Source organism: Dendropsophus ebraccatus, chromosome 11, assembly GCF_027789765.1.
Source record: "Dendropsophus ebraccatus isolate aDenEbr1 chromosome 11, aDenEbr1.pat, whole genome shotgun sequence".
In the NCBI taxonomy this organism is placed as follows: domain Eukaryota; kingdom Metazoa; phylum Chordata; class Amphibia; order Anura; family Hylidae; genus Dendropsophus; species Dendropsophus ebraccatus.
The window spans coordinates 56,126,720-56,198,808 of record NC_091464.1 but is presented as its reverse complement, the minus strand read 5'-3'; the positions used below and the strand labels follow the sequence as shown (position 1 = coordinate 56,198,808).

The window sequence follows — 72,089 nt, the reverse complement described above, 5'->3', positions numbered from 1 at the left end:
CATGTCCGTGGGCTTTATAAAATGCCTAACCTGGAGGAATCTGTAAAATTCTTTCTGTGAGAAGGAGTGGTTGGTATGAAGATCTTGAAATGAAATCAAAGGGGTTGGCCACTATAGTAAAATAGTTCTTTGTACAGGATTAGTAATTGTACTCAGCCCTTACAGTAGCTCCCTGATTACCTCATAGAGCTAAAATCAGACTTCTCTCCACCAGGCTGTGCTGCCCTGATCTGTGGTGAGTCTGTCCATAAGATGGCCGACATAGAGGAGCATGTGACTATGCCCTGCCCCAAGTGTCCTCCATAGGAATATACAGATTCAGTGTGGGAAACGGGGTGGGGCATGGTCACATGCTCCTCCATGTCGGCCATCTAAGGACAGACTCACCACAGAGCCGGGCACTACAGCCTGGAGGAGGGCAGTCTGATTTTAGCTCTATGAGGTACACAAGGAACGTGCTGCCCGGTGCTGGCTCATAATAATAATATTTATTTGTATAGCGCCAACAGATTCCACAGCACTTTTTTTTAATTTTTTATACACAGTAAGGCTATGTTCACACTGCATATGATTCCGTCCGTAGTTCGTACGCCGCCGTACATGTGCGGCTGAAATACGGGCGTGGGAAAAATCGACATGCGGCCGGAATGCGTACGAACCGCGAACATACGCCCGTAGTACAGTTATGCTTCCCTAGCTTGATTCGAAGCAGTCTGAAACAGGTCATTTACTTGGAAATCTTCGCCCAGCCCAATAAAACTCACAGAACCTTTTGGATTGAAAAATCAAGTTCAATTTGGCTGAAATAAGTACTTCGTACGGGGCCGCATGGAAATCCACGGCCGTGAGTTGGAACGTTTCCGTCCTCAAACAATGGTCTTGTTCATTTTTCACAGCGCCGTATACGATCCAGCTGTAAGCTCATACGTAGTGTGCATTGTGCAGCCGTATATCGTATACTTTCAAGCGAACGCATCAACCTCAAAACTACGTGCGTATATTCGTGGTTCGCACTACGGACCGAAAGATACGCAGTGTGAACATAGCCTAAAGAGGTAACAATTACATATGATAAAATTAAATTAGAATAAATAAAAATACATCATAAATATAAGACTTGCTCGCAAGAGCGTACATACTACGAACTGGGGATGACATGAGGCACGAGTGCTTTATTTGCCCCTGGTCCAGCCATTGTACATAGGAGCTGTACGAGCCAGTTTCACGACAATGTTTTGTTACAGGTAAAACTTATAAAGTGCATGGAACTGTCAAAGATATAGTAGAAAGTGAGGAGACAACAGAAGGAGGAACAAGATTAGGCAATGCTATAAGCAAGCCTGAAGAGATGAGTCTTCGGGCATGCTTAGAACTGTGGGTGTTGGAAATAAGTCTGAGGTCTTTTGTAGGCATTCCAGAGAACTGGTGCAGCGTTAGAGAAGTCTTGGAGGCGGGAGTGGGAGATTATGGAAGATGTTAGTGTAAGATCATTAGCAGAGTGTAGAGCACGGGGAGGATGGTAGGTAGAGATGAGGGAGGAGGGGGGCGTGGCTTTGTGCTTGAGCGGAGTGGTCGCATGTAGGCACAGCTCCCGTCCCGTGCCCGTCTTAACTAGCTTCCTGCTTGGTATCCTGACTCCTGCCATAGCCTGTCATACTCCGTACACCATGGGCAAGATCGGGAAACAAGATTTTGGCAAATCACGGGAGTGCCCCGGGATGGAGAAGCCCTGGGACTGTGCCCGCGAAGACCAAGATGGCGCCGCTGACCTGCCTCATACTGCGCAGCAAGGAGCCGACGCTGACAGAGACCCTGCAGCTGGGCCCTCCAACCCTAAGGGAGATTCTGAACCCACGATGAGAGAAATCCTGCATGCCATCACCTCATGTAAGTCAGCTCTGACAGTTAAACTTGAGGAGGTGAAAATAGACGTGGGGCTCTTGCGGCAGGACTTGCAAAAGCTCAGGGGGAGGATAACGCAAGCTGAGGGCCGCATCTCCTCCCTGGAAGACAATGTGCACCCTCTGACAAATACAGTCTCTTCCCTAGAGTCGCAGCTTACTCTATGCAGGCAGAAATCGGATGACCTGGAGAACAGGCTCCGTCGTAATAATCTCCGGATCATCGGGATGCCTGAAAGAGCAGAGGGGCAGAATCCTACTGCTTTTGTGGAAAGATGGCTCAAGGAAACTTTTGCTGATACTAACTTTTCCACCGCCTTTACAGTTGAAAGAGCCCATAGGGTGCCTGCACGCCCCCCCCCCCCCCTGGAGCCGCCGCGCGCCCATTGCTTGCACGCATCCTGAACTGCAACGATAGAGATCTTATTCTTCGTGCAGCTAGATGCAAAGGTGATATTATATATGACAACGTCAAGGTTTCCATATTCCCTGATTTTTCAGCAGAGCTGCAAAAGCAGAGAGCCTCCTTCACCTCGGTCAAAGCCCGCCTTCGATAAGCATACTCCATGGCTTATCCGGCACGACTGCGTGTCGTAGATGAAGATCGTGCAATCTTCTTTACCACCCCCGCTGAAGCGGACGACTGGGCTAGACGACAGCGACGCCGTTCACCCAGACCGGAGTGACATACCAGCGACCTCCTTTGAGTCTGAGGATTATACCCAGATGAGTGATCTCCTGGTAACTCGGTTGTGTGGCCTTGCCCCACTTTAGTTCTGTTCTACACACTGGTCTGGCCGGTGGGAGCCATTTACTGTTTTTGTGATGACGGGCTCTGCCCCATTAACAGAGCCACTTCAATGTCACCAGTCACCACTTATCTTCTGAGCAGTTTTAGTCTTATCCTGATTATTTTGAATATTACGTCTTCTGGACAATCCAAGGACGCTGTTTTGTTTCTGTTACAGTTGGTTGTGTTGATAGACTTTCATCGAGTACTCGCTATGGTCACAGTATGTGCTGTTTATCTAGGGATGTATATAATATTATTACGGTTGCATATCCTGCCGCCAGGGTTACGTAGACATGATAATGACTGATTACACTAAATTGTCATGGAACGTCAGGGGTTTGGGATCTCCTAAAAAGAGGTCACTCATATTCTCACATATAAGTCAATTTCACTCCATGATTAGATGTCTCCAAGAAACACATTTAGTCCCTGAGAGATCTAATTTTCTTCGTAAGCCATGGATACAGTGGCAGGCCCACGCCTTTCACACATCCTATTCGAGAGGAGTCTCTTTCCTTATTCATCGTACTCTTAGATGGGAGCCGATATCTACCAGGGTTGATCCTCAGGGCAGATATGTCTTTATACATGCCTATATAAATAATATTGCATATGTTCTCATGGGTCTCTACAACCCCCCCTTCCCCCTGCAAACCTAGAAATAATACACTTAGCAATTGCTTTCGCGGCTGACTACCTGAATGCCAGATGTGTCTGTTTTGGGGAGTTTAACCTAGTGCCGGATGTGATCCAGGACCGAACCCACACTAACCCCCCTGGTGGTTCTAGGCCCATCCCTACTTCACAATGGTCGTCTCTTGGTCGCTTGGTGAAAGAGATAGGCTGGATAGACGCCTATCGGGCACAAAATCCAACCCGCAGTGTGTACTCTTGTTACTCACCTGGTAAGCAAGCCCATTCACGAATAGACCTGGTATATTGTAATTCACACATGTATAATGCTATCAAGTATGTATCATACATGGTCAGAGCTATATCAGACCACTCTCCGGTAGTTATTCACATAATTGCAGCCTCCTCTATGGGTCCCCGATGCTGGAAAGTCAACCCCTTCTGGTTACAACTGATAGGGGATAATGACCGTATACCCGACCAGCTGAAAGAGTTCCTAGCTCTTCATAGAAACTATGAGAATCCTTTAGTCCTTTGGGATACGCTAAAATCATATTTAAGGGGCTGCCTAAAATCCACTATCTCCTTTATAAAGAGAGACACCTGTAGATTAGAAAAAGACCTTGCGAACCAGTGTGCGGATCTGGAAAACAGGTATATTGCAGATCCCACAGACAGTAATAGGCTCCAGTGGCTGACCAAGGGCCGAGAATATATGCAACTTTTGAATCTCATAATAAATAGGAAGCAGTTCTTCACAAAACAATTCTTTTTCGAACACGGGAACCAATCTAGTAAGCTCCTGGCGCAGTTAGTACACACCAGAGCTCCACATCCCCGGCTATCCTTAAGATTAAATCGGAGGATGGGGATATAATAATAGATTCTGTACAAATTGCAGATAGAGTCTCTAAATTCTACAAATCATTATATTGCTCACAGGTTAACTACTCTGAGGATGACTTATCGCACTACTTAGATACCATTGAGTTCCCTCAATTAACAGATGATAGGAGAGCCCTCCTAGAAAGGGATATTACGTTGGAAGAGATCATGGAGGCCATTAGCGATATGGCTTTTGGGAAAGCCTCTGGCCCGGATGGTCTGCCACTGGAGGTCCTACGTCAATATTCCGCAGATTTACTGACCCCTCTACATCAGATGTTTAAAGATACATTCCAACTGGGAGCTCTTCCCGACTCCCTATATGACGCCACAATAGTGGTTATTCTGAAGCCGGATAAGGACCCAGAGGAATGCAGCTCATACAGGCCGATTTCTCTTAAATATAGACTATAAAGTCCTCACAAAAATATTGGCCAACCATCTTAATACGGTAGTCCTGTCCATTGTGCATGAGGACCAGGCCGGATTCATGCCTACCAGGTCAACTACAGATAATATCCGCAGAGTACAGGCTGCGGTGCAGACTGGTGTGGCATTGGGTGGGGACTGGGCCTTGGCGTCTCTTGACACCGCCAAGGCCTTCGACTCCGTAGAGTGGCCCTTTCTCCTGGTGGTCCTCCGGAAATTCGGGTTCGGGGATAATTTCATTAAATAGATATCCATTCTCTACAAGGCACCTAAAGCCCAGGTGCTGGTTAATGGTATATGCTCCCCATCTTTTGCACTGGGTAGAGGAACCCGCCAGGGGTGCCCTCTGTAGCCGCTGCTTTTTGCAGTGGCGATTGAGGCACTCGCCCTCTCCATCTGTCAGGACAATGCGGTAGTTGGTATGCCCTATGGAGATAGAGAGGACCTCAAAGGTTTGTATGCGGATGACTTAATATTGTTTATGTCACAACCGGATATTACACTCCCATATCTCATTCGTAAGATAGATCACTTTGGTGACTTTTCCGGCCTCAGAATGGACAACTGGACCCCGGCCCCCTGTAGTGTGTGGATTAAGGGTAGCGGACCAATTCAAATACCTCGGAATTCACATCCATAGGGACACCAAGTATAAATTAGCTGGTAATATTTCCCCTCTAATACCTTATGTTAAAGATAAATTCAAAATACGGAGTACTCTTCCATTGACTGTCCCAGGGAGAATAAACCTGATTAAAATCATAATCCTTCCCAAATGCCTCTATATCCTACAACACGCTTCTGTCCCGGTACCCCTCACATTTTTTAAGACCCTTACGGCCCTATTTCCATCCTTTATATGGGGAAATAACAGATCAAAACTTAGATTGGTAACTTTGCAGAGGCCTAAAGATGCAGGAGGCTACGCCCTCCCGGATATACACCTATACTATTTGGCGGGCCAGCTGAAGTTGCTCCGTCCCTGGGTACTGTCCGACACACTGCCTAACTCTGAATACCGTCTGGCACATTACCTAGGGATAGGTCATATCCGTTTATTGCTAGAAGGCTCATCTGGGGCAAAAAAGCCGTATCTACCCATACATAGACTGGCGAAGACAACCACTTACCTAGAAACTCTCAGTTCCGATACTTCCAAATTCGCCATGCTCTCATTGCGCAGTTTTCCCCGCCGATCCCACCCATCTCAGACTACCCTCTGATAGGGGTTTCGCGGTCACAAGGCCCGAAAGGCCTCATCTCCTCTTTATACACCCATCTTATTCAATTGAAAGTTTCTAGCTCCCCTCTGCCAGCAGAAGCTTATTGGAAAACCTGTATACCCACGCTAGGGGTATGTGCACACTGAGGAAAATAAAAATATGTGTACACTGAGGAAAATAATATATGTGAGGCGAGGTCACCCTAACAAATTTAGGAAGGTATGGGGAACATGGTGCGCCTCCCCACAGGCGGCATACACATGCTCCAATTTCAGGACACTGAGAGAGGCCCTAGACGCTCGCTTGGTGGCATAAATGTGTACTCGATTTCACTATATGTTTAGTTGTTCTACCTTTGTTCAGTTAAGTGTTTTTGTGTTGTGAAAGCACACAATTTGTGTACCTCTGCTGTGACAGTAATTTTTATTCTTCTCTTCACACTTTCAATAAAACGAATTAAAAAAAAAAAAAAAAAAAGAGATGAGGGAGGAGATGTATGGAGGGGCAGAATTGTGGAGAGCTTTATGGGTGACGGTAAGGAGTTTAAACTGAATTCTGGACTTAATGGGTAACCAGTGCAGTGACTGATACAGGGGGGAGACTTCAGTGTAACGGCTGGAGAGGAAGATGAGCCTGGCTGCTACGTTAAGGATAGACTGGAGAGGGGAAAGCTTAGAGAAAGGAAGACCGATTAGTAGGGAGTTACGGCCCTATTACACCAACAGATTATCTGACAGATTTTTTTAAGCCAAAGCCAGGAATGGATTTGAAAAGAGGGGAAATCTCAGTCTTTCCTTTGTTACCCGTCCCCTGTCTATAGTCCATTCCTGGCTTTGGCTTAAAAAAAATCTGTCAGATAATCTGTTGGTGTAATAGGGCCCTTACAATAGTCAAGACGGGAATGGATCAGGGCAACAGTCAGAGTCTGAGCTGCGTCAATGGTGAGAAATGGGTGGATTCTAGAGATGTTTTTGAGATGTAGCTGACAGGAGCGTGCAAGGGTTGGATATAGGGAGTGAAGGATAGATCAGAGTCTAGCATAACCCCCAGACATCGAGCTTGATGCACAGGAGTTATGCTAGTACCGCAGACTTGACAGTGAGATGTTGGGTTTTGGTTGGTTAGAGGGAGAAAATACAAGAAGTTCAGTTTTAGAAAGGTTGAGTTTGAGAAATAGAGAGGTCATAGTGTTAGAGAGAGCGAATAGACAGTCACTAGTATTTTGCAGGAAGGCAGGGGAGATGTCACGGGAAGAAGTATTAAGCATGTGCCAGCCTCCCTCCCTCCCACCCCGTGCAGCGGGGTGAGTGCTTCTTACCTTCCGCCTCTCTCCTGCTGATCAAATACTGCAGTGGGAGAGAGTCGGCAGGGACCGATAGAGGAAGGCAGGTAAGGAGCACTCACCCCGCTGCACAGCACCAGGGAGGCACGTGAGCAGGCAACAGGCAGCACGGGGAGGGAGGCTGGCACATGAGCAGGCAGCATAGAGAGGGAGGTGGGCACCAATCAGCACAGGGAGGGAGGGAGTCTGGCACATGAGTGAACAGAAGGGCAGGAGGGAAGCACATGGAGGGAGACTGGCACATAAGGGGGCGGCATGGGGAGGCAGATGAGAGACAGCACAGGGAGGGAGGCACATTGAGCAGGCATTGGGCAGCACAGGGAGGGTTGGAGGCAGATGAGAATGGGATAGATAGTAACTAAAGAGTTCACCCACTGCATGGGAGGAGACTGGAGATGGGGATGATTGCACTACATAGACTTCTACATATACTGCGCTGGACCCTTCAGGTACATACACCCAGGTTGTGACGTCACTTTTTTTTTTTTAGAAGTTAAAGCCTGTCTGAAATTTTGCAGTCCATTCCGCAATTACGGGCCGTATTACAACCTCTCCTATTTTTTTTTTTTTCGTCATGGGTTGTGGAACCACAAATTTACTGTATGTATGAATAGATCCATTAAAATTAATGGGTGGTAATGGATTCCATGTTTCCTGGTCAGTGAAAATGGATGAAAAATACTGACGTGTGAATGTAGCCAGGAGGAAGCCATGCTCCCTACCATGCCACCCTGCAGCATGAATAACTCAAGCGCGGGTGTTCATAATCCCCCCCCCGAAAGACAACATGCAACAGATGGAAACTATTTGCTTTATAACTATTGCATGCAGTTTCCATTATACAGAGATAAACTTACACCACACTTTTCTAAATTAGACAGTTTGTTCATTTATTAGATTTTACATTGCCAGGTTTGGCATTTCTTCAGAATGTATTTTCCTTTGTGGTTTATTTATACTTTTTTGTTGCTTTGTTGTTTCTTTTCAGAATAGATCAGTGCCCACACAACTATGTAGAGCACTCTGGTGGAATTTAAAGTGTCATGTAGTCCTGTATATATTTCACTAATTCAGTGAAAGAGCAGAGGAGGGAAGAATCCTCTATTGTCAGGGTCCCTAACTGGAGGAAGACTGTACAAGGGATGCAAAATGATGTGAGAATACAAGGCTATTGTACTAATGCTAATGACACGCCAAGGTCTTGATCTGAGAATAAGACGTTAAGTGTTTCTGAAGTTTAAGTGCAGGACGTGAATGAATTACAGTCCCTTGAGTCCCATGTGCCACTAGTTACCATCTGCGTTTTACCTCGTGCAACTCCCTACTCGCAAATATACTTCAAGGTCCAATATATTTGAGTTTTAAAACAAAACTTAGTTTTAATTCATCTCATGAAAAAAAAAAAACCAGGAAATACGTCCAAGAGATGAGAAAAGTTGGGAGCTGTGGGAACAAAATGGGGTCCTATGGGAAAACAGCAACATGGCATTTCATTGTATACCACTGTCATTAGATTCGAGCAAACCTTGTACGAACCAGAGTGCGTAGTATTAGATTACTGGTAGCTCAAGAAGTTGGATGCAGCCCTAGGGAGTCCAGGAAAAAAATGCATACAGCCATTGACTAGGTTTACACTATGTAAAAATGATGTCAGTGTTTCATAACAACATAAAAAAATAACAGACCTCATTAGCACAATGTTGGCCATTGTTAGGAAAGACAGACGTCATACAGAGTGTGAACCTAGTCCATGGCTGTATCCAGGGCCGGTTCCAGGTTTTTTCTGGGTCCTTGGGTGACAGAGCCTCAGTGGGCCCCTCATTTAGCACAATACCGTGAGACACCACTAACATGTACAAACATACATTATTAACAAAGACACTGACTGACTGACACACAGCACTTACAGATCAGTCTTCTTCCTCTTCCTCTCTGTCGGGTGCTCTCCACACTGTAGGGTTGAGGACCTTTTAGGTCAGGTGATCAGGTCCTTATCCCTTTTCTCTCTCTGTGCAGGTCCTGCTCAGTCTCCTGTGTCTTCTGATGTTCAGTTCTCACCCTGCACTACAGTGAGCAGGCTGAACATCAGAAAACCGGGCCCCTCTCCCTCTCTGGGCCCTGGCACTTGCTCAGGTAAGCCTTGTGCTGATGCCGGCCCTGGCTGTATCCATGTCTTCCAGGACTCCATAAGGCTGAATCCAACTTCTGCCTTTACCGAATGCTCCATACTAAGGTATTTTTTAGCACTAAACTGGATCTATTGTACAGTACATTAGTAATGTACAGAACCACACCTTTGTTCTGGAAAAATGAAGTAACACATGGTGATATTTCTGTATTTAATTTATTGCAATGTACAACAAGGAGGCAAAAAAAATAAACAATTTTTACAAGGCACCTCAGACAAATATTAAGTAATATATTACAATGCAACCCCCCCCCCCACAAAAAAAAGCCATTTATTTATGAAAACAAAAAGAGCAACAATTAAAAATAATTACAGCACAATTATTCTGTTCTAGATCAATATACAGAACACTGCTCTTACGAGCTTTTTGGAAATGTTAAAATAGCTGCCTGCAAAAAAAAAAAAAAGTTTTGAAGAGTGCATTAGGGGCTGTTCACATCACAGAATTGAAGCAGAATTTTGCTTGAAGTTCTGCCTGTTCCATTCATTTAATAGGATGTCTCATGCACACTCTGACATGTCAATTCTTTGGGCGGATGGCGGAATGCAAGTGAGACATCCTATTGAATGAATGTGACAGGAGGAACCTCAAGTGAAATTCCGCTTAAAATCCATGGTGTGCATAACCTCAAACAGTAGCGACAGTCTCTGTAGTGAAAAAGACTGACAAAAAACTGACAACAGTACAGAGCTACGGGACGGTTCCTGCCTTCATACAGGCTCTGCCATGTGCATTAAGCCTAAGGGGGGAATTTATCAATAGTACACCAAAACCTACACAAAACACATTGATACATTCCCCATCCGTAAACTGGTTTACATGACAACAAAAAATGTGTGGCTCATTTAAAGCCTGAGCAGGCTAGTATAGTAAAAGGACTCTGTTATAATGTTAATGCTGCACTATTTAGGATCAGCATGAACTAATAAGAGTCTGGGATTCTAACCATGTATAATTTACTTTGCTGTATGTGCCAGTTGTCCTAAAATCATTGCCTCTATCCATACACGATAATGTGCATGCACTAGGTAGTACTGGATATTCATCCATAGCCATCCCCCCTACACACTGACAGCTTTCTGTGTATACTATGTATTGGTAGACAGCTGTCAACAACAGGTGAGCAATGGGACAGCGGTGCACATACAGGGTTACGTTAATGACTGCTACTTGTTTATGCTATCCTCCAACAGGGCAGAATACACATGGTAATGGTACCACTGAAAAAGCATAGTGCAATAAAGCAAAGTATAAAAATTTTAACAATGGCAAAGCATAGCCTCATAGGCAACAATAGCGCATCAAAAGAAGAGAATTTAATTCACTCTTTGGGCAAGTTCACACAAATTTCCACATCAAAACACAATTGTCTTTAAAACTATCGCGTATTGATTTTAATGGGAGACGTGGAAAAAAAAAAATCACTGCACTTTAAACTCTTTTAAATTAAACTCTTATTAAAGAAACTTTAATAAGAGCCGCAATGGAAAAAAAATCACATCCAAAACAGCATTAAAATCTGCATGACGGAATCACCATTGATTTTGATATGGAATTTTTCAGTGTGGTTTTAGTCCGTGTGAAAATGCTCTTAACATTTACATGTATGAACTAAGCTAAAGGGTCAACTTAATTCAAGTTTGATCTTTTGTGATTTAAGTGCATAAGTAAAATTTAAGGGGCTAAACTAATAGATACAGCTGTGGCATCATGGTTCTCTTTAAAGCGAATGTACCAGCAGGGAATAGAACGGCGGTGTACTCTGTTCAAAAAAAGGACCGCAGCATCGGCTTCCCTGCGTTGGCACCATTCTATCCATGTAAAAAAAAAAATTGAAGTGAATGTATTGATGGTACATTCGCTATAAAGCATATATATATGCAAATATATTGGATTACTTATCCTGTAGTGCCTGTGTATAGCTTTATTCACAATTCAGCAAACTGTGGAGCTGAAATCTCCCATCATTCCAGGATAGAAACCAGATGAACTACAGTAATGCTGCGTTTACACAGAACGATTATCACGCGAATTTGCACGATAACGATCGAATTTGAACAATAATCGTACGTGTAAACGCAGCGAATGTTCAATGGACGAGCGAGAAATCGTTCATTTTGATCTTTGAACATGTTCTCAAATAGTCGTTGGTCGTTCACAAAAAATTCGCAGATCAGTCCGTGTAAACAGTCGTTCACCGATTTAACCTATGTGCGAGATAGGCTTAAGCAATTGCAAAACAATCGCAAAACTTTTTTTGTACGATATAGCGTTCGTCTAAACGCTGATCGTTATTAAAGAAATAATAGGTACTTTGAAAATCTTTAATCGTACGATCGGGTGAATTAATCGCTCCGTGTAAACCCAGCATTAGTCAATGTGATCTGTTAGGGTGCCACTGTTGTCCATTGTAAGATGGACGCAGCTTTTTCTTTCAATGTCACGAAAGAAAAATCTAAGTCACAGATGTAAACCCGACCTATGTCAGTTTATACATCTTTTAAACAATTCCAATGAAAAGAGCAGAACTGTGAATGCAGCTCGGGATTACAATACAAGCTGTAGCACAAGATAGGCACAATGTATTAAAGTACTCAACGTTCTGTACATATCTGTGTATATATGCTGTGAAATACGCTGTCAACGCCTTGAAAAAAAAAAAAAAAAACATTGGTTGCTGTAGTCAAAACCAACATGCTCTGTTTGTAATGGTATTTATGCAAAAGGTTGAAAATTTCCAACTTTTATGCAGTATGTGGACCAGGGTTTTATAATGGAATGTATTATACTCATCTGGGATTTTTTTTACAGTGCTATAATTTACAGGAAAAGTTGTGTAAATTTAAGTACATAGATTAAAGGGGTTTTCCAAGGGAAGCAACCATATTACCTTTCTTTACTCTACAACTTTACCTTTACTTTACCTTTTTTACTGTACAAGACTACAACAGGGCAGAGGTTTGGCCTTTGTTCACACAACGTCTTTTTGGTCGTTCCATGTCTGTTATTTTGGACAGCCATCTCTTTGGCATCAAAACTCTTCTATTTTATGCAAATTACAACCTCTATTGGCATAAAACTGAGGGTTTTTGGTACCGAAATGACAGCTGACCAATGACAAGAAATAAAAAAAATAAAAAAAAATTTGTTGTGTGACCACAGCCTTTATATGTAATATCAAAGTAATTTTAAATATACCCACAATACTTCTGTTCCTGCAGGAAGGGTCCCCCACAACAACCACAGAACCATACAGACACCAATAACAATAGCAAGTTTTACTAGCCTACATACAGAACTATTTTGAAGGGATTTTTCATTTTGTTCTTTATCAGACAACAACCTATTAAGGCATTTTGGGGTAACAGAGGTGGTCAGCTGATTAAACCCCCCTCTGAAGTAGATGGCTGCCACAAATTGTGGTTCTAGATTTGGAGGATATGACATGTCTACTGATGTCAGGAAAGTGCATTGATATAGGCCACCATGCAAGACCGGTGACACAAAGACAGATTACAAATTGTATTTTTACATTTACATTTTTACTGTATTATGGCTGCAAATCTTGGCCCCACAGTTGTCAGTTCAGGTCATCAGAAGCTTGGTCGGGCTGGCCGGGACTTGTGGCGGTAATACGAACACTAAAATGGCTCCATATTACGTCAGAATGAAAGCTGCCTAATGCCACTTAAGACGTACCCTGCCCCCACCAATTATACCTGATCTGGAGGCTTCCATAATGTAAAAAAGGAACATATTATGACGTTAAGAACGCTAAATTGTGAAAAGGTTGATACTTTTTGTATAAATAATTTACTTGCTCATCAAAGTGCACTATAAAATATTGATGGCAGCTATAAAAACAAAATAGTGCAGACCGCTTTAAGTTACTACTAAGTAGTAAGCAGGAGGAAGCCAAGCTATGACTGGGCCCGGCAAGAATATCTACAGGTGGTGAACTGCAGAGATCGATGCCGGTCTGGAAGGGCAGATTTTACTGCAGTCTGCACCTAAATGCTAAGATGATCAGACTGCTACAGTCACCTCCAGCAACGGCCAAAATATCACATTTTATAATACCAGCTTCAAGTTTTTTCTAAGTGTAAAGGGAGCATTTCTTAGGAGTCTTCTAATTTATTTTTCTTAATGACAATCCATGTACTATAAGGTCAGTTAGAGTAATAGGACATTATAGCTAAACTGGAGCAAAGAGTCACCAATAGAGAGGAGTGCACCTCAATTATACCTTTTCCGTCTGAATGTGCAGCATTTGATTAGCGGTGGCTGCAGAAGTTGGATAGAGCCTTAAAGTGTACCTGTCGTTATAACGTTCAAAATCTAAATGAACAGTAGATGTGATATAAAGCGAGTTTGCCCCAACATTCATTTTTTTTTTTTTATTTACCATGGAAAAACACAGCACTTCCTGTTTTCTAAATCTTTTTTTCTCAAAGAGTCAGAAAACAGGAAGTCCTGTGTTTCCCAGGCCATCTGAGCACTCACGGAGATGGCAGTCATGTGACGGACATGCTGAGCCGTGACTGGTTGGAATTACAATGTTTAGCCTGTTTTTTCAACCAGCAGAAAATCTGCCTTCAGGAGACTGGACCTGGATTTCTGGTAAGTACAGCATGATTACAATGACAAAAATAATAAATGTATATTGCAAACTTGCTTTATATCACAGCTACTGTTGATTTAGATTTTGAAAGTTATAACGACAGTGAAACTTTAACTATTTGAATCTGTCTTGGCAATGCAATCTAAAGAGCTCTCTATCTAGCAGTATATGCAAACATGCAAATAACACAATAGCCTATCCGCAGGATACGGGATATGGGTCCTACAGTGTACTCGCTATATACAGTGGTCTCACAGAATGTAACTGAGTGGTAATCACATGTGTGTTGCTGCTCCTTTTACTTAGGGGACAAGGGACCCCTTTTCTTATAATTAGTGGGGATCCCAGCAAAAAGACACTTATAATCTTTGGGTAACCCCTTGTTGTAACCTAATTGTTAGCTTAGGGAAGGTTAAATGTTTAGCTTCTTATACTCCCTTGCCAATGTGAAAGCATCTACTATGTGAAGCCAGCAATCGTCGGCTGCCTTATTTTTATTTCACTGGAAAATCATTCAGAGCAAGCTAAGAGCACTGAAGATGCCAAGGCAAGAACCTGTGAGGTAGCCATGTGACAGGAAGAACATAACTTTGGCATGTACACCGGCAAATACTGTTATCTTATAATTCTATTGCAACAGACAGTAAATAAGACTTGGATTCCTCTTTCTGGTAGAGAGAGGCTGAAGTCCACAGCACCATTCAGAGGTAGATTCTGTGTAACATGTAGTAAAAACGGTATAGCTGAGAAGAGGATGAGAACCTGCCATGATATAAAGGCTGCAATAGATTCATTGATGGTTGTAGGCTGTGGCTGCACAGACCTGCTGATGATATACAGTACATAAGTGTATAAACATATACCAGTAATATAGGCTAGATGTTGGCTTTCAGCAGTAAGGGACACACATTCGTTGTAATTAAGCAAGATGTAAGCATTCTTGTATACTTTTGGATCTTACCGTTAAGCATTCAAAGTTATGTTAAGCGCACTGTCCAGAAACAGCTCCACATTCGTCCAGGAACTGTATCTGGCATGGCAGCTAAGAGGATGGGGTCAAGGTGAAGTTACAAACAAAACTCATGGATAAGAATGGTGTCATTTTTGGAAATATAAAATAGACCCATTTTTCCAATGTCTACAACCACTTTAATATGTTAAAATGTCTCAGTCATTAGACCCCCACCAATCTGTAAAACAAACCAGGAGAAGCACGCTGCTAAGCGCTTCACTTCCTGTCTCGATGCAGGAGACTAACTCTTAAGTAAGTCTATGGAGCCCTTCTTGTACAGTGGGATAGAGGCGGCAGCTAGCCAGGGCTTCTCTCATCCCATTCTAAAGATCGGTGAGGGTCTGAACACCCAGACCTAATTGTTCAAAACTTTTAAAAGGTGTCTGTGACATGTTACAGAGATTTTACAAATGACAAGGACATTTTAACTACTGAGACACGTTGGCCTCTGGTGTATATACTATACAGAGATATCACTCATTCTTACAGGGGGGTTCCCATCTCTAAAATAATAGCATATTTCTAAAAATAAACCATTATTTTAATGACTGGTGGAGGTCTTGACCTCTGTGGATCCTACCATACTGTAAGAATGAAGGGGGTGTAGTGCTGTATGGCCTTCTGCAACAGGCTCCATTCACTTGCCTAGGGTAACACTGAAAAACATTAAAGAGTTGTACACTATGCCAGGTGAGACTCCACCAGTCATCATAAGATAATGGCATATTCCAGGCACATGCCGTCACTTTACAAGAAGGGAAAACTCTTTTTTTTTCAGCATTTTAAAATTCTAATTAGTGGCCAGGCTTGGCTTCAAAAGTGTGTGTGTGTGTGTGTGTATGGGGGGGGGGGGGGGGGGGGGGAGAGAAGCAGTACTTACCTGCTCTGATCCCTCACTGCTACTGTTCTGATACCTCCTCGTGTCAAGATATCACCTGGAAATGGTGAGCAGTGTTAACCAGGTTCCGTCTAAACGTCAACTGGGGTAGGGGGCAACCAGGACAGGTGAGTACTGCTTTTTTTCTACTTTTCCAGCCCTACCAAGTCACTATTAAAAATAAAAAGGTTGCCAGACAACCCCTTTAAGCTACCTGGTCAGTTTTGTTTTTCCTCTGAATAGCAGCTACCTGCTGTTAGCTTATATCTAGGATTCCTAATGCTGCTGTGTTCAGCATATAGCTAGCTGTCTATGGTACACATAATGTTTCCATTAAGGAAATATCATCACCGTCTGAAATCTGAATTCCCTACTACTTAAATATGTATACAAAATGTTTTTTGATAAGTCACGTTTCCCAGCCATTGCATTAATTTTTTATGAGGATCCTGCAAAAATAAGGCTTTCTGGTCTCTGTAGCTAGATAGCGGATACCTAAGTGCATGAGTTATAAGCGGCATGGAACCAGGACAGATGAACTCCATAGGTGACTTCGGCCTAAGGGATTCAAGAATTAACTTCTGTTTAGACCAGTAAATGTACAAAGCACCTATAAATCTTTTGGTCTCCTCAGTAGAGCAGCAGTGCAGTCATGTCATCTGTCAGATTCAGAAAAGGTTATTCTCCAGTACTGAGTATTAGTGGATGATGTCACGAGCAGCTTCGGTCTCACAGAGCAAAGGCCTCCCTGAATCTTGAGAATGGAGTTGTCATTTTTCCTTTTCACTTGGCTTGTCACGAGCTGACTTAAGGAAATCGCTCCTTAGGAGGCGATAGAAAAGCACAATATTCATGGCGGTCATTATAGCCATCCCAACACTGCCAATGGTGTAAGTGGGCAGGGGGATGTTGTCTCTGTTTATAACCAACCATCTGGTCATCCAAGCCAAAGTGCTGATTCGGAAGATGACATATGTGCCCAGGTTCAGTAAGCTGTTCAGCCGATACACTGTGGTTTTAGCTAGGTTGGCCATGAGTAGGATTTGTCTCAGATGCAGAAAGATGGAGTTAATTTCCACTAGCAGGGCCACCACTGCAAATCCTATATATCGCTGGAGGAGCACCGATATACCAAAACAAGTGATAACCTGAAAGACAGAGGAAACATCTCATAAGACTGATGCCTTTAAACAGTCAGAAAATACAAAAAATTATAACTTGAGAGAAAAACATTATAATTAAATATTATAACTACTTAGCCAAACATCAAGTGTTCTGTTCAGTGGCGGTTATCACTGCCTACATACAATAGTCACTGCCTACATACAACTCCCCAGCTCCAGCACTCCGCTCCCCGGCTGCTTCCTGCTTTGAGAGGGGAGCTGGGATGTGAAGTCCAGACACATCCCAGCTCCCCCCTCAAGCCAAGAATCGACTGGGGACTGGAGCGGCAGTACGTGGCCACCAGCGCTGGAGCTGGGAAGGTAAGTACATGTTATTTTTTTTCAATCTACCTAGAACTTTTGAAAAAAAATGTCCCTGCCTGTACTTGTCCTTTGAAAAAGCTAATCACATATTTATATCTCTCCCACTCCTTGGCCAAGAGTGCATGTTGTGCTTGTCATGAATGAGGAGAGGGGAGTGAGCCGCTGTCAAACACCACTAGCACCAGGTTAACCACTCTGAAATAAGAAGGTATTAGGCATGAGCAAATTACTAGTGCAACTAGGTTCAGCCATTGGCCTGTTAGCCTGCTGCCTTTGAACTCCCTGCGGCTCCTGTTCGAGTGCCTGGAAGAGCTGGAACCAGTCCATAAAAATTGGGAGAAGTTTCCCAGGACTGGATTCAGCTTTTCCAGGCATTCAAAGCGGAGCGGATTCACACGGAATTCAAAGGCAGCAGGCTAACAAGCTGACTGCGGAGGCTAGTGAATCACTTCACTAGTACTGTAAATTTGTTCATCCCTAGAAGGAATGTCTGTACTCCGAACACCTGATCATTATGCACTCAGACTACTAAACAGAAACCCATCATGTTCAATGTTATGTGCAGACTATCAGCAACCCTGTATTTTTTAGGCATTTAATCTGTGCAATTCTGGCATTTTCTTTTAAAAGAATATTATGGGGGACAAAAGACAATATTAAAGGGGTATTCTCATCTTAACTAATATACCTGTAGGACTTCATTAAGCAAACTTGTCACCTTCTCCTGATATGCTGCTCTTTTTGCTCTTGTTGACAGCTCTTCGTCTAGGTTACAGACCACCACTCTGTGGTCTGGCTGGTGTAATGTAGATGTGTAGAGATTTAGGGGCACATGTACCATTCTTTTGCACCATTGTTTACATAAAATATGTATACTATGTGTGTTATATACTGTTTATAGAGCATAGTGGTGATGTGTAACTTCAACAATGAGCCGTCAACAATGGAAGAGAAATAGCAGCCTATCAGAAGGAGGCAAGCTTGCTTAACTAATGTATTTGCAAAAATATATAACTTGACAAGTCCTACAAGTATAACTATAACTATGTTAGTTGAGATGAGAATATTCCTTTAAACATTCATAGATGGAGCATTTACCTTCATACCAGTCAGTGTCATTACCTAATATGTCCACACGAGGGGGTCAGTCCTGCATTCCTTTGAATACTTTATCTTACTGGTATTTGCACAGTTTACAGAAGAGACAAGCAGCACATTGAGCTGGAAGGGATACATGCCAAATATTAAAGAGGCAGACAGTATTCCAAGAGGGGGATCAGAACTGTACAAATCTGTAATATTGGACCTGTACTTTATGTGCATGTGGCTCCAATTTTTTACAGTCCTTTCCCCAGGGATTTTGTCTCTCCAGTCGCTGATTACTCATGGACCTAAGGGTCCATTTACACAGAAAGATTATCTGACATTATCTGCCAAAGATTTGAAGCCAAAGCCAGGAACAGACTATAAACAGAGATAAGGTCATAAAGGAAAGCCTGAAATTTCTTCTCTTATCAAATCCATTCCTGGCTTTGGCTTCAAATCCCTAGCAGATAATCTGTCAGATAATCTTTCTGTGTAAATGGACCCTTAGGGTTCTATTAGAAAAAGTATTTTTTAGCGATTAGCAATTAACGATCCCAAACGAGATTGTTTATCGTTAACCTGAAATCGTTCACCATATTACACAGAATGATGGCCGTTAGCTGCGATTGTTACTGCGATAGTTTATTCCATCTGATCCCAGCAAAAGGAGGAATGATTTGGAATTACACTGAACGATTAGTGAACAAATGTGGAACTACAGCAAACGATTAACGATGATTTTAGGGTCAGATCTAAATGAACGATCAATGACACACAAACGATTTTTCGTTTCATTTTTCATTGCCTGGAATTACACTGAACGATTATCGTTTAAATTCAATATAACGATTTTTCGCACGATAATCGGCCTGTGTAATAGATCCCTATCTGTTGCAGATAGCAGCAGACATTGCTGTGTAGGAAAGGAGATCATCCCCTTCCCCCGCCTAGCCCATTTATTAATATGGGGCAGTTGGGAAGGGGTTAAACAGTGTGAAGTCCAGGTGCAGCCCCAGTTATGGCAAGCAATGCAGCTATTTCTGGTACATCCTCTGAAGGCCCCACGCCAATCTGTTCATACAACAGTAAGCAGGTTTATACCAGGGCTGTGGAGCCAGAGTCTGAGTCGGAGCTAGTTTTGGCTGTAGCTGAAATAAATATACCGACTCCAGCTTTAAAAAAAATATATTTAAAAAAATTTAGAATTGAGTTTTGATATGAATTTTATACGTTTTTTTTGTAAGTTTTTAAAGAATTTTTTGGACACTGACGCGATTAGATAAGGTGGTGTGGGAAAAGTTGTCAGTCACTATTTGGCAGTTTGTTTCTGAGCTGAAAGAACCCATTGTGTGGGGGGAGATCTGTGCTGTTCTCTTCCTGCATGATTGTATATGAGCAGCAGTGTAATATGAAGATATCCTGTGTAATATAGAAGAGGAGGAGGAGGAGGAGGAGGAGAAGACATAAGTAGTGCAGCAGTAACCTCTGTCCTCAGTTTGGTGTTTTCTCTCTGGAGAAGATTTTGTTTTTCTTCAGTGTGCTATGGCTGCAGCAGGCTGTGTGTGTGTGTATGCTATGGCTGCAGCAGGCTGTGTGTGTGTGTTATGGCTGCAGCAGGCTGTGTGTGTGTGTGTGTGTGTGTGTGTGTGTGCTATGACGTGACCCCTCTAAATCACTGTGTGACCCCGCTATATCACAGGGATCTGCCATTGTTAGCAGTGTTTCTTTGTGTATGGTAAATATTTAGTTAGAAACATAGAAGATTGTCAGCAGGAAAAGACCACCAGCTCCATCTAGTCTAGTTGTGAGTAGTTCAGGACATGGAGGCTGGAGACTGGCTGCATCCACTGCACATACACAGGAGAATCTGCTTTATATCTTTCTTATTCTCTCAGAAACCGCCCCAGAATCATGTAGGACATTACACAGAGGCTGCTGAGTCAGTGTGATAAAAACCACCCCGGCATCTCACTGGCCATTTATGGAGCAGGAGTTAGAGTTGGTCCTGATAACATTCAGGAGTCGGAGTTGGAGCTGCAGCTTTCCAACTCCACAGCCCTGGTTTATACACCAGGGGACTATGCAGTCATCATACCCTTCAGGAAGGAGATGAACACACTCTGGTGTGAAAAGTACAAATCAAGCTAAAGGCAACAGCGGATGACTTTGTGAAGATGTGACTGGAAACAGGTAGAAGAGTATCCACAATAAAATGTGTTCTATATCAACATGCCCAAGGCACAAATGGGTCCTTCGAATGGACAATGACCCCAAGCATGCTTCCAAATTTGTGAAAATGGCTTAAAAGGAGAAACTCTGGAATTTTCTCTCTTTGAAATAAACGGATCTCAGAAAAATATATACATTTGTAATTTACTTCTATTTAAAAATGTCAAGTCTTCCAGTACTTATCAGCTGCTGTATGTCCTGCAGAAAGTGGTATATTCTTTCCTGTTTGGCACAGCACTCTCTTCTGCCACCTCTGTTGGTGAAAGCAACTGTCCAGAGCAGAAGAGGTTTGCTATGGGGGTTTGCTACTGCTCTGGACCCTTCCTGACACACACACTGGTGGCAGCAGAGAGCACCATTTTCTGCAGAGAATACAGCAACTGATAAGTATTGGAAGACTGGAGGATTTTTTTGTAAATAGAAGTAAATTACAAATGTATATAACATTTCTGACAACAGTTAATTTATTTTTTTTGTCTCCAAAGTACTCCTTTAAGGAGAACTAATCAAAGGTTATGTAGTGCCCATGGGCAACACTGAAGCATGTGAACAAGGAGGAATGCAAGGAATACGGAAATCCCCACAGCCAGCGCTGATCTACTACAGTAAAAAAAAAAGTGGTACATTCACTTTAAGCTTGGAGTGCTGCCGTACTGCTCCTCTAACCTCAAGATTGGTGGGGGTCCAACTACCAGGATATGCTATTACTTTCTGTGATGATCAGTCTGCATTTTATAGAAGTATAAAATAATGGGAGCTAAGTGCAGGAGAGGAAATAGCGTATACTTAGTACTGTAGATACAAGTCTTTATCCTAGAATATGTTGCAATGCTGGGATTATGAAATGGAAGCATCTGAAATTGATGCATTCACCCAGACAAATGACATGGTACTCAGCCAAGTAGATCAGTAGTGAGGGAACAACACAGATACTTAGTAGACATGCCATCCTAAAACTGAAATCATATGGACAGAAGCCACCTCAGATACGGAATCAGGATAGGAAGAAGTGCTGGGTGGGTTGTATTACACAGATGGCAGATGGTGTATTATGCCAATTACAGGCAATAACAAATATTATATAAATACATTTCCTACAAGTTTATTATTAGAAAATAGGTTTTAAATAAAAAGGAAGGTTTACGATTCCTATGTGTAGTCTGTCAGCCATGATTATTTTATTTATCTCCACTACTTAGCTATAAGGTATGTGGGGGACAGGGCCCACATTACATCTGCATTATTTTGTTTTACCAGACTTGTGTAAGAAGCAAAATCTCACCTATTACACGGAGCGACGGCAGAATGTTGCTAGGCTGATAGTTACCGTTTTAGCCTGTTTAAAGACAATAATCACCTGACATTGTGCATGTCAGCTGATCATTGCCCTCTATTACAAAAAGCGATTATCGCCTGTAACGGCCGATAATTGCTTTGTGTAATAAGGCATGTTAGGGTATGTTCACACTAAGGAATTGAAAAGGAAAGTTTTCTGCTTGAAATTCCTCACCTATTCTGCTCTGGCAGAATAGGTGCAGAATTGGTTAGGAATTTGAGGGAAATTCAAGCCCCATTGGCTTCTATAGGATTTCTCTAGTGGAATCCGCCCACAAAAATTAATTCTCTGGGCAGAAAGCGGATTTGCAGCGGAAAATTCTGCCGTGTGAACAACAGAGCGGAAATCTTATTGAACACAATGGGACACGGTTCTGTTCATATTTTACGGACTTTATTTCAAGCTGAATCCGCGGGAAGTTAATTGCGGATTCCGCTTAAAAATTCCTTACCGATTCCTAAATGTGGACATACCCTTAGTGAGCAGGTTTGCAGAGCGGCATAGTATGTAAAAGTCACCGACCAACACTGAATTAATAACTGCAGGGCTCCAAACCTCATTTGACAAGAAAATCAACGCAAAAAGCTTGGTGGCATGAAGTTCTCTCGGCGGGATTCACTGCACAACACATTGCTTGCGTCACACAATGGAGGGCAAGCAATGTACTGCTCCAGGACTGTGGCTGGTTCAGCCACAAGGACTGCCCCAATGCCTAGCTGAGCCAAAACTAGCAAACAGTGATAGAGTTAAAAGTACAAATAGGATTACGGGGCATAGCAGACAGGCACTCAGACAATAGCTATACGGTTTGGGCAGTGTGTGCTTAGCTGTATTAGCAATGACTGATAGGTTACTAGCAATATTTCTGCTGATTGGTTCCCTTTAATGACTCTGATAATTAGACATCAGTTTATTCCTCACAATCTCTTTATTATTTAAAAATCTGACTACTGGGTACAGTGATAGTCCGCATGCAAGAGGACACCACAAGCTATGCAGAGTCTATGTACTGAGCTGTCAACTTATTATGAGACCTTTATGGAGACTGCAATCTACATCTTTCATAACCCGCTCTCAGAGATAACAGGGTGGGTGGGGTAAGTTCTTGAAGGTCACAACTCCCGGAATTCAGCACATGAAAAAGGAGATTTACACAACAAGGCTAGGGTGTTTGGTAATAGGTCCTGACAGTAAACTTATGTAAAGGATCACTGCCACATCCACCTGATCCTGGGCTATAAAGCTCACGTTTCACTAATGATTAAAAGCTGGCTTCACTCCAAAAATACAGTGGTGCCATAAGTTACAATATGAACTGGTTCCAGGACGAACACTGTATATTGAAAATATTGTATCTTGAGACCTTAACTCTATGGAAAACTGGTAATTGGTTCTGATGCCCCCAAAAAGTTCTCCCAAAACTAGAAAGAAATGAACATTTAAAGAAAATTAAGCAGATAACTAATATGGATAGAGCAAGTCCTTTAATACAGCAGTCAGAAAGAGCAACTGGAGACTTATATTACTTTCTATGCAGAGGATCGGAGCCTTTTAGGGTCCTGTACAGATTACGCAGGATCCCATAAGTATAAAATGAAGCCACTCTCACCTGCCCAAAGAACCAGCTCAACCTGGCACAGGTAAAGAGCAGTAAAGGACATGTAGTATCACACTGTACTATAGAAAGGAGATACTAGACACACACAGCAGTACAGGACATGTAGTATCACACTGTACTATAGAAAGGAGATACTAGACACACACAGCAGTACAGGACATGTAGTATCATACTGTACTGTAGAGAGGAGATACTAGACACACACAGCAGTACAGGACATGTAGTATCACACTGTACTATAGAAAGGAGATACTAGACACACACAGCAGTACAGGACATGTAGTATCACACTGTACTGTAGAGAGGAGATACTAGACACACACAGCAGTACAGGACATGTAGTATCATACTGTACTGTAGAGAGGAGATACTAGACACACAGCAGTACAGGACATGTAGTATCACACTGTACTGTACAGGAGATACTAGACACACACAGCAGTACAGGACATGTAGTATCACACTGTACTGTAGAGGAGATACTAGACACACACACGGCAGTACAGGACATGTAGTATCACACTGCACTGTACAGGAGATACTAGACACACACACGGCAGTACAGGACATGTAGTATCACACTGCACTGTACAGGAGATACTAGACACACACAACAGTACAGGACATGTAGTATCACACTGCACTGTACAGGAGATACTAGACACACATAGCAGTACAGGACATGTAGTATCACACTGTACTGTAGAGAGGAGATACTAGACACACATTACAGTACAGTGTGATACTACATGTCCTGTACTGCTGTGTGTGTCTAGTATCTCCTCTCTACAGTACAGTGTGATACTACATGTCCTGTACTGCTATGTGTGTCTAGTATCTCCTGTACAGTGCAGTGTGATACTACATGTCCTGTACTGTTGTGTGTGTCTAGTATCTCCTGTACAGTGCAGTGTGATACTACATGTCCTGTACTGCCGTGTGTGTGTCTAGTATCTCCTCTACAGTACAGTGTGATACTACATGTCTTGTACTGCTGAGAGGAGATACTAGACACACACACAGCAGCACAGGACATGTAGTATCACACTGTACTGTACAGGAGATACTAGACACACATAGCAGTAAAGGACATGTAGTATCACACTGTACTATAGACAGAAGATACTAGCCATACACAGCAGTACAGGACATGTAGAAACACTCATTCAACCAATAATCTGCTTCATGTTAGGCATTGATCACAACCTTCGTTTCTTGTGGACGTCAGGAGCTTTTCCTGTCGTATATGTTAAGTGGAGGCAAGAAAACGTAGCGTGGACCCTGCTTACAGCCAAGTACAGGATATCCTCTTCCGGCAAGCAACATCTATATAATCTTTAAGCAAAAAAAAAACAAAAAAAAAAAACACACAAGAAGTGAAGGAAATCAGCTGGTGCCTCAAGTATGTAACAATGCAAAATAGAAAAGGGGAAAGAAAAGACAAGCACAAAATTGCAGCACACCCAGTTAATAGAATAACAATCTTTATTGAAACACAGAAAAAAAATGTTAAAAACAATTAAAACAGTAACCACCACATAGCAACACTAAAATAAGGTGCGTCACTCTCGTTGTCCAAAAAGGTGATAGGTAAATCACCAATTCCCTAGTGAGGGAAAACTATATATCATATATACATGCAGGTATGGGTCAACGGATACCTGTAGGACAGAGAGGGCTTCAGTCTCTCTGTCCTACAGGTATCTGTGCATTACAGGTTGTATTTGTAGCTCATCATTATGTTGTAGCATCTATATATACAGGGGGTGGGTCACCTATATCTCTTACATGGAGTGTTGTATTCTCACTTGTTGACCCATACCTGCATGTATATATGATATATAGTTTTCCCTCACTAGGGAATTGGTGATTACCTATCACCTTTTTGGACAGCGAGAGTGGCACACCTTTTTTTAGTGTTGCTATGTGGTGGTTTCTGTTTTAATTGTTTTTAACATTTTTTTCTGTGTTTTAATAAAGATTGTTATTCTATTAACTGGGTGTGCTGCAATTTTGTGCTTGTCTTTTCTTTCCCCTTTTCTATTTTGCATTGTTTTTCATGCACAGCAGCACCCTGATATCTGGTATTTAGTGGTGCCCTCCCCATATATACTATTTCAAGTATGTAACAAGGCATGATTCACATAAACATGAGAATGTAGCGCTAAATATACATGTATAGATACTGGAGCTAGCCTAGAGTTGTTCCTCACCTGCCTTTCAGCGGCTGTAATATCAGAGGAATACCTTGGACTAAGATCCCTGCGGTGGCAACAATGTTTTTAGAATGTAACAAATCAACAGTCATTGTTACTAATGAGAACATTTTATGTACAATAAGGTGCCGATACACATTAAACACTGGGTGAAAATTAGAGGCTATCCAAGCTTAGAAAAACACGGACGATTTCTTCCAGAAACATAACCCATTCTTGTCTCCAGTTTGGGTGGGGTTTTCAACTCTGATCTATTGAAGTGAATAAAGCCTCATTGCAAAACTCCACCCAAACTGGAGACAAGAGTCATTCTGTTTCTGGAAGAAAGCGGCCATTTTTTTCTAACCCTGGATATACCCTTTAAAATCAAGCAATGTTTCTGGAACAGCAGGACAAAGATCCCAAACATCCAGCCAATGGCATTAACAACTAAAGCTCATACATCCCCAATAATTGTAATCTCCATACACTGGAACATTTGGCACGGCTGAACGTTCCTGTGTTCTCTATGGGGAGGGGTGAACTGTACCAAGAGCAGTACCGCTTATCTCTTCCGAAACAAATGGGTAAGGTGTGATTTTCCATCCAACCCCTATTGCTACAGACGTTGGACGGTTAGGAGATCCCCATACACCTGATATTGAAGGCCAAATCTGTAGCAAGCGGAGGGATTGGCCAACAAAAGTCTAAGGTATATGGAGACCTTAGGAGTAGCAAGGAGTCCTGGAAGTGATGATACTATCTAGTCTGTCTGGAATTGCAAAAAGAGACAGAAGCATCTGAGTAGCAAGATCCACAGATATTTAGAACAAACTCCCTGCAGAACTCCTTCATAGACTGTGTGAGACTATGTTCACACAAGGTATATGTCCGTAAAACCACGGCCGTTGTACAACGGTCGTAATTATTATGAAAATATAGGTTACCTTGCTGCGTATAGGATCCCGGCCGCAGCGTATACACATAGCATACGCTCCGGCCGGGATCCCTAGCTGCGCCGCAAACAACTGACATGTCAGTGTTCTGTGGCCGCTATTTATTGAATACCGACCGCAGAAAACCCTTTTAGCGCACACTGTGGAGCGAGCGGCTCCGGCCGCCTGCTCTATTGTGTGCAGTGGAGAGTTCAGATGTGGGGGCGCACGGATGTGCCAGCATCAGAACTCGGCACCAAAGATCATCTGGCCGGTACTGCAGTACCGGCTGGGATGATCTTTTCAGAGACCGTCCGTTCCGTGACCCGGCCTGGTCATGGAAGGGGCGGTCTCTTACAAAGTGTGCACATAGCCTGAGAGTGTATGTAGAGGAACTGAAGCTGTTCTCAAGGAAAAAGGGCAATCATACCAAATATTGATTTGATTTATATTTCTCTTTCATTCATTTTGCATTTTGTTGATAAAATAAACTTGCAAAGCATTCTTACTTTGATTGTCTATAGAGGTCAGGCTGAAACCTCAATGTTTCAAAGGTTTTATTAGGATTTTCAATTTTTCATAACAGCAAGTGGCAACACATTTAACGGCTAAGTAACCATGGGGGGGAAGGGACAGGGTAGAAGAGGGGAAGGAAGGTGGTGGTTTAAGGAGGGAAATGAGGGGAGAGAGGGAGGGAAAGAGGAGGTGGGGGAAGGGAGTGGGTGAGGGGGGAGGGGAAGGAGCCAATGGGAACGTACACGGAGGGGGAGAACAGGGAGGAGGGGAGATGCATAAATATAGGGAATAGCATACCAGTGGTAAAACAGTGCAAAATAAAAGTAGCAAAATAGACAACAGTGAATTTGTAAAATAAAACATCTGTACACAAGCACGTGACTACTAGGTCGTAAGTGGCATCCGATGAAAACAGTAGCATTAAGATATACAAGTAAATGCTATTAAGCACACAAAACAAATGCGGCTGGGGTAGCACAACGATCTCTCATGAACAGCAGTGTACGACACTGTCTATTGAATATGAGATGACGAAGAAGCAAATGTAGGAGGGTCTACTTGTAGCGGGAACCACCCCTAATAGGTATAGCACACAAAAATGTTGCTAACAAGACAACATGGGGGGGGTGGGGGGGGAGACATAAGACTAACGGAGGGTACCAGGGACTTACAGACAAGACACGGTGATAAAAACGCAAGGACCGCGGACGAACATAAGTCAACAGGGATTGACCCATGGTCGCGGTCTGGGTGGGGGGCACATAGTCCGGTTCAATTCAGCTGAAGAGAAGAGGAAATACGTGACCAGCAAGGTTCGTCATATAACACATTGGTATTTGTCACAACATAGTAAACCACAGTGGAGTGTTGTACAAACAGGTGCAGGGCATACAGGAGGTGAAGGAGACTGTGATTGTCGTTGTTGAGAGTTATTCATCGGAAGGAGGGAGAGGTTCCAAGACTGTAGATGCTGTAGCCCTTCCTCAGGGTCTCGGATCATGACTCGGTCAGAATCTTTAGTAGCAACAAGTCCAGAAGAGCCTCTCCAACAATACGGGATTCCATGAGCCTGTAGTACTGCTGTCACCGGGGCAAATGTCCTTCGGAGGCGCAAGGTAGACACACATAGGTCAGAAAAAACAAAGGGCGACAGCGCTCCATGGCGAGGATCAGAAGGGCAAGGTGAAAAAGGGATAGGGGTGCACGGCAACCCTCACCTGATGTGGTTGTGCAAAGGGAGGCACAACACTCTGCAGCGTATATATCAAGGACCGCAGCCACTCCCGATATCCAACAGGAAACAATGATGCAAACAACCTCCAACTCCAGACTACACGGATTATGGGGCGCAGGTCCAACTTGAGATCGAGGCACAGTGAGTAATAAAAATATATATTTTATTGTGGAGACTCAACGCGTTTCGGAACCGCACCGGTTCCTTTCTCAAGAGTCATGACTCTTGAGAAAGGAACCGGTGCGGTTCCGAAACGCGTTGAGTCTCCACAATAAAATATATATTTTTATTACTCACTGTGCCTCGATCTCAAGTTGGACCTGCGCCCCATAATCCGTGTAGTCTGGAGTTGGAGGTTGTTTACACATAGGTCAGGAAAGACTGCCACTTTCGAGTAGGGAGCAGGCATTGATGCACGCTGACGAGTTGCAGCAAGGAACGCTGACTTAACATGAAAGTGCCTGACGCGCACTAATGTGTCTCTCGGGGTGTCAGGAGGCAAGTGGGATGGCCGCGGTAAGCGGCATGCAAAGTCCACAGCGAGATCATTCAGGTGGCAATCAGGCAGCGTCGCTTTCATAAACTCGCGGGTATAATTAGCCAGTTCAGCAAGAGGTATTGATTCGGGAACTCAACGCAGTTTCAGGTTATGAGCGCGGGACCTGTCATCTACTGTAGACAGAGTTACGCGTAACTGTGTCACCTCCTCGCTAAGTTGCCAGTGAGATTCTATCAGAACATTGTATTCCCATACTATTTCAGAAATCTTGTCCTCCGCATCTAGTATGCGTTGTTCAACTTTCAATACAGAGTCGTGGAGAACCGCGATAGTGTGGTCCATTCTTAGTTGTATAGAATCCCGGATGGCCAGCATCATCTTCCTGAGCAATGTAGTTGTAAGCTGGGAGTCGGGGATGTTAAGGTTATCAAAGGGGTCACTCTGAGGCAGTGATACAATTGAAGCTGAGGATGGTATAAATGTGGGAGCATATGCATTCAGCCCCCGGCATGCCGTAGCTGTAGAGGGAGGCGAACCCCGCTGCATACATGAACTGTCTGCTCTCTGAAGGGGAGGGGAAGACTGGAGGGAGACAGGAGAGGCAGAGGGATGTCGCTGCGGTTCCGCAGCCGAGCCCGGCAGGGGTCCGGGGGTGTCGGCATGTACTGGTTGTCCCCTCCGGTTGTTACCGCTTTGCGATGTTTGAGCAGTGCGGGCTGTAGCGGGTTCCTGTAGTGTCTCTGGTGCGGCCGTGTGTGACGAAGCAGTCTGCTACACCGCTCCGCCACCAGCGTACAGGCATGTGGAAGGGAGAGCTGCTGAGGCAGCGGCGCCATGTTGTTTTACTTGCGCCGGGGGGAGAGAGGCTTCAAGCTTCCTCCGCGCTGCAGCCGCTGCTCTTCTCGGCAGGCAGGGGAGCTTCCAGGACCAAAAATAAAGAAAATCCGCTCTCTTCAGCAGAGAAACCACGCCCCCCATCAACCTCTTAATGACAGTCACTAATGGTGTGTTTACACGAAATGATAATTGGCCCGATCGTACGATTAACGATGTCGGAGTAACGTTTTTTTCCCATAACGATCAGCGTTTAGACGGTACGATATATCGTACGGAAAAATCGCTTTGCGATTATGCAGCCGCAGCCTGGCCCGCCGCCCAGCCCCTCGCGCCGGCTCAATCGCCACCCGCCGCTCCGGTCGCCCCCCCTGCTCCGATCGCCACACCCCCCGCCCCGCGGTCATACGTTACCTGCTCCGCGCAGCAGGTCTTCAGACATCCCCGACTCCGCTCTTCAGTGCACTGACTGGCTGAAGAGGAGCAGTTTGAAATTCCCGGCTCCCCTCTTCAGCCAATCAGTGCTGCCTTGCATTGATTGGCTGAAGAGGGGAGCCGGGGCAACCGTAGCGGCGGCGGCGATGAGAGCAGCAGGGGTGGCGATCGAGCCGGCGCAGCGGGCGAGCGGGGGGCCGGGCGGCCGGACTAACGCGGGACGACTGTTTACACGGAACGATGGGCGAATTTTTTGCAAACGATGAACGACGATTTTGAAAGGTCAAAATGAACGATGTCTCGTTCGTCGTTTGCTCGTTCGCTGCGTTTACACGTACTATTATCGTTCGAATTCGACCGTTATCGCGCAAATTCGCACGATAATAGTTACGTGTAAACGCACCATAAGAGTTTGCCCCCACTGCATCTGTCAAAAAGCCATACATATTTCAAAACAGTACCAATAAAAAAGTATGTATGATATATGACGAGGGAAAGGGGTTAAAGGGCTATTCTGATGATTAAAACATTCTTTAGATTTTCAAGGCGCCCAGCCCCCAATTGGTGACCTCTCTCAGTATTGTATCAACATGTGACCACCTATGGGAGTCCAGGAAAGCATCCAATTGGGGCACCAAGAATTGTCCAGGGAAGGTATTTTCTTTTAAATACTGTTCAGAATACCTTTAAACTTGCTTTATAGAAATTTGTGAATGAAATGAAGCTATTCACAGGGAAATACATCTAAAACCACAATTGCTTCATTAAAATACAGTGCAAGGCTGGGTTCACACCATGTATATTTGAGGCCGTATTTGGTCCTCATGTCAGGTCCTCATGGCAACCAAAACAAGGAGTGGATGAAAACACAGAAAGGATCTGTTCACACAATGTTGTTATTGAGTGGATGGCTGCCATATAACGGTAAATAACTTCCATTATTTCAATACAACAGCCGTTGTTTTAAAATAACAGCACATATTTGCCATTAAATGACGGCCATCCACTCAATTACAACATTATGTGAACAGAGCCTTTCTGTGTTTTCAATCCACTCCTTGTTTTGGTTGCTATACAGCCTCAAATATACGTAGTGTGAACATAGCCCAAGATTGTAAAAACAATATAAACCAGTGATATAGATCGTATGTAATCTTAATACTCTATGTAGGCAATTATATGAGAATCAGAAATTTAGTGTAAGTAATTACAATGAGATTAGCCTGGATTCCATATGTAATTTAATCTCTTATGTGTGTAATGTAATCTTATCTCTGATCACAGTAAATTGTGTAACAAGGTCTATTACTGCAGTTATGTAAAGGACATACTGTCGGTATAATAACCATCAATAGGACAAGCAGGGTAATGACACAGTGGACTGTAGTCTTTAGTGCAGAGTCACCCTGCGGAAATGCAGCTTTTCTTCTCTAGCTGATGTCGTCTTTATTGGCCGCACATCACACTGTGTAAACAGGGGATATCTGGGCGCAATTGAAGGGCTTAATGGCTGCACGAATAATGGTTCTTGCTGTCTGGCGTTGGATTTATTAAGCCGTGTAAAGGCTCTGTAAATGAGCACTGACCACAGGGATCAGTTGTGATCAGCCAATGAATGACCGTTTCCCACTTTTTTTGGTCTATCATTGGCACTTTTTACAAGCGGATTACTGGGCACCCATTACCAACTTATTATTTATTTTTTTAAAAAGGTGTTGAAATACTGTGGGCCACATATCAATGGTTTCTGTGTAGGCTTTACTGTGCACTCTCCCATAAAGAATGCATTAGAAAGCATGACCGGCCTACAATCACAGGAGACAGAGAAGAGGTCACAGGAGCTGGTGACGTGAACACTTGCTGGATTTGAACGGCGCCGCGGTACAGTTATTATTACTGGTGAGTATACGCGCCAGCCCCCGGCAAATACATTTTTTTCGGGAACTGCTTCTTTAATGTGCAATAATTTGAAATTTCATGCCTAAGAACTACAGTGGCCAGACATGGCCACCTTCAATGTGTCCCTAAAGAATGGTCTGGTAATAATAAATGTACCCAACAGAGAGGGGGGGGGGTAGGCCTTTGTGCAATGGTTGATAGCTGCTGTTGTGCACATGTAACTGCCCATATGCACATGGCACGAATGGGAACACAGTCAGCTAGACATCAGATGATACTTTACTCACCATTCAATTACACACAACACAACAAGTAACACAACAAGGCGACCTTTGGCTGTGTAACCTGTATCGCAGGCAAACTTCCTGTTCGATTTACCAGATAGCAAAATAGTGCAAATTAATCACAATTTAGGAGGCATACATCATAATACATTTGGTGTCATAGACTAGGCACATTTGACACTTTATTTTTCATGTGCGCCACCTTATGGCTGGTGTACATATAAAGACTCTAAGGACGTTATTATGCCAAGGAGAAGCTGTTTAATGAGTTCCCTACTAAACTGGCTATTGGTACCTTTTTCCCAAAGTGCATAAATCACTTGCTAATCCCCCAGGACGTCCTATTGTGTCTGGTAGGGCTTCTGTTACTGAGCCCCTTTCTAAATTGGATGGATTGGGTGTTACGCCCCCTGTTGTAGTTTTAACAGTTTGAAGCATCAGTACAGTATCACAGTATCTAAACCTGATATTTACAATATGCAATTTACTAGGGTTCTTGGATGCTGTGCTGAATGTGGCAGAAGTTGTTGTTTGTTGTAACTAAGGGATATCGGAAACCCACTGGCACTAATTCCCTCCTCAGGTATGACAGCTACCATCCTTTATATGTCACACGGTCCCCCACCATACGGTCTGTCAGATTAAGAAGACTGAATTTGGAAAGGGATACATACAGTTGTGCTCAATACCTACATACCCTGGCAGAATTTTTGCTTACTTGTCCTTTTTTCAGAGAATATGAATGATAACAAACTTTTTTCCATTCATGGTTAGTGGTTGTCTGAAGCCATTCATTGTGAAACTGTGTGTTTTCTCTTTTTAAATCATAATGACAACCAGAAACATCCAAATGATACTGATTAAAAGTTTACATAATACTTAGTTCTTAATACAGTGTATTGCCCCCTGTAGCATCAATGACAGCTTAAAGTATTCTGTGGTAGTTGTGGATGAGGCTCTTTATTTTCTCAGATAGTAAAGCTGCCCATTCTTCTTGGCAAAAAGCCCCCAGTTCCTGTAACTTCATGGGCTGTCTAGCATGAACCGCGTGCTTGAGATCCCCCCAGAGTGGCTCAATAATGTTGAGGTCAGGAGACTGAGATGGCCACTCCAGAACCTTCACTTTGTTCTGCTGTAGCCAATGACAGGTCAATCATGACAACCAAAACCATCCAAATGACCCTGAACAAAGTTCACAGGAATTTCCAGGAATTGGATGTTTTTTGCCAATAAGAATGGGCAGCTTTACCATCTGAGAAAATAAAGAGCCTCATCCACAACTACCACAAAAGACTTCAAGCTGTCACTGATGTTAGAGGGGACAATACACTGTATTAAAGGGGTTTTCCAGCAAAAATCTTTTTCTTTCAGATAAACTGGTGTCAAAAAGTTATATAGATTTGTAATTTACTTCTATTAAAAAAACTCAAGTCTTCCCATACTTATTAGCTGCTGTATGTCATGCAGGAAATGTTTTATTTTCAGTCTGACACAGTGCTCTCTGCTGACATCTCTGGCTGAGACAGGAACTCTGCAGAGAAGGAGAGGTTTTCTATGGGGATTCTCTCCTTCTCTGGACAGTTCCTGTCTCGGCCAGAGATGTCAGCAGAGAGCACTGTGTCAGACTGAAAATTAAAGGGGTTATCCAGCGCTACAAAAACATGGCCACTTTCCCCCTACAGTTTGAGTGGGGTTTTGAAACTCAGTTCCATTGAAGTAAATGGAGCTTAATTGCAAACTGCACCTGAACTGGAGACAACAGTAGGGGGAAAAGTGGCCATGTTTTTGTAGCGCTGGATAACCCCTTTAAACAACATTTCCTGCATGACATACAGTAGCTAATAAGTATGGGAAGACTTTAGTTTTTTTAATAGAAGTAAACTACAAATCTACAAAACTTTTTGACACCAGTTTTCACTGGACAACTCCTTCAAAAGTTCACATATCCCAGTTTTTAATCAGGGTCATTTGGATCTCTTTGGTTGTCATTAGGATTTAAAAAGAGGAAACACAGTAGTTTGACAATGAATGGCTTCACCCAACCACTAACCAGGAATGGAAAAAAAGTTTGTGTGTTCATACTCTCTGAAAAAAAGGACAAAAAAGCTAAAATTTTGGCAGGGTATGAAAACTTTTGAGAATAATTTTATCATATACAGGCTGCAGGAGAGAGAGTGAGAGAGAGATTATGGGAATGAGAATATTCATTATAAAAAAATAAAAATTAAAAACTTTAGATCTGAGAGAGCGCACAAAAATCCCAAATAACTAACAATTTAGCTTTACGTTCACACACAGCCCAATGGGCAAAAAGGCTAAAGCAGCAATCCTGAAAAATTGGCAATTACTTCCACAGGACCCAATTCTACATAATTGTAAACAAGAATGCCCCCTAGTGTGTTTTAGTCAGTGAAAAATGCTGAGCTATAGTTTCCTGGATGATATAAATGTGGCCATTGCAAGTGGATGGGAGGGGGGGGGGGGGGGTAAAGAAATATGGATTAAGGATTTTATGACTTGCTGGACAGCATATGTGTTAAATGCAGTAGTTTGTGATCGGCATTATATAGGTAAAATAATACAACCAGTGGTAAAAGGTTTAAGTAACAAGTCCAATCTATAGGCATGGGGGTGGGGTACAATTCTAATTCTGCATATTAGAGAATGCCATCAGTGTGATACTAGTTTAATTCAGTTTGTAGGTTTCGGCTATGTTCCCTCATAGTATTGTTTAGTATTTTGCAACCAAAACTAGGATTGGATTGAAAACACAGAAATGCTATGTTCACAAACACCATTAAGTTATTAGTGTAGTGCACATGAGTTATTAAAGGGGTAATCCCATCTCATATGTACAGGGACCCCAAATCCTCGCTGAATGGAGCTGCAGGCCACACGTGCACCACCGCTCTATTTATTCTTTACAGAGCCACCGAAGAGAGACGAAAGCTGCATTTGGCATTTGTTGTAAGAAATGTATAAGAAATTACCTTCTGAGAGACCTATAATATTAGTATGTCATTGGGTATTTGTGCCTTTTTAAGTCATAGCATGGATATTTAAAGGGTGTGGGACTAATAATGCGTGCTTGGCCTTTAAAAAGCTAAGTTGTAGTGAAACGACTGTTGCTCATATCCTGTGACCGTTTTACTAAAATAAGACGTCTATTTCAGCGGTGAGTTCCTCGACCTTTCATCTCTTACAATAGGAAGTACTTTACATGAAAAGAATGCAGGTTGTATTCCGCACCTTTCTAAAAGAATCTGCATGTATTGCATTGAAAATCTCCCCCAGTGAGTGAAATAAACAATGAATCACTGGAGCTTAGAGAAAAATAAAATACATAAGAAATCTAAATGACACCAAAAAAGAAAATAAGAAAATATTTCCTTCTGTTGTTTAGGATGCACTCCTGATATTATCAAAATGGCAATGTGTGTCTTATTAGTCCTATTAGACTTGGACCCATTCCCTTATTTGAAGGGGTAGTGCGGCGGTAAAGAATTATTCACAGAATAACACACATTACAAAGTTATACAACTTTGTAATGTATGTTATGTCTGTGAATGGCCCCCTTCCCCGTGTCCCACCATCCCCACCCGTGTACCCGGAAGTGTGGTGCGCTATACTCTCACCTGTCACGTGCCGACACCCGTCTCCGATCTTCATTCAGTGACGTCTTCTTCGGACGGACGACGAACAGCTCCGTCTGTTCCGAATGCCGGCCGCCCTCTGCAGCGTCATCAGCCGCGATTGGCTGAGCATAACTGTGCTCAGCCAATCGCGGCTGAGCACAGTTGTGACGCGGCGGAGGGGGGACGGGCGGCAGGGATTCGGCCGTCCGTCCGAAGATGACGTTTGGCACAAAATGGCGGACGGCCCTCGACACGGATCAGGTAATGTATAATGCACCACACTTCCGGGTACACGGGTGGGGGTGGTGGGACACGGGGAACGGGGCGATTCACAGACATAACATACATTACAAAGTTGTATAACTTTGTAATGTGTGTTATTCTGTGAATAATTTTTTAGCGCCGCACTACCCCTTTAACATAGCAGGTTCATATTGCAATACTTGCATATGTGAACAATGTTAAAGGTTACCTGAGGTAAGAACTGCAATCTAGCAACACAAACAGCAGCCAATTGTCACATCTAGCTGTGCCAGCTGACGAGTCATAGTCTATTTTCAAGAACATTTAAGAAAGTTTTTTTGTGTGGGGATCCGAGTAGGACAGAGAAGAAGCTGCACTGTCTTCATCTCATATTGTTAACAGTAAGATACCTACATTTCTGTGTCTGGAAAACCCCAGGGTTAGAATACGAGCTCGCTGTAACTCAATGAAGAGCTTGGTTTTGAAGAAGTTGATGGATCGTTGCTCACTATGAATGAAAACTATGTAAAACCAGTTGAGCCGGGCAGTTCCCCCAAACAATAGTGATGTAGTAATATAGAGACAGGGGCGTGTAGTCTCTGCAGGTTGCTGTAACATGAAATAACATCCCACCCCAAAAGGTATTCCCTTGAAGACTAAACAGAAAATAAAGATTCAAGAGTGAGATATTTTCCCTCATTCAGAACAAGACACACTTTCCTTCCTGTAATATGTGCGAGTCAGGATGCAATATTTTTTTCTTGTTTTTTTCAATTATGACATGTGTCAGTCTGCCTGGATAGATATCCCTTGATAAAACACAGAATTATGTTTTGGTTTTTATTCTTTTTTTTTTTTTTTTTTACAAAAGTAGAAAAAAAAAGCTTTATTTTAATTAATCTAGGATACTGTGAAGGCAGGATCTTTTATTTGCCTAAAAGAAACTAGATTTGGATTTCCAGGGAAATACATAGTGCTTGAAAAGAGCGCGCCTTTAACAGTGACTTCCTTTTAGGAAAAACTTTAACCCTGGGAACCGTCCCTTTAAGAGAGACTTGGGTCCCGTCCCTTTAAGAGCGACATGGGCCTCATCCCTTTAAGAGCAAATTGGATCCCGTCCCTTTAAGAGCGAGATAGGTCCCATCAATTTAAGCGCAAAATGGGTTCCATCCCTTTAAGAGCAACTTGGGTCCCTTTAAGAGCGACTTGAGTGCCATCCCTTTAGAAGCGACTTGGGTCCCTTCCCTTTAAGAGAGACTTGGGTCCCATTAAGAGTGACTTGGGTCCCTTTAAGAGCGACTTGGATCCCTTTAAGAGCGGCTCTGCTACTTATGGTAAAGATCATTGCTCGGTTACCATGACAATCTTACTCATGTCAGTGAGACAAAATCGTTAAGGACCTTCCATCTTCTACATCTTCTATTGGCTAAAAGTGGACATGTGACTGTGTGGATGTTGTGATACATTGCCTGACAAGACCTTAGAATTTCTATTGGCTGCTGTATTTCAGCTATTTGCATATGTGCTGTGATTGACTGTTAGCGGTTAGAGTGTAGCTATTAATTCCAATGGGCCATTATTTTCTATGGCAAATAAGCGGTCTTTAAACGTAAACTTCTTAAAAACTACAAATCCGATCAGAACCAAAAATTGATAGCACACCTCACACCCCCGAGGGCTTCGAAACGCAGTTTGAATGGATTCTGTGCGCAAAGCGGTTCAGGCTGTATTAATTGCAGAAAAATGGCTGGAAGAAGAAACGGAAGAAGAAGAATACGGATTACAGTATAGTGCTTTTTCAAGCACTATAATAAACAAAAAACTAAAGGCCATGTAACAAGGCGCCATTTTCCGGGGGAAACACAAGCGCAGACCTGTCAGATTAGAACTTGCCTCCCGAGTGGGGAGGATTGGGAGGTGCTGCCCAAACAATCCTTCATCGTTACACGGGGCGATGCGCAGACATGACAGATGATCATTGCCTTTCAACTTGTTCTTTTACACAAAACGATTATCAGCCTGAACGGTCGTTAATCGGCCAAATATGGTAATAATCGTTCGTGTAATCTGAGAACAACATTAATAGGGCAATAAAAAAGAAAAAAAAAAACATCTGATATGAAGTGACTCACTGGAAAAGTTGGCACACTGGCAGGAGGTAATGAATAATTATAATGATTATATGTTGAACAGAAAGAATCACCCTTCCTGGCAAATAAAATACATTATTATAAAATAGGTTAAATGGGGTGAAAGCGAACTATATAAAAAAAAATTTGTGTGTGTGTGTGTGGGGGAAGGGGGGGGGCATTCAATGCATCCAGATGCATTTTTGCACCCATAATACAGACACAAGCCTGACTGCAGCAGCCCTGATTGCCTGAACAGACAGCGGGCACTTCAGGTCATCTTACCCAGTCAGGTTGGGACTATGCTTGTAAGACGCTCGTCTGTAGGAGCATAAAGTAGGATATCCCCACCAACAGTATTAATCAAATATTGATAGTGCTACAGACAGTGGGAGCAGCAGTGTATACATGTGACCATCACTCCCATTCAGACACAAGACTCAGAAGCCCCATTCTTGTCATGACTCGGGTTCCTAGCAGTTGGACCCCCAGCAATCATATATTTATCCTGTGAAGAACAAGCTATGCCGTGTGGCGAGTGGCTGTGTGTGAACACAGCCTAACAGCTTTCCTTCCACTGGCTGGAATCACTTTATTTAGTAGGATCCATGTGATATACGCAACAGTAACTAAGTACAAAGTGTTCTATTAGAAATGTCTATACAGGCGTTGCTTTGTATAATGTCTCTAGATCAAATACTCAGTCCTTGTTCTTCACAAAGAGAAATATTTATTTAAACTTAAAACAAATAAATCCAAACTATATTACTATATCACATATCACCCACATCCTTCCTAATGTGCACAGAGTTTTACTGATACAAGGGAGAAATTTAGCTGCCAGACACCTCCAGCACTGCTTATCCCCCATGGGAAGAAAAGGCCATATTACACGCCACAATACTGAGGGGGATGCAAGCACCAACCTATCAGCTCAGCGCTCACTTCCCCCTCGTTCCGCACACGCTGCCTGTGCTATTACACGCACAGAGAGCGAATGGGGGGGAGCAGCAGGAGGGGCGGCCTGGATGATACTTGGGTTACGCATTGATGTCAGCAGCGGTCTGCTGACGCTACTCCTATTACATGGAGCGACACAAAGTAGACCATCGCTGACATGATCAACATGTTTAAAGACCACGATCAGTCGTCATTGTGCACGTCAGCTGATCATGGCCTTTTAACATGTAATATTACATTGAATCATTATTAGGGATGAGCGAACCTGAACGATCGGCATTTGATTAGCGGTGGCTGCTGAACTTGGATAAAGCTCTAAGGTTGTCTGGAAAACATGGATGCAGTCAATGACTATATCCATGTTTTCCACATAGCCTTAGGGCTTTATCCAACTTCAGCAGCCACCACCAATCAAATGCCGAAAGTTCGGGTTCGGATGGACTCGGGCATGCTCCAGGTTCGCTCACCTCTAATCATTATCTGCTGGAACGATAATTATTTCGTGTAACAGGGACTTTATAGAGCAGACTAATTCAAAGCCAGTGTAGATTAAAGGAGACAGGCTCCCGACCCCCTGTTACAGCCCCCTATACTCACCTGATCCCGCTTCCTGATCCGGTCGGGTCACGGACATATGAGCGCCCAAAGCCCGGCGCGCGCGCTCACAGGAGAGTCCGACGCTCATAGAGAATGAATGGGGAGTCCGATGCTCCGTCATTCTCTACTGGCATCGGACTCTCCTGTGAGCGCGCGCGCCGGGCTTCGGGCGCTCATATCTCCGTGACCCGACCGGATCAGGAAGTGGGACCTGGCGGGATCAGGTGAGTATAGGGGGCTGTAACGGGGGGTCGGGAGCCTGTCACCCCGACACGGGGGTGACAGGTCCTCTTTAATGTTTACTCATGGCTATACCCATTAGCTTAGGGACAACTAGAAATTAGAGATGGAGCCTGAAGAGGAAAAAGCTGATACAAAATGACATTATACAAGTTGTATAATAACCAGCAATAGCACTACTCATCGTGTACATACATATGACGGCTTAGGCTGTAAAGTTAAAAGCGCAGTGACCATTTATTAACTATTACATCCTATATATAAACATCTGTCCTGGTCATGTGATGCACACACAGGCACACAGCCTTAAAGTGACACTGTCACCCCCTTCTCTACCCAGGTGTAAAGGGTAAACTTAGCAGTTTTGATCCCCTATTTTATATCATACGTCATGGTCCTTGTTCAAGTAAAAAGTGATCTTTTATCAACTGCAGATTTTGCTAAGTGGGCGGGGCTTCACAGCAACTGTGCCACTTGGCCCCACCATACACCCCACCGACCGATCTCCAGACCGGCCCCTTTGATATGCATTTAGCTGTAGGTATAGCACATGCCCCCAGTTCTATTCATTCCTATGGAGCCGCAGGGAAGAGCCGAGTGCTGTACTCAGCTCTTTCCAGGAGGAATAGAGCCCTAGATCACGTGCCAAACCTGTGGCTATATTCATAACAAAGGATCTGGAGGATCTGGAGAGAGAGGTCGGACCCTTGCAATCTCTTACTTGTCCCCTATTTTGTGGATAGTAGTTTTAGTAGTAGTTAGTTTTGGGAGGAAAATCTTTAAAGTGTGCACTGTAAAACTACAATTCCTTACCACAGTATGATGGAACAGCAGCTCCCAGGACTGATGTATTTTCTGGTTCTGCAGCATATCTATGAAATCGTGGATAAAATAACCTAAAATGAAAACAAAAGGTCAGGTTTATATTTTTGTATGGAAATGGTGAGTAGGCACCATGTACGGCAAAATATATATTTTTTTAAACCTATTTTATATAGTAAAATAAAATGAAAGCGGTTTTGCAGTTACAAAAAACATTTTATAGACTGTGACTGTATTGTTACATATCCTATTGTGACATATTATCCTTCTGACATTAACTGGAAAAAACACTGGGAGTACTCCAGGAATTCATTTATCAAGCAGTTTAGTCTTTAGAACTGTGCCCAGACAAGTGCTAAACAGAAAGTAACATACCATATAATTACCTTCCTCGCTCCCCTGTCATTGTCACAGCTTCCAGTCCCACTGGGCAGCACTTCAGGGTCGGAACCTGTAATTGCCCCCTCAGCCAGTGGCCAGTGGCTGTGGTGAGACACCACTGAGCAGACAATTCCTTGTGTTGACCATGATCCTAGAAGTGCTATACACCAGCACCATGGCTCCATAAGGGAGGTTGGGGGGATTGAGGAAGGATTGAGGGGGATTGAGGAGGATTTTAAGTCTTACCATTTTCCTGTGCAGAATAATATTAAAAAAAAAAGAAAATTCCCCTTTTTGAAGTGTACTCCAAAATGTTTTAAAATCAACTGGTGCTAGGTGTTATACATATTTATAAATTACTTCTATTTAAAAAACTGGAGCCTTCCAGTACTTATCAGCTCCTGTATGTGCTGCAGGAAGTGTTGTACTCTTTCCAGTCTGAGACTGTGCTCTATGCTGCCACCTCTGTCCCTGACAAGGAATTGTCCAGAGCAGGAGAGGATTTCTATAGGGATTTGCTGCTGCTCTGGACAGTTCCTGACATTGACAGAGGTGGCAGCAGAGAGCACTGTGTCAGACTGGAAAGAATACAACACTTCCTGCAGCACATACAGCAGTACCCTATTAAGCCACTGAGGGGGGGGGGGTCTATCAGATGATAAAAGTGAACTACTGACTGATGTATCAGATAAATTATAACTTTTGACGTCAAAGACTTATTTGCTCCATTATAGTCTATAGAGTGAATGAGTTGCATCTCCTGGCTGGCTGAGGAGTGAAGGAAGCTGCTGTGCGCTTCACCTGGCTCCATTTCTAATAACATGTCAAAATTTTATTTTTCTAACACTATCACTTAAAAAAATAGGCTCAGAGAGGAGATAAACACAGAGAAAAGATAATATACTTCCCTACTATCCTGTTAGTATAGAGCTCTGCTCAAGGTACTGCCCAGCCAGTAATCAGCCGCAGCAGTGTCCTGCCTCAGCTCTACATGCCCGCCCTGAGCACAGTAAGGGGCCTATTCCACGGAGCGGCCCCATTCGGCTGATCATTTATTTAGGTGCAAACCTAAAATCGGGCACTCACCGCGCATCGCTACGTGGAATAGCGGTGCACGGCGGGCGACCAACGATTCCACAAACAGCATACATTACCTAACCATGCTGCAGGGCTTCTTCTGCGCTCCTTCTCCCGGTCCCCAGCGCAGAAGCAGCTTCGGAGCGGCCTGTCTGAGCTGACAAACTGCTCAGCCAATCACTGGCCGGGACCGAAGTGGCTAGTGATTGGCTGAGTGGTCTGTCCGCTCAGACAGGCCGCTCCGAAGCTGCTACAGTGCGCGGGGCTGGGAGAAGGAGCGCAGGAAAAGCCCTGCAGCATGGTTAGGTAACGTATGCTGTTTAAATAAGGGCTGCAAAAACATCGGTAATAATATCCCTGCAGCCCTCACTAAACCATTATCAGGCCGTGGAATAGGCCCAGCAAACGAGTGCCGATGTAGCAGATCAGCGCTCGTTTACATTATTGATCGGGCTCCCATCGGCCCGTGGAATAGGACCCTAAGTTCTGCATATCAGGACTAGAGTTCTATGACCACAGCAATAGCAAGGAGCAAAGTATACATTTTTTTTTTATTAAAGCCCTGGATTTTTCCCAGAATGCCCCTTTAAACAGCTGGGTTAAGAGTTATCTACAATCCAAACCAATGTAAATGAGTGTCAGCTTTCATATACAACTAATGGTGCCTTTACACAGAGAGATTTATCGGACAGAGTTTTAAAGGCAAAGCCAGGAACAGACTATAAACAGGGAACAGGTCATAAAGGAAAGACTTTGGTTTCGCCTCTTTTCAAATCCATTCCTGGCTTTGGCTTCAATAATCTGTCAGATAAATCTCTCTGTGAAAAGGCACCACTGTGTATGGAGCTGGGATAACTCCATATATATGGCAAAGTTTGTGGTGTTTTCTGATGTGTCAGCCATACTATGCTGGCAACATCTTGCTACTTACACAACAACTCACTAAGCAACAGATTTGTAGAAAATACAAGGACTTTATCATGTGCCGGGGGGATGCCTGTTAGTTCGTGGTGTCCTGGGGCACTGATCATTTCTAATTCCTATTATACTATAGAAAGCACATGCTATTCGCTCTTTTTTAGAGTTAACAAAATCCCCTTTGTTCTGATGAATCTCTTGGATGTTCAGCATTAGGGTCAGAAGGAGACATCACGAGGAAGTGCAGCAGCAGCAGGCTGCGGTCAGTGGGGATGGGATGACACAGGACTGTGCAAGTAAGCAGCACTTCCAGTCTTGTGACTGTACATGTACATCTATTGTATGGCTAGATGGTGTGTAAACAGCAACTATATAAACACAGAAATCAACAAAAGCAGCTAACCTATAGAGACAGCAATAAGACAATGCGAGAAACGGGTGTGTGTGGAGATCAGGTCTTCTGCCATCTCGGGATGCAGGTAGAACCTATACAAAAAGAAAGGAGACACATTTGTATATATATATGCCATGGCAGCTGTCAGTATACCCACAAACACTGGCAAAATACATACAACCCCTGTCTCTGGGCTAAGGCACAAATCTTATGCTGAGTTTACACGGAACGATTATCGATCGAATTTTCGCAATAACGATCGCATTTGAACGATAATCACTCCGTGTAAACACAGCAAACGTTTAAGCGGAGAGCGAGAAATTTTGATCTTTCAACATGTTCTGAAATAGTCGTTCGCTTTGTGTAAACAGTCTATCAAAGATTCACCCTATGTGAAAGATGGGCTTAGGCGATCTTAAAAACGATCGCAATAACGATTTTTCTTTTGAGTTTTCTGGCGATTTTTCGAACGATTTATTCGTCTAAACGCTGATCGTTATTAAAACCAAATCTATAAACAAATTATCGCTTCACGTAAACGCAGCATAAAGGTGCGTTTACACGTAACGATTATCGTGCGAATTTGCGAGATAACGATCGAATTCGAACGATAATCGCACGTGTAAACGCAGCGAACGATCAAACGACGAACGAGAAATCGTTCATTTTGATCTTTCAACATGTTATCAAATCGTCGTTCGTAAAAAATTTCGCAGATCGTTCCGTGTGAACAGTCGTTTGCCGATTTAACCAATGTGTGAGATGGGCTTAAGCGATCGCAAAACGATTTTCCGTACGATATATCGTACCGTCTAAACGCTGATTGTTATGAAAAAAAAATCGTTACTCCGACATCGATAATTGTGCGATCGGGCCAATTATTGTTTCGTGTAAACGCAGCATTAGAGGGGACTGTGTAGTGTGAATGCTCTCCAGCTGTAACATTCCAGCACAGACTATATCACACTGAGAGACAGCTATGGGCACCGTGAGACAGTCACAGTGACCCCGCTCCGACTGTCCTGCCAGAGAGATGACCTCTGTGCCCACGCCTCTACCTGCAGCTATGTGCCCAGTACAGCAGGGAAGGTGCCCGCTAAGAGAGGGTGCATACATAGATCCCTATGGAAACAGCTCGCACTACTATAACAGTAGATGGCGATGGTAGGGATGAGATACCTGCACACATCCCTATAGCACAGTGTTGTGGCTCTCCTGTTGTTGGCAAACTACAACTCCCATCATGCCCTGACCGACTCCTCTATGAATGTGTAATATACTATATGCTGTATATATGTAATTCTATAGAAGAATCCTATGATGGGTGATGAAGCCGGAGAAGCAGAGGAGGGGAATATATATATATATATATATATATATATATATATATATATATATATATATATATATATATATATACTCAGACACACAGATACACACACTACACACCCACTCGCACCCTGGGTGCCCGTCTCACCCTAGCAGCGCCCAGGTCCCCGTCAGGAGACTGTGCACGAACGACGTCCAGATGTTCCTCCATTTCCAGGGGTTCCTCAGGGCAGAGCTGGGCGCGGGGAGCAGGCTCTCCAGCCTCCCATTCAACAGGCGGAAGGAGAGGAAGGAGGCTGCTGTGACCAGGACCCCGGGATCCACACTCTCCATGGGCAGAGCCGCGCGGTGTGCACTGTGACTGACAGCTCCCGGCACACAGGGCGGTGGTGGGCGCGGACGGATGCTGCGCTTTAGCTGCTGTATGTAGCGGCCGCTCCGCGCTTCCCTCTCTCGCGGTCACCGCGTTCTCTCTTTTTCGAACCTTGTGTAACTTTTCTTTGACAGAACCGACAGCAAACAACCCGGTCCGCGCTCTGGGATTGGTCAGCCCGCTCTCCCTCCTCCTCCTCCTCCTCCTCCTCCCCCCCGCGCCCATTTCATCCCCATGGTGACATCCCCCCCACCCTTCCTCAGTCTGGGAGCGCCGCTGTGGAGGTGGTGCGCGCTCACACTTCGCCCCGTCAGTCAGACACACTTGTACGGGCGGGATGCGCTCGGGTTACGTTATCACACCGGCGCTGAGGACAAAGATAACGAGCAACAGCTTGTGTAACCGAGTCTCAGTTATACAATGGGGCACGTGATGCGCCTGCGCCAATCCCGCCACGTGTTTTGTCAGACTCCCGAGAAGGGAAAGGATGGAGTTGTGTGAGGGAGAAGAGATGACGTGAGGGGAATAGTTTATGTGGTGCCAGAGCTGTGATGTACGGGAGTTGTACATGAGGGAACTCCGTGCGGAGCCGCCTGGAGAACCGGGCAGGGGGCAGCATGTGTCTGCTGGCCGGGTATGGGGGGCTGCTAGCAGCTCAGGACAGGTCGCTATTTTCTTCCACCACAGGGTCTCTGTTACTTGCTGGTTACAGAACACAGGAAGGCACCATAAGGGTGCTAGTAGATGAAGCAATTTTTTCACGATCATCAATAATCGATTGTTTATCATTAATGCTGCATTTACACGGTGCGATAATTCACCCAATTGGATGATTAACTATTTTGAAGTAACGATGTGTTTTTTTTTAAAACGATCAGCGTTTAGACGGAACAATATATCGTTTCGAAAATTTGTTATTGCGATTGTTTTGAGATCACTTAAGCGCCTGATGACGAACCTTTGACACGCGTAGCCATAGTCACTGACACGCGGCCGCCATGCAGCCACATCTGTATGCGGCCGCATGCCAGCTCCAAGGCAGTTCAGCGTCCTTACAGTGCGGCCCGACCCCACATATTCACCACCCGGATGCAGCTACTGTGACGTCACCCGGCACAATAGCTGCGTACGGCCGTCCGGAGCGGTGCCATGCTCGAGCCCCGCCTGCTCCTGCCTCCTGCGTCGTCTCCTGGTGCTACAGCCTGGACTGCAGCAGGGTTGTAAGTGTGTGTGGGGAGGGATGGGGGTCGGGGGATGGGTCAGGTGGGGTATTGTGTGTATGAGTGGGGAGGGATGGGGGTCAGGTGGGGTGTTGTGTGTATGAGTGGGGAGGGATGGGGGGCAGGTGGGGTATTGTGTGCATGAGTGGGGAGGGATGAGGCCAGGTTGGGGTATTGTGTGTGTGTGGGGGGGAGGGATGGGGGTCAGGTGGGGTAGTGTGTGTGGGGGGGGGGGATGGGGGTCAGGTGGGGTAGTGTGTGTGTGGGGAAGGGTCAGGTAGGTTAGTGTGTGGGGAGGGATGGTGGTCAGGTGGGGTAGTACATGTGGACGGATGGGGATCAGGTGGGGTAGTGTATGGGGAGGGAGGGGGTCAGGTGGGTTAGTGTATGGGGAGGGATGGGGTCGGGTGGGGTAGTGTATGGGGAGGGATGGGGTCGGGTGGGGTAGTGTATGGGGAGGGATGGGGTCGGGTGGGGTAGTGTATGGGGAGGGATGGGGGTCGGGTGGGGTAGTATATGGGGAGGGATGGGGGTCAGGTAGTGTATGGGGGTCAGGTGGGGTAGAAAATGGGGAGGGATGGGGGTCAGGTAGTGTATGGGGAGGGATCAGGGTCAGGTGGGGTAGTGTATGGGGAGGGATGGGGGTCAGGTGGCATAGTGTATGGGGAGGGATGGGGGTTAGGTGGGGTAGTGTATGGAGAGGGATGGGGGTCGGGTGGGGTAGTGTGTGTGTGGTTTTTAGTTTACTTCACACAGTAATTATTTTTTGGTCCATTAAGTACAGTTATGCTGCATTTACATGGAACGATTATCGTTCGAATTTTCGCAATAACGATCGCATTTGAGCGATAATCGTTCTGTGTAAACAGCAAACGATCAAGTAACGAGCGTAAAATTGTTCATTTTGATCTTTCAACATGTTCTCAAATCGCCGTTTATCGTTCGCTAAAAATTCGCAGATCGCTTTGTGTAAACAGTCTTTCAAAGATTCACCCTATGTATAAGATGGGCTTAAATGATCTTAAAAACGATCGCAATAACGATTTTTCTTACGAATTTTGTAACGATTTTTCTAACTATTCATCCAAACGCTGATCGTTATAAAAACCAAATTGTTGCTTCAAAGTCGTTAAATGATCGATTGGGCAAATTATCGTTTCGTGTAAACCCAACATTATATACTACAATTAAGTATTGTTATTTAAACTACAAATAACGCAAAATTGTTTACATGACGCGATCTGCGAATTTTTAGCGAAGGACCAACAATGATTTGAGAACATGTTGAAAGATCACAATGAACGATTTCTCGCTCGTCACTTGATCGTTCGCTGTGTTTACACGAGCCGATTAAAGCTCAAATGTGATCGTTATTGCGAAAAATTCGAACAATGATCGTTACAATTGTTAATACGATTGTTTACTCCATCTGATCCCAGCAAAAGAAGGAACAATTTGGAATTAAACTGAACAAATGCGAAATGACAGCAAATGAATGTGTAATTACAGCAAACAATTAACAATGATTTTAGGGTCAGATCTAAATCAACAATCAACACATGAACGATTTTTTTGGATCATTGCCTGCAATTAAACAGGATGATTATTGTTTTAATTTGAACGATTTAACAACTTTCCGCATGATAATTGTCCCATGTAATAGGGCCGTTAGAGCAGTGCGTCCCCTAGTTGTTGGGGAGGAAGTTTGTACAAAAAATACTATAAGCTTCACAGTTCTTTCCCTGGCTGCAACAATCTCTGGTTTAACCCCTTATTGACCACATTACATTGTTTGTCAGCAGGGCACTGGTCTCCTGTGCGGAATATCATGGGAATGTCACTTAGATGTTGTATGAAAGCAGGGCCCCTGCTCTAACTATCAAAAGCAGAGAAACATTTGATCCTTGTAGTTTAACCCCTTAGATGCTGTGGTCAAGTTGTTATTGTGGCATTTAAGTGGTTTCTGGACTTTTGTTACCCCATCAGCACCAGGGTGACGCAATCGCTGGGATGCAGATATTTTCTAGAGATGCTGGAGACCTAATGAAGACCCCTAGGTATGCCACATATTTCTGCAAGGCCGGTTAGGTCACCTATCTAACTTTTTAGGACGATAATCATTTCATAATAATTTTGTGTAATAGGACATGTTAAAAGACCACCATCAGCCAACATGCACAGTGTCGGGTAAGCAAAAAATGTGTAGTTGTCAGCTCACCGACCAAGAACTCTCTGGTGCCCCGGATTCACATCTGGCAAATGCGTGGTACTACAGTTCAGAGAAGGAAACGATAATCCAGCACTTGATGCAGAGAGTTTCTTTTATTTTTCAAAGCCAAATATACAAACAACACCTAAGTGCAGTGACCCCACAGGACGCGTTTCAAGCGCATGCGACAGTGTCGGGTAATCCTGGTTTCGTTTTTGCGCTTTTGCTTTTTCCATTTTATGTTTAAAAGTCCATAGCACTTGCATTTTTTCACCGAGAGACTTATATGAGCGCTTATTTTTTGCGAAACCAATTGTACTTTGCAATGACAGGCATTATTTTTCCATAAAATATGCTGCGAAACCGGAAAAAAATCATTTGCGCTGTCAAATTGAAAACAAAAACGAATTTGTTTTGATTTCGGGGAGTTTTGCATTTACGCCGTTCGACCTATGGTAAAACTGACTTGTTATGCATGTTCCTCAAGTCGTTACGATTACAACGATATATAACATGTATAACTTTTATTGTATCTGATGGCTTTTAAAAAAATCAAAACATTGTTAACAAATACACGTTCCTTAAAATCGCTCCATTCCCCGGCTTATAGCGCTTTTATCCTTTGGTCTATGGGTCTGTGTAAGGTGTCAGTTTTTGCGCCATGATGCGTTCTTTCTATCGGTACCTTGATTGCGCATATACGACTTTTTGATCACTTTTTATTACATTTTTTCTGGATTTGATGCGAGCAAAAATGCGCAATTTTGCACTTTGGAATTTTTTTGCGCTGACGCCGTTTACCGTGCCAGATCAGGAATGTGATTAATTAATAGTTCGGGCGATTACGTGTGCGGCGATACTAAATATGTTTATTTATTTGTTTATTTATTAATTTATATTTATAAAATGGGAAAAGGGGGGTGATTTGGACTTTTATTAGGGGAGGGGATTTTTTATTAACAAACACTTTTTTACTTTTTTTTTTACATGGACTAGAAGCCCCCCTGGGGGGCTTGTATATACATAGCACTGATCTCTCATAGAGATCAATGCTGTGTATATACACAGCAAAGATCGATTAGATTGGTCATAGATTGCTATGGCTTGCTGCAGGCCATAGCAATCTATTGCCGAGCCGGGATCAGCGTCATTCCGACGCTGAGGCCCGGCACGGGCAGAAGAACGGATCTCCCCCCCCCGCGATCGCATAGCGGGGGGGAGATCCGACCCACTAGACACCAGGGATAGTGTGCATAAAGCACTTCAATGCAGCTGTCAGGTTTGACAGCTGCATTGAAGTGCTTAATTAGCCGGCGCGGCAACAGGACCCGCGCCGGCTAACAGAGGCACTGCCCGGCTGCACGTGTCAGCCGGGATCAGCGCCGTCCCGGCGGGACCCCGCTCTGAACACCCCCCGCGGCACCATGACGTATCAGATACGTCATGGGTCGCTAAGGGGTTAAACATGTTGAAAGAGCATGATTTGTGCAGCAATGGTCAGCTGCGTGTCTCAGTCAGCAGACCACCACTGACTTCTATGGCCAGCCTTTCCCACTGCTCATCACTCCTCCCCGCTTGCGAAGTGAATCCCTTCGTTAGCTTGGCAGTCGGCTTATCAGCTGGCTGCCTTTTAACTCAATGCCGCTCCACTTTGGGTGCCTAGAAAAGGTGGATCCTGTCAGTGGCGGATTAAATGTACCCTGGGCCCCGGGCTTTCCGCCCTACCTGGGCCCCCCTCCTTCCGCTTCGTACACAACCGACCCCAACTAGAAAAAAAATACACTAATTTCTTTATAGTAAACTATTAACTTTTATTGTATGTATGATGCACCTAGGACCCAAGTACAACAGCTGCAGGCACTACAACTCCCAGCATGTACTGACAGTCTGCAGCCCTTAGGATATGCTGGGAGTTGTAGTGCCTGCAGCTGTTGTAGTTGGGTTCTAGTTTAAAAGTTTGCGCTAGTGTACTGTAGTGACCGCAGGGCTTTGTCAGTACACTACCGCAAACAATACACTGACCCATTGAGACCCCAATGGTACACAGGCTCTGCACACTATAGAAGTGATTACAGTGCAGTTACTAATGACTCACAGGTGTCGTCTTCTTAAATTGCCGTTGCTCACTTTTTGCTTTCATCTCCATCTGGCGCAGCATCATGAAGACTTCTCCGTGCAGGAGGAGAAGCTGGGGGGTGCAGGGGGAGAGGATGGGGGGTGCAGGGGGAGAGGCTGGGGGGTGCAGGGGGAGAGGCTGGGGGGTGCAGGGTAGCAAGGGGAGCAGCAGGGGGTCAGGGGTGAAGCTGGGGGGCAGGGGAGAAGCTGGGGGGCAGGGGGAGCAGCAGGTAGAGACGCTGGGGGGCAGGGGGAGCATCAGGGGAGAAGCTGGGGGTGCAGGGGGAGACGCTGGAGGGCAGTGGAGAAGCTGGGGGGGGGCAGGGGGAGAAGCTGGGGGGTGCAGGGGGAGAGGCTGGGGGGTGCAGGGGGAGAGGCTGGGGGGTGCAGGGTAGCAAGGGGAGCAGCAGGGAATCAGGGGTGAAGCTGGGGGGCAGGGGGAGCAGCAGGGGAGAAGCTGGGGGGCAGGAGAAGTAGGGTGGCAGGGGGAGAAGCTGGGGGTGCAGGGGGAGGGGCTGGATTGCAGGGGGAGACGCTGGGGGGCAGGGGAAGTAGGGGGCAGGGGGAGAAGTTGGGGGGCAGGGGGAGCATCAGGGGAGAAGCTGGGGGTGCAGGGGGAGACGCTGGAGGGCAGGGGAGAAGCTGGGGGTGCAGGGGGAGAAGCTGGGGGTGCAGGGGGGAGACGCTGGAGGGCAGGGGAAGTAGGGGGGTAGGGGAGAAGCTGGGGATGCAGGGGGAGAAGCTGGGGGTGCAGGGGGAGAGGCTGGGGGTGCAGGGGGAGACGCTGGAGAGCAGGGGAAGTAGGGGGGTAGGGGAGAAGCTGGGGTGCAGGGGGAGACGCTGGAGGGCAGGGGAAGTAGGGGAGAAGCTGGGGGTGCAGGGGGAGAGGCTGGGGGTGCAGGGGGAGACGCTGGAGGGCAGGGGAAGTAGGGGGGTAGGGGAGAAGCTGGGGGTGCAGGGGGAGACGCTGGAGGGCAGGGGGAGAGGCTGGGGGTGCAGGGGGAGCAGCAGGGGAGAAGCTTGGGGGCATGGGAAGTAGGGTGGCAGGTGGAGAAGCTGGGGGTCAGGGGGAGAGACTGGGGGGCAGGGGGAGCAGCAGGGGAGAAGCTTGGGGGCATGGGAAGTAGGGTGGCAGGTGGAGAAGCTGGGGGTCAGGGGGAGAGACTGGGGGGCAGGGGGAGCAGCAGGGGGGAAACTTGGGGGCATGGGAGAAACAGGGGGAGAGGCTGGGGGGCGGTGGGGGAGACGGAGCGGACGAGGGCAGCCGGAGGGCAGGGGGAGCAGAGGCAGGCTGGGCAGGCCCGCTGGGGCGCAGCTTCGGGGCCGGCGTGAGCTTCCAGCAGAGAGAGCCTGTATCCCAGGTCGGAAGCTCACAGCTGCAGCCCCGCGGTCCTGAACTTCTCTCGGCGGCGGCGCGCACATATGACGTCATCGCCGAGCAATAGAGTTGGGGCATCACGGGGCTGCAGCTGTGAGCTTCCGACCTGGGATACAGGCTCTCTCTGCTGGAAGCTCACGCCGGCCCCTCAGCTGAAGATAATCGCCCGGACTCCAGAGGCAGGAGAGAGGCTGGGCGGGAGCTGGGCGCCGCTGCGGCCGGCCGCGGCGTACGCATGCAATGACGTCATCCCGCACTTGTTCATTGGATGCGTGCGCCGCGGCGGTACCTGGGAGCTGGCAATGCGAGCAGGCCGCGGATGACTATTAGAGGCCGCGGCTGCTGTTTTTTGAGCGCTGGCGAGCCGCGGGGCGGGTGGAAGATACTTTCGGGGCTAGGCATGAATATTCGGGGCTTGTGCCCCGAATATTCATGCCTAGCGACGCCACTGGCGGGCGGTATGGGCCCCCCCGGAGCCTCGGGCCCCCGGGCGGCCGCCCAAACCGCCCATATTATAATCCGCCACTGGATCCTGTCCTGGGAAACTGGGAGAAGTTTCCAGGACAGGATCCAGCTTTTTCAGGCACCCAGGGAGGAGTGGCACTAGGTTAAAAGGCAACAGGTTGATAAGCCAACTTCCAAGCTAACAAACGGTATCGCTTTCTGTTACTGTCAATAGGATTACATACTCTTAGCTGAATTGTCATCCCATTGCAAGTATGTAAGTGGCAGCCCCCTTAACCCCTGTGTCCCGGTGCACACATTACCGGGTCCACGCTCCAGCTTCTTCTGTGGTTCCCGGCATCTGGACATCAGTGGCTGCGGTGGGACAGAGCACTGTGAGTATGTATCCTATTGAAAATGACAGGAGGGGAATTGCAGCAGATTTCACTACGAACCCGCGGCGTGAAATCCGCTGCGATTCCGTTACTTGTGAAGCTACCCTAAAACTGCATTGTCAGTGTGGCAAAACTCACAGGTAATGTGCAAACTAATGCTACGTTTACACGGAACGATAATTTGCCCGATCGTACGATTACAATGTTGGAGTAACGTTTTTTTTTTCATAACGATCTGCGTTTAGACGGTACAATATATCGTACGGAAATTCGTTTTGCGATCGCTTAAGCCTATCTTACACATTGGTTAAATCGACGAACAACTGTTCACATGGGACGATCTGCAAATTTTTTGCGAACGATCAACGATGATTTGAGAACCTGCTGAAAGATCAATCGTTGATCGTTCGCTGCGTTTACACGTACGATTATCGTTCGAATTCGACCGTTATCGTGCAAATTCGCACGATAATCGTTCTGTGTAAACACTGCATAAAATATTACTTTTATTGATGCATTTAAAATCCACCAAACAGTGATTCCACCACACCCTAAGGCAACTTGGCTCCCTAACAACTCTGTACTGGATTGGTCGAGTGGTCCTGATGGGAACAGGAAAAAAATATGACAGGGGCCTAGGGATGAAAGCCCTATTAACAATATATTATTCCTTCCCTAATCCTAGACAGAGTGTGACGCCCTTAAAAGAGCTTCCCTTTTCACAAACCTCACCCTAGTTTGCAGTCTTTCTTGTGCATCATCTGTAGAAGAGGTTTCCTTCTGGGATGACAGCCATGCAGACCAATGTCATGCAGTGGCAGCGTATGGTCTGAGCACTTACAGGCTAACCCTCACCCCTTTAAGCTTTGAAGCAATGCTGGCAGAACTCATACATCTATTATAAAAAGACAACTTCTTGATATGATACTGAGCACATGCACTTAGCTCTGCGAGGCCTGTTCTAACTAGAACCTGTCTTGTAAAACCGCTGTATGGTCTAGCTGGAGGGCCAAAGGTTCCCCATCCCTGGTCTAGGCCATACATATGCCATGCAACAATTCTTTTTTCCTTCCCTGGTGTCATGTGACTTGTTAGTGTTACAAGGTTTCAGGTGTGAATAGGGAGCAGGTGTATGCAAGTGTACACCTGCTCCTTATTTACACCTGAAACCTTGTAACACTAACAAGTCACATGACACCAGGTAGCTAAATGACTAATTTTCACTTAGGGGGTGTACTCACTTTTGTTGCAAGAGGTTTAGACATTAATGGCCGTGTGTTGGGTTATTTTGAAGGCACACTAAATATACACTGTTATATAAGCTGTATACTGACTACTTGTTGTATCTTTATTGTTGTGCCATGAAAAGATATTATTATAATATGCACAAAGGGTGTACTGTCAAAGAATTTACAAATTTGGTGAATTACAGGAAATGTACGAAAAGGTTTATAGCAGCGGAGTAATATATGTCATCAACTGTACATGTTCCAAGCTCTGCGTCAGCAAACCGTACAAGAGTTCTATTGAACACGCCTAGATAACGCACCAGGTTAGATATTTTCTTTGGGAGGGACCCCAAATGCTTATGGGATGTATAAGATTATAATTAGTCCTTAAAAAAGAAAAAATAGGTAAAAAAATGGAGCAGTAAGGTGGATAGTTTGAGTGAAACTCCTCAGTTCTCTATAACTAAATAAAGGCTTTATTTATTCTACATTTCTATACAGTAGTGAAAACACAGAGATATTGAAATCCTGTATTACTGTGTTGTCGTCAGTGCCACTACACATAACGCACTGAAAAGCTTGGACTGATATGTTATTATTATGCGCACCTTAATATGAGTTAGCAGTTACTTTTAATCAGAGCAATAGAGGATTATATATATATATATATATATATATATATATATATATATATATGTTTCCCCGAAAATAATAAGACATCCGCCTAAAATAAGACACCTCATGACATGAGACCTCATGGACATGGGGGCGGACACGCTGTTTCATGGCCCCTATGCCCGTCCACACGTCTGCCGCATGTAACAACGTTCAGCATTCACCACATCTGTGTGCATATTTTGATCTGTTTTTCCATTGATTTCCATTATATGAAAAAAGGCATCAAAACACACCTGTTCGCTTTTTTTAGGGTACACAAAAACGTGGTCACATAAAAGCACAATAAAGCTAGTATTATTAGAGAAAACACTTTATTGATAGTTATGTATTCTGGGTGAGCATTTTATTTAAATATAGTTTTTTTGAAACTGGAATAGCCCTTCAGTGTAGCTGTCATTTAATTTTGTTTTTTTTTCAGAAATCAATATTACAAGTGATTTTAAGAAACTCTGAAACAGGTTTTATTAGGAAAAAAAAGTACTTTATGTACAAAAAATCATACCAGCCTCCCTCCACCCCTCACTTTTAGGGTATAAACCCACACACCGTATATGCAGCGTATTTACTACTGCGATACACAGCAAATACGCAGCAAATACACAGCAGATTAAATCTAAATAGCTGAACACAGCATCAAATCTTCATCATCACATCTGCTGCGTATTTGCTGCGTATACGGTGTGTGGGTTTATACCCTTCGGGTACAAACACACACGGCATATACGCTGCGTATTTACTGCTGCGATATGCAGCAAATACGCAGCAGATACGCAGCAGATTAGATCTAAATAACTGAACACAGCATCAAATCTGCTGCGTATCTGCTGCGTATACGCTGTGTGTGTTTGTACCCTTGGTACAAACACACAGAGCAGATATGCAGCAGATTTGATGGTGCAGATTTGATGCTGTGTTCAGTTATTTAGATCTAATCTGCTGCGTATTTGCTGCGTATCGCAGCAGTAAATACGCAGCGTATATGCCGTGTGTGTTTGTACCCTTAATCTGTGCATTATCAGGTAAAGCAGTCTTCATTACAGAGGAAGAAAGTGAAAACAGGCTTGCTGAGTCTCATTATAACCTATGGAGGGGGGAGGGGTCGTGGGGATAAACAAGCAGGGAGAGAAGACAAGCAGCTGTTCAGTTTGTAGACTAAAGGGAAGATTTATAAAAGGGAGTAAATATATACCTGGTGTAAACTGCCCACAGCAACCAATCACAGCTCAGCTTTCAGCTCTGGTAGGACAAAAGTGGAGCTGTTATTGATTGCTGTGTGCCGTTTACACCAGGTGTATATTTACACCCTTTTATAAATCTCCCCCTAAGTATGTAAAAAAAACTGGATTCAGAGGTCAGAAAGGTCAGTGCCTTTTTGGAAGCTTGGTGAGAGAACATTGCAGGGTGTAGTGTTTTGCAGGACTGTCTTTTCTACTCTGTGCTCACTCACCCCCCTCAACCCCTCCCTTCTCCATAAAGCACACAGAAATCCTGCAACTTCTGAAGAGAGGAGGGAGGTTTCTTAAAATGGCTTGTACTATTGATATTTATAGATTTTTGAAAAATGACATTTAAATGACAGCTATGCTTTAAGCTTGTGCACAAAACTCTACAGGATAATGTACATGAAAATTAAATAAAGATAGATTGTTTAATAAAAAAAAAAGTGTTTGTTGCAATTATCTTGGTGTGCCGTCACATCATTGTGACATAACATTAATATGTTCATTAATATGTTTTACACCTTTCTGTTAATAAAAAGAAGGGTGAGAAATAATTATAATCTCTATAGATTAGGTGAGCACTTGTACGGTTTTCAGGGTGTATTCACAAGTTAAGGTTTCTAATTAAAATGATTGACTAAAGAGCGATGAACAGATCTCTCTTTAAACCCATCTTTGTTTAAGAAAAAAAATGCTATTAAAAACCTGAACCAAGTCACTTGTGATTGTTGTAATGTGATTTTGCAGGACCATTGAGTATTCACAATAAATGACTAAAATCATGGTAAAAATTATGCATTTTTACAGTAATTTCTGCAAAAATCATGGAAAAATGTTGAGGTACTGTAGCTATAGTTTCTGTTCATTCAGTTAAAGGAGGTAAATCTATTTGAATATGTTTGCATACATATGGTTATTTATATGTATACATTTACATGGTCACAACATAGATTGTTATTAACAGGATGCAGTGTTCTATGGACATTGGAAATTTTAAGCTTTAGGGTACAAACACACACACTGTATACGCAGCAGATCTGCAGCAGATTTGATGGTGCAGATTTGATGCTGTGTTCAGTTATTTAGATCTAATCTGCTGCGTATCTGCTGCGTATCGCAGCAGAAAATACGCTGTATATACGGTGTGTGTGTTTGTACCCTTAGGCAGGTTTCACACACACAGCAGTTTTTTGGAACACTGCGATTGCAGTTGTTGAGACAAAACCAGAAGTGGATTCAAAGTAATGGGTAAAATAAAGGAAGCTCTTATATATCTCCTACCGGCCAGAGCCACTCCTGGCTTTGGCTCAAAAACTGCAGTGGCAGTATACCAAAAAATTGCCATGCGTGAAACCAGCATTAATAAAGTGTTTGGGTTAGGTATTATATACTGATCAGTAGTGCACATCAGGTATCAGCATTTGAGATCATGTGTAGGAGGCTTTCAATAAATAACCTTTGCTTTTCACATCGTAGTTTGTCTTGCTTTAAAAAAGATTTTATTATTATCATCATTATTTTCATTTTTTTAGATTATATAGATTAAGTAACTTCTATTTAAAAATCTCAAGTCTTCCCTTACTTATCAGCTGCTGTATGTCCTGCAGGAGGTGGAGATTTCTTTGCAGTCTGACACAGTGCCCTCTTCTGCCACCTCTGTCCGTGACAGGAACTGTCCGCAGCATAGAAAACCTCCTCAGCTTTAGACGGTTCCTGTCACAGGCAGAGGTGGCAGCAGAGAGCTCTTTGTCAGACTGGAAAGAGAAACACTTCCTGTAAGGACATACAGCAGCTGATAAGTACTGAAAGACTTGAGATTTTTAAATAGAAGTAAATTACAAATCTGTATGACTTTCTGACACCAGTTGATTAAAAAATGTCTCTGGAGTACCCCTTTAATATAATATGTGATCTGCCCTATTCACATCTATCCCAGCAAAGGGTTAAAGGGGGATTTTGGCTTTACGCTGCTTTTAACCCCTAGACGACCCAGGGCGTATAGTTACGCCATGGAAGTCTGTCCCCAGACGACCTAGGGCGTAACTGTACGCCCTGGGTGTTTCTCCCGCTATGAAGCGCGCTCCGGAGCGGAGCGCGCTTCATAGCAGGTGGGGGCCGGCTGCAGTGAGCAGCCGGGACCTCACCGGTAATGACACGCTGCAGCGATCGCGCTGCCGCGTGTCATTAACTCCTTAAACGCCGCGATCGCGGCGCGACCGCGGTGTTTAAGTGTAAGTGACAGGGGGAGTCCCCTGTCACTTACCGATCGGGACCCCCGCAGTGTGACTGCGGGGGTCCCGATCGGTAAAACGGGCCGCCGGAGGTCTCTCACCTGCCTCCGTGCGGTCCGATCGGCAATCTGCTTCACTGAGCCTGCTCAGGCAGGCTCAATGAGCAGATCGCCGATAACACTGATCAATGCTATGCCTATGGCATAGCATTCATCAGAGTAGAAATCAAACTAATCTATGTAAAAGTCCCCCAAAGGGACTTCAAATGTGTAAAAAAAAAAGAAGTTAAAAACACTAACACACTACCCCAAAACCCCTCCCCCAATAAAAGTTGAAATCACCCCCCTTTTCCATTATATAAATAAAACATATAAAAATAAATAAACAAATAAACATATAATATACCGTAGCGTGCGTAATTGTCCGATCTATTAAAATATAACAAGTGTCATTTCGAACGGTAAACGGCGTACACGAAAAGAGGGAAAAAAGTGCGCGGATTACCGATTTTATGTTACATTATATATAAAAAAAAATTAATAAAAAGTGATCAAAACGTCCGATCTTCACAAATATGGTATTAATAAAAACTAGAGATCATGGCAGGAAAAATGACACCCCATACAGCCCCATAGGTGAAAAAATAAAACCGTTATAAGCGTCACAATAGGCCCATTTTATTTATAATTAATTGCCAAAAAAAAGGATTTCATTTAAAAAAAATATATAACATTAGAGAATCTGCGTAAACCTGCATGTGGTTGTGTTCGGACTGACCTATAGAGTAATAGTATCATGTCGCTTTTACCATATAGTGCATTACGTAGACACAGGAACCCCCCAAACGTTACCATATTGCATTCTTTTTTGCGATTTCACCAATTTATATCTTCATAAATAATATATTTGGGATTCCATCATACATGTTATGGTAAAATGAATGACGCCATTACAAAGTACAACTATTCCTGTAACAAATAAGCCATTACATGGCCTTGTAGATAAAAAACTGAAAGTGCTAGAGCTCTTAGAAGGGGAGGACGGAAAAACGGAAACACTAAGATCAAAATTTGCGCGGTCCACTGGGTCATTTTGGGCCTGGTCCTCAAAGGGTTAATATTATACCTAATTATCCTGAAGATCATGGCTAGGTAAAAAAGCATGAACCTATACAGGAGCAGGTTGTGTGGCCATTGTATAATGCTGAAAATCATATCTAAAACTGTAAGAAGACTTGCTGAATAATATGTGAAGCGTTTAGTGTTGATCGAACTGTTCGAGAAAAGTTAGATTTGAGTCGAACATCTCGATTTACTCTAACCGAACATTTTACTGTTCGTTCAAGTTAGCGTTGGAGCGCCTTTTTGCCAGCCAATCAGTGCAGAGCACATAGAAGTGTCAGAAACATCATTGCTGAGGTGTAGGGGTCTCATTGGCTGCTAAAATCACATGATCATCTCATGTAAAAGTCACTGCTGCTTTCTGAGCAGTTTCTCCTCACTCACTGTGCTGTACAGACTGCTCTCTCAGTGTATCATTGTCTCCCTGCATGCAGCCATTTCGACTAGACAGATAGGTAGTGAGATTAGTGATATTACTGAGATAGGTATTAAGATTAGAGAGATTAGTGGGGTGTTTATCAAGGTTAGGCTAGCATATTTGAAACAAGCATTTTCCTGTCCATAGACAGCATTGCAGTCACAGCAATACTTAGCTTTCCTGTAGAAACTCAGAGTTGAGTATAATGATTCTCTAGTGTGGTTAATTCAATCTTTCATTAATTTTTTCTTATTTATTTATTTTTTTAATTGAATCAAATTGAATACTTGAGGCACCCTGCGGCTAGGGATATTTGGCTATTCCCTTGTTTTGAGACTCGCAACTGAGGCTCCACCGACTTCTTTTTTGCATATTTAAATTTTGGGGGCATCAGTGGAGACTCTTGATTGAGTACTTCATTGGAATTTTTTCACTGATCTCCTTGAGCTCAGTGATTGCTGTGTTTTGCAAAATAAATACTCCCAAAGGCCACAAAATCAACTTTTGTTTTTAGGTCGAAAAAGTCACTGTTTAGCAGGCAGGATCAATCAGGTCGGTAGAGGCTGTACTAGTGGGTGGTTTTTCCATCTAATTCAATTTAAATTTGCCTTCTCTTAGATACTCTTTAAAGGATTTAAAGTGTGAACATTCAAATTACAGGGTCTCTTACATGGTTTCTATGACAAACACAATGGGGGAGATTTATCAAAGGGTGTAAAATTTAGATTGGTGCAAACTGCCCACAGCAACCAATCACAGCTCCTCTTTCCTTTCAGCACTGCCTAAAGCTGAGCTGTGATTGGTTGCTGTGGGTAGTTTGCACCAGTCTAAATTTTACACACTTTGATAAATCTCCCCCATTGTGTCTGACCAAATAACACACACAACGACAGTTAGCGGTGGGTACTGTTTGCAGGAGAAGCATGCCTGGATGCATCTAACACTAGTGATGAATAGGGATGGTCCGAACCTGCCGAGGTTCAGGTTTGTACGAACCCGAACTCTCCGCAATGATTCCCGCTGTCTGCCCGCTCCGTGGAGAGGGTGGATACAGCCGGAGGACCGCCTGGAAAACTGGGATACAGGCTATGGCTGGTTCGGCAGGTTCGGGCCATCCCTAGTGATGAACGTAAAGTAGAAGCATATGTTTCGGTGTAGGGTGAATATTGTACTTTTCGATCGAATACTATTCGCTGATCACTAAATGAAGTATTTTACCCTCTTAATTTTTTTTTCCGTCATTCTTAGAGCCAAATTTTCTTCACTAAGTTGTTCCATGTATCCATTTCCCTCTTCTGGATGGTAATTCCAGCTTCGCTTTGCCTGTATACGTATAAAAATTAACCCAAACATCTCCCATTGACTTTAATGGAGTTCGATTCAAACTTCGAACCGAACTTCACTAGGTTCGACTCAAACTTGAACATTTTACTGTTCGATCATCACTAGAAGTGTTCACCTGATCTGCGTCCCCAGGGCTACGGGTGAAGCAAAGTGCATGCTCTATAAGTAGATACTTATAAGCTTCATCTACTTATTCACTCAATGTGTTTTCATCAAGGAGGATTAGCAAGATTAACATGCTACAGTTCAAAGGTACTGATGTAATTAGCTTTTCACATTAAAGTATAGAATATAGGATGATATTTTAAAGGGGTTCTCCCACTAAGAATTTGTAAGGAGGTCCATTATGTATTTGCCATTCTCTACATAAAATAATTTGCATCACTGTACCTTTATTCTGCCCAATTAATCCGATCATCTCCTGTTTTTTTTCTCTGAACAATGCTGTGTGACATTGCAAACACTTTCCTACAATTCTTCTTGTTTGCATGTGTAGGGGAGACTAAAGCCCCTATTACATGGGGTGATCTCCAGGAGCAAGTAAGTGCCAACCTGTCAGTTCAGCGCTTACTTGCTCCTCATTCCCCGCTTGCTGCTGGTGCTATTACACGCGCTGACAGTGAGCGGGTAAGGGTCCTTTTACACAGAGCGATTATTAACAATTAACGATAAACGATTGCAAAAGAGATTGTTTATCGTTACCTGAAATCGTTCACCATATTACACAGAATGATGGTCGTTAGTTACGATCAGTATTATGATCGTTACTATGATCGTTTATTCCTTCTGATCCCAGAAAAACAATGAACAATGTGCAATTACACTGAATGATTAGTGAACAAATGCGGAACTTGAGCAAACGAATGTGGAATTACAGCGAACGATTAATGATAATTTTAGGTTCAGATCTAAATCAACGATGTACGAATGATTTTTTGACCGTTGCCTGCAATTACAGAGAATGATTATAATTTAAATTCGAACGATATAACGATTTTTTGCACGATAATCGTCCCGTGTAATACAGCCCTAAGTGTGTGTGTGCTCTGTGGGAGATAACAGCAGTCTGCTGCCACTGCTCCTATTGCACGGAACAACAGCAGATCGTTGCTATCCAAGTCATTTGTTTTTCAACGTTGAAAGACAACAATCAGCCGACATTGTTCATGTTGGCTGATCGTTGCCTTCTATTACACAAAGCGATTATCGCCCTTTCAGCCCATGTCGATACAGTACTCATTTCACTGTGGATAATGACAGCTTGAGGCTGGGTTCACACTACGTATATTTCAGTCAGTATTGTGGTCCTCATATTGCAACCAAAACCAGGAGTGGATTAAAACACAGAAAGGATCTGTTCACACAATGTTGAAATTGAGTGGATGGCCGTCATTTAATGGCAAATATTTCCTGTTATTTTAAAACAAGGGCTGTTATATTGAAATAATGTCCGTTATTTACTGTTAAATGGCGGCCATCCACTCAATTTCAACATTGTGTGGACAGAGCCTTTCTGTGTTTTCAATCCACTCCTGGTTTTGGTTGAAAAATGAGGACCACAATACTGACTGAAATATACGTAGTGTGAACACAGCCTAAGCCAGCATCTTCACAAGATCTTTAGCTTTTGTTATTGGGTTGATATGCACATTTCCTACCAAGCACATTCATCTTTGGCACATAGAACCTGTTCCTTTCCTGAGCGGTATGATGGCTAGACATTCCCATCTTGTTTGTGCTTGCACATAATTTGTACAGATGAGGCACCTTCAGGTATCTGGAAATTGCACCCAAGGATGAACCAGACTTATGTAAGTCCACAGTTTTCTTCCTGATATCTTGGTTAATTTCTTTAGACTTTTCCATGATGTTATAGAATGAAGCAGTGTGTTTTAGGTGTGCCTTAAAGTGTTCCTGTCATCATAAAAAAAACTTTTGAGATGTCAAAATTTTTGATTGGTCCAGGAGTGTTCAGACCCCTACTGATCGAGAGAACAAGCAGGGAAAGGGCTGCGCTGCTCTGTGTCAGGAAAAAGATACATTAGGAGGCCAACTCATCACGTAACCGAGATCTGGGAGAGGGCCATGCTTAGTGCAGTCTTCTCCCTGCTTGTTCTCCCAATCGGTATGGGTTTGAACTGTCAGACCTGGACTGATCAAAACCTTTTACATATCTCTATAGATGTGCCAAAAAGTTTTTTTTTTGAATGACAGGTAAACTTTAACCCCTTAAGGACAGAGCCTAAAATTACCTTAAAGGGGTTGGCCACTTTATAGTAAAATAGGTCAGTAGAAAGTATTAGTAAGCGTGCTCAATGTACTGTATATACTGACAGCAGCTCCCTCTGTACCTCATAGAGCTAAAATCAGACTCCTCTTCTCCAGGTTGGGCTGCCCTGCTCTGTTTTGTTTCTGTCCATAAAATGGCCGACATGGAGGAGCATGTGACCATGCCCTGTTCCCTGTATCCTCCATAGACATATACAGGCTCAGTGGTGGACACTGGGGGCGGGGCCTGGTCATATGCTCCTCCATGTAAGCAATCTTATGGACCAAAACACCACAGAGCAGAGCACCACAGCCTGGAGGAGGAATGTCTGATATTAGCTCTATGAGGTACACAGGGAGCTGCTGTTAGTATATACAGTGAGTACACTTACTAATACTGTACACTGAGCAATTTTACTATAAAGTGGCCAACCCCTTTAATGACTACGACATTTTTCAATTTAGCATTTTCGTTTTTTCCTCCTTGCATTCTAAGAGCCATATAACTCTTTTATTTGTCCAGCTACAGGGACATGTAAGGGCTTGTTTTTTTTAGGAGAAATTGTACTTTGTAATAGCGCCTTTTAATCTCCCATAAAAATGGATAGTGAAACCCCCAAAATATTATTTATAGGGTGAAATGTACTTTACCGTAAAACTGACATGACATCTTTATTCTATAGGTCAGTCTGAATATAACAATATGCATGTTTACATTTTTTAATGTTTTACTATTCTTTTAACAGTTAAACTTAATTTTTTTGCAAATAGGCATGATGGCCTTATTGTGACTCTTATAACGCTTTAATTTTTTCACCTACAGGGCTGTATGGGGCATCATTTTTTGCACCATGATCTCTAGATTTTATTAGTATCATGTTTGTTTTAATAGATCAGACAATTATGCATGCTGGGATATATAATGTTTATTTGTTTTATCATTTGTATGTGTTTTATTTATAAAACTTTGTACTAAAGCTTTGGGTGTCCAGGCATGATGGGAGTTGTAGTTTTGCAACAGCTGGAGAGACAAGGTTCCCTACCCCTGTCCTAGAGGACTATTGCATTGATTTATTTCATTACATACACTGGTCAATGCTATGCCATAGCATAGCATTGATCAGTGTTATCTGTGATCATTCCATTAAGCCTGCCAGCTTCTGTGATCATTACATTAAGCCTGCCAGCTCATTACATTAAGCCTGCCAGCACTGCCGGGGTTAATGTCGGGCTGCTTCAAAGTCGCGGCCTGTCATTTACTAGTGAGGACCTGGCTGCTGTGACATTGCCTGTCTATAGGAGAGCGCACGCTCCTCCGCTGCCATAGCTCTCCACTCAAAGAAGTGACGTGTCTATTCTTTGAGCGGAGAGGGGAGGAAGAAGACGCGCACATGCCCTCCCATACATTAAATGCAGGACACTGAGGATTCCGTGTCAGAGAGGTTCATTGCAGAATTCCGTCGTATGTGCTCAGTGTGGACATACCCTTACTCTTTGTATCCGAGAATAAAAGCATTTCTCTACACCATAGAAGCACAGACAAATTTATAAAAGGTAACATTTGTCTCCATGTCCTAACAGCTACCTAACAATGTCAGCAGTTTGGAACATGAATAACAGAATCCTTTTACTTATTAATTCACTTGTGAAATCAATGCTAAATACTGTCAATGTAAGCCAATTACAGATTCCGTCTGAAATTTCCGCCCAAATTCTGTAGTATGCACATACCCTTAGGGCATATTTTAATGGCAGCATCTAGCATAAGGGTTGCTTAACATAATAGAAAGATAAGAAAAAAGGTAATAAATAAAAAAAAAAAAAAATACAACAGAAATCTCCAATGTTGCATTTAGCCATGCGGAGTGTATTGCACAGTTGGATTAACTACAAAATATCCACTTCTCTAGACACATTCTTGTGTTTGACGTCATGTAGCCTTATCTAGTTACAGATTGTTAGAGTTCATGTGGTTCAGATGTATCATGGCTGTGTATCATAGCTGTGTATGAGCTGTACAATTAGTGATAAGGAGAGTGGATTCCTTCTTACAGGAAAGCCTTTGGGAAAAGCTTTCACGATCCAGCACAATGGAATATCAGCTTGTCTTTAGGCTTCTAAGGGTGCCTTTACACAGACAGATTTATCTGAAAGATTTTGGAAGCCAAAGCCAGAAACAGACTATAAACAATGAACAAGTCATAAAGGAAAGACATATTTCTCCTGTTTTCAAATCCATTCCTGTCTTTGGCTTCAAAAATCTGTCAGATAAACCCTAAGAGCATTTTTAGTTGGCAAAAACCTTGCAGATTTTAAAGTGCAAACGGCAACAAAAAGAAGTGATGTGTTTCTTTTCTGCATTCTGCTAATCTGTCAAACTTGGCTTTATTTAATCAAGTGATACAGGTGGTTTTCAGTATAAAACAAATGCAACTTAAGTCCAGTTTTCCAGTGTTTATATGCTATATTTAACAGATCCATTTGTGTGCATCCATTTTAATCCATTTTCCCCTGACTTCCATTATAAATAAATATATATATATTATAATTGAAGTCAGTGGAAACATGGATCAGAACACATGCGCATCTTATAATTTTTTTTTGCATAAAATGTATGGAGAAAAAAAAAGATTGCAAAAACGCAGTATGAACACAGCCGTAAACAAAAATGTAGTCAGCCACATTTATTATAATAGAAGACAATGTAAAAATGGATCAGAATAGATGCATGCAACTGCAGTTGTTATTTAATTCGTTTTTCATCATTTTTTTTTTTTTTGCATAAATGGGATGGAGAAAAAAAAAGATTGTAAAAACGCAGTATGAACACAGTCGTACACAAAAAAGTGGTCAACAACATTTTTGTGTACGTTTAATCTCTTAACGACGCATGACAAGTATACTTGTAATGTGGCTGTTAAGGGTAAACAGAGAGGGCTCCCGGCGTGAGCCCTCTCTGCAGCCTGCGGTTTCCAGTTGCTATGTGCAGCCGGGGACCGCGGGTATTAGTCGGCGCGGCTGATCGCCGCCCCAGGATAATTAACTATTTAAATGCAGCTGTCAAAGCTGACAGCTGCATTTAAATAGTGCTTGCTACCCTATTCCTGATGTCTAGTGGGGGGATCTCCCCCTCGCTATGCAAACGCGGAGGGGAGACCCCTGCTACTGAGCCGGCTGGGGCTCAGCATCTGAATGTCGCTGATTCCGGCTCGGCGATCAGTGTGTCTGGTCTGCTGCAGACCAGAGTAATACAGCACTAATCTAATGGATCATTGCTCTATTATATACACAGCATTGATGTCAATGAGAGATCAGTGCTGTGTATAAAGAAGTCCCTCAGGGGGCTTCTAATTAATGTAATTAAAAAAAAAAGTGTTTTATTATTTAAAAAGAAAACCCTCCCCTAATAAAATTAAGTTTAAATCTCCCCCCTTTTCCCATTTTATAAATAATAATTTTAAAAAAATTACGTATTTGGTATCGTCGCATGCATAATCACCCAAACTATTAAATTATCACATTCCTGATCTTGCACGGTAAACGGCGTAAGCGCAAAAACCCACCAAAGTGGAAAATTGCGCATTTTTGTTTACATCAAATCCAGAATTTTTTTTTATAAAAAGTGATCAAAAAGTCACATATACGCAATCAAGGTACTGAAAGAAAGAACAGATTGTGGTGCAAAAAATGACACCTCACACAGCTCCAGAGACAAAGGATAAAAGCGCTATAAAGATGGGAATAGAACAATTTTAAAGACATTTAGGTTTCTTTAAAAGGTTTTAATTTTTTAAAAGCCATCAAATAAAATGAAAGTTATACAAGTTACATATCGTTGTAATAATATTGACTTGAGGAACATAGGTAACATGTCCGTTTTACCATAGGGCGAACACGAAATCCCTCAAAATAAAAAGAATTGCACCTTTTTTTTCAGTGTCACTGCAAAAAAATTTTCTGGTTTCGCAGCATATTTTATGGGAAAAAAGTCTAATTGCAAAGTATAATTGGTGTCACAAAAAATAAGGGCTCATGTGGGTCTGTAGGTGAAAATATGCAAGCGCTATGACCTTTTAAACTCAAGGAGGAAAAACCGAAAGCGCAAAAATGAAAGCTGGCTCCGTCTTTAAACGGTTAAAAAACAGATGCGTTTGGATCCATTTTTTATAAATGGAAGAATGGATGCACACAAATACATCAGTTTTTTAATCCGTTTTTTGCAGAAAACGGATGAAAAAAAAAAGGGACTGCAAAAACGCAGTGTGAACCCAGCCATAAAGTGTCACTGTTGTTAAAACTTTAAATATTGAGACCTCCTTCTGTTATCACCTGAGGCTTGTCACAATGTAAACAACACGAGACTTCTATGGTATTCATAGACCAATACAGCAGCACTTTGGATATTTTAGACGGACTAAAGGATGTTTGTGGTAGAAACAGTGCCTCTCTCATTCAGCTCACAAGGATGGCAGACCACTGACTAGAAGAAAGCAGCAAAAGAACAAAAACAAACTACCCTGCATTCTAATCATGGACAGGCTCTTTATATCAAAGGCTGCAAAGTGTTTTGGAGCTAAAGCATTACCGTAAACCTGCCCATACACCTCATACTAAAACCAGCAGACAGTATAATGTGTTTGAGGGACCGTTCAAAGGGTTGGGCAGGAAGTCAGGAGCCGACTGTCATGCTCAGCTCCCAGCACCGTATGATCGGTCTCCCACAAGTGTCGACGCCGCAGTGTATGCTGGAGCATACGGCCGATTGCAAAGAGCGTGCCGACTGCTTCCCTGACGACCGTCTGGTTGCTAGGGACACAGTGGCATTGCATTTGTTGTTGCTGCGGCTTCACACACACACACACACACACACACACCCAGCCGAGGTGTAATGTGTTTTCATTTACTGACTGGTGGCCTGCACCGACAGTCAGCTTTGCATTAAGGTCTGGGGCTCGGACTTCAGCCTCCATAAGTATCCTCCCCTGTGTGTCCTTCCTTGCCTACGATAAATTTTCAGTACCTGAGTGTCCCTTGACCTGTCGTTTATCCTGATTGAATTCCTGGTTTCCTGATTCTGTTTTTTTGCTGCCCGACGATCTCTCTGACTTACAACTGTATACCGCACCGTCAGTGCTTCCTGACCTGTGTGTTTGTTCATCTTGTCTGCGTTTTGTGTTACACCTGTTCAGGCTAGGGACTGTCGCCCAGTTTTCCGCTGCCACTTAGGGCAGTTGCAGTAAGCAGGCAGAAACAATGGTGTGGGTGCCGTGCAAGGGCGTCAGCTGTCTCATGTCCTCCAGTTTCATACCTGACAATAGATTTTTTATACCCAACCCTCTTGTTCTGGGAGCAAAAGGTTGGGGATGACTTACCATGACTTAACATGAATATTTGGCTGTGCTGAATATTCAGTTGTACTGGGAAACTTGGGAAGATTATCAAAAAATATGATACCTTAAAGAGTACCTACCAGCAGAGGCGTTGCTGGATCAGATCAAAGTCAACTCTTAATCCAAAAGTTTAGGTACCCTTGATTATGCTTGACGGAAATGTGCACCTATCCATAGGATAGAATCAGTGAAATATAAAGAGTGTTTCTGCTATTGGAATGGTCTGTATATATCTTACAACTGTTACATACTATAACAATTTCGTCAGTGGAATGTAATGCATGGTAGGAATTAATCTTTTTGTTTACTCGCATGCGTATCCATACAACGGAGTGTGTGGTTGCATTGTATGCAGAACCTTGATATCTGTAACCACGTGTCCTTAGGGCTCTACAACTCACATGTACACATATTCATGCACAAGCCTCTCAGTGCTGAGTTAAATGGATGCAGGCATAATCCTCTTTACATTTATGACATCTTGTATCCAGTTAATCAGTGACTACTTTGCTGCGTTTCAGTCAGATAGTATTTACACAGGCGTATATCCACACAAAGCAAACAGGGTCATGGCATTAAATCTATTAGAAATGCTATCTTTTCTACTGAAAGTTGTTGCCACATATTCATGTTATTAAAGAATGCATTTTCTATTTATGAAGTATAGTATAGTGTGGCTGCAAGGAACATCCTTATTTATGTGATCGCTAGCTTTACCTTACATGCTCCATGACTTTCACGTCTTATGCAAGAAGATATGTCATGCTAGCAGGTAACATTTAAGGTCAGGTGACCTTGTGATAAGGGCAAAAAAGTGTTTTTATGTTCCAAATCTTATAAAATGTACAAAACAAGAAGGTATATGATAGGTATATGACGTATTTGTAGAAAAACAACTATGTTTAGTACCAAATACTCTTGGGTCATGTATACAAACTAAAGCATAGGATTAGTTTTGTCCTGTTCTGTCAACAGACTAAAGTAGCACAGTGCTGGTTATAATACCCAGAACTAGATTATAGCTTGGGTAAGTGCCCCAGTATCTCCAACGTTATATGGCAGTGGTCTGTGGAAACTACCTAGCTTTATTATTTGGTGTTGGAATTGCTCTTTAAAGGAAGCCCGGGGTGACAGGTTCCCTTTAAGGCTATGTTCACACACAGTATTTTTGCTCAGTATTTTGCAACCAAAACCAGGAGTGGACTAAAAACAAAGAAAGGCTATGTTCACACACTGATGTAATTGAGTAAATGGCCGTCATTTAATGGCAAATAACGACCATTATTTGAAAACAACAGCCGGTGTTTTAAAATAAGGACAATTATTTGCCATTAAATGACGGCCATTCACTAAATTACGTCAGTGTGTGAACATGGTTTTGTTGATTCGATGTTCGAATTCAGTTCCCGGACACGAACATAAAAAAAAAATAATCGTGATCAGTTCGTGTTTGCTTAACATTCACAAACAAATAACGAACATACAGTAGAAGCATGCGTTTCAGTCTACGCACATGCGTACAGATTATCAGGTGCAAAGTGTAATTAAGCTGTTGCGTACACATTTCATTTGCATTCATTTGGGTACAGAGTTTTGGTCTAGAGTTATGCACATGCGTACAGATTATCAGGCTCAAAGCGTAAATTCCACAGTTGCTGGGTTCTCAAGTTGTAATATATTCTAAAACGATCATTGTAACCATTCGGATCATCAAACCAATTAGCGCCATGTTTGTATAAACATATGAACATGTTGGCTCATCACTAGTGAACATACACTAAGGGCCCTATTTCACCGGACGATTATCGTTTGCATAATTGTGACGATTAACGATCTCAAACGACCGCTATTGCGAAAGACCTGAAAACGTTCACTCATTTCCATGGAACGATAATCGTTACTTATGATCGTAATTGGGATATTTTTTTCTTCGCTATTTATTCGCTATTGCGTTTGTATCTATTGCGAATGACCAAACGATGTCTTATTCAATGGGAACGATTTGCGAACGAGCAATAATAAAATTAGGTCCAGGTCTTATAAAGCGATCAACGATTTCTCACTCGGTCGTTAATCGTGAACTGCATTTCAACCGAACGATTATCGTTTAGATTCGAATGATTTAACGATAATCTGAACGATAATCGTCCGGTGGAATAGGGCCCTTATGCCCCTATTTCACGGGCTATTTACGGGCTATTCAACGCGGCTGCAGTGAGCGGGTGAGTGCGGGAGGGGCGGCGGGGAGCTGCGTGGTGGCTGCCTGGGTGATCGCTGATCGTCCAGGCAGCCCATAGGATATAGCAGCGCCTGCTGCCGATGCTCCTATTCAACGGAGCGACGGCAGCAGATCGTTGCTGTATCGGTCGCTTATTTTTCAACATGTTGAAAAACAAGCGACTGCAACGATCAGCCGACATGAACGATGTCGGCTGATCGTTGCACTCTATTCCACGGGACGATTAGCGGCCGATATCGGCCGAATACTGACGATAATCGTTCTGTGGAATAGGGCCTTTAGGCAACATTTAAATGTTCCGTGAATACAGTTCGTGCACGGAGGACGTGCTAAAGACTGGATTCACAGACCTTCCGGCATCATGTTTCAATATAGTGCCAGGAGCACTGCAACTGTTTAAATCTTCACAGTACTGTGAAGCAGCTGTGTCAGTACAGTACCGCGAAGATTTAAACATATATGGGTTTGTTGTGGATTTTCATTAAAGAGGTATCAAAATCGACACAGAATTTACAATAAAATGTTCCTGATCCAGATTTTGCTGTGGAAACACTACAGATCTGCAAGAAAAATGTACAACTGAACATTCTAAACACATT

General features: G+C 43.5%; 1 protein-coding gene across 1 annotated transcript; it reads right to left on the bottom strand.

Moving 5' to 3' along the window:
• Window positions 1–15,886: 15,886 nt before the first annotated feature.
• Window positions 15,887–45,740, bottom strand: TLCD2 (TLC domain containing 2). Its single transcript, XM_069945498.1, has 4 exons — window positions 45,367–45,740; window positions 43,899–43,981; window positions 41,111–41,193; window positions 15,887–17,053 (listed from the first exon to the last, which is right to left on the bottom strand). The coding sequence occupies exons 1-4, from the start codon at window positions 45,549–45,551 to the stop codon at window positions 16,676–16,678; spliced, it is 729 nt and encodes a 242-aa protein (XP_069801599.1). The 5' UTR covers window positions 45,552–45,740; the 3' UTR covers window positions 15,887–16,675.
• Between the last annotated feature and the right edge of the window lie 26,349 nt (window positions 45,741–72,089).

What these genes read in the sequence shown, in the direction of transcription:
- TLCD2 (XM_069945498.1), bottom strand. Translation starts at nt 45,551, where the DNA reads ATGGAGAGTGTGGATCCCGGGGTCCTGGTCACAGCAGCCTCCTTCCTC. An exon ending in GGGACCTGGGCGCTGCTAGG is followed by an intron (nt 43,982 to 45,366) that starts GTGAGACGGGCA and finishes CTTTTTGTATAG; the next exon opens with GTTCTACCTGCATCCCGAGA. An exon ending in TGCTGTTCCATCATACTGTG is followed by an intron (nt 17,054 to 41,110) that starts GTAAGGAATTGT and finishes TCTGTCTTTCAG; the next exon opens with GTTATCACTTGTTTTGGTAT.